The 61,004-nt window shown below is 35.4% G+C and overlaps 2 protein-coding genes across 10 annotated transcripts in view; both read right to left on the reverse strand.

Moving 5' to 3' along the window:
- Positions 1–13,110, reverse strand: part of LOC148953676 (28S rRNA (uridine-N(3))-methyltransferase-like) — a 13,481-nt gene extending 371 nt beyond the window's left edge. Inside the window, exons 1-4 of one of the 9 annotated variants that reach the window (XM_089086763.1) lie at positions 12,802–12,889; positions 7,352–7,475; positions 4,102–4,581; positions 1–929 (exon numbers count right to left, since the gene is read on the reverse strand). The exon at positions 1–929 is cut by the window's left edge and continues 371 nt beyond it. In XM_089086763.1, the coding sequence (XP_088942889.1) occupies positions 389–929; positions 4,102–4,580 (1,020 nt within the window). In that variant the 5' untranslated portion in view covers position 4,581; positions 7,352–7,475; positions 12,802–12,889 and the 3' untranslated portion in view covers positions 1–388. Of the gene's footprint in view, positions 930–4,101; positions 4,582–7,351; positions 7,591–11,665; positions 11,949–12,773; positions 12,898–13,035 lie in introns of those variants that run through there. The other 8 variants (XM_089086762.1, XM_089086764.1, XM_089086766.1 and 5 more) reach the window with 8 other exon arrangements.
- Positions 13,111–18,166: 5,056 nt separating this feature from the next.
- On the reverse strand, positions 18,167–51,202 carry LOC148953677 (V-type proton ATPase 21 kDa proteolipid subunit c''-like). Its single transcript, XM_089085783.1, has 5 exons — positions 51,133–51,202; positions 33,992–34,124; positions 27,006–27,153; positions 21,264–21,503; positions 18,167–18,466 (listed from the first exon to the last, which is right to left on the reverse strand). The coding sequence occupies exons 1-5, from the start codon at positions 51,200–51,202 to the stop codon at positions 18,434–18,436; spliced, it is 624 nt and encodes a 207-aa protein (XP_088941909.1). The 3' UTR covers positions 18,167–18,433.
- Positions 51,203–61,004: the final 9,802 nt, after the last annotated feature.

Below are 61,004 nucleotides of genomic sequence, written 5' to 3' on the forward strand. Positions count from 1 at the left end.
ATATAGAATATAATTATAAATAAAATCACACCAATTACAATTAGTTAATTGAGTTATCCCATTTTCGTTGAAAATTTTCTACTTTTTAATAGAATTACCAGACGCTGCAATATAAGTGGAGCTAGTAGTTTTAGGTCCCAATCTTTCCACGTTAAACAGCCGGAGATCCATATCTTATAAATTTCCCACTCTATTTGGACAGAGCTATGGAAACTGTTTTCTCATACCTTGCCCTCGGCCCCCCTAACATTGCTCTCTTACCCCTCTGATTAATGAAAAACTTAATTTGATATTTCAGAAAAATCTCTGATAATAACCTTCGAAATACTGACATAAACCTAAACGTAAAAGAAAATGCAAATTTTTTATGGCAAGGAATTTAATCAATTTATCCGAAAAATTTATCACGTAGAACAGATAAAGCTATGAAAACTACTTCTTCAGTTCTTATCGTCCTAGATCCCTGATTTGGACAAATATTAATATAAAATTTAAACAAATCACTTGGATCTGAGGTGGTGATTGCGTCATCATTTTCTACAGCCTCTTCCAGGCCTCTCACTCCCCCAAAAACAATTAAAGCATGCTTGAAATCCGGAAATCTGACGTCATCAACATCCTTACCACGTTCTGAAGTACCAATTATGAGGTCATAGCCTTCCTTGAAAGGTGACTGGTTCATCGCAGTTGTTAGACTGTCGGCAAGACGGACTTGGTACCCCCAATATTCTCCAGTTGTTGCTAGGGGTGTCAATGGGGATACTATTTGTCCTTTTCGAAATTTTTCTTCGGATTTTATTGGTTCGAGTTTTATGGTAACTGTTGTACCTGGGTCAAGTTTTTTGTTCACTAATACATCATTTGAATGTTCACTAATCTTAGCATAAGATTTTCCTGGAGGTCCAAGACGTTTACTGATTATTCCTTCACTGAAATAATTGATAGCAAGGTAAGAGCAACGAGTAGCCGACATGATAATAGCAAATAAATTGGACAAGCAGTTATATAGCAAAAACATGTTTGAAATAAAAAACACCAGGTATTAACATTTGCGAAAATGCATGGTTTTTATACTTAATATTTTTCAAGATGATAGTTTTTCAAGATGATTATATTAATTTGGATGTGACCTTTCATGTTTTCTGAAACAAGCAGACAACCAAGCAACATATAGGAAGGTGATCGATGAACGTGTAGATGACATGGCCCTAACGCTACCCGTGAGGGTGTCTGCGTATCCAGGATTTTGTGGTAGGGGGGTCCTTTTTTGCAGGGGAGGGAGATGCTCCACATAATTATGTTAATGAAAATAAAAACTGCACGAAAATAATTTGCACGCCACCAAGGAGGGACGATGACCCCCTTTGGTCCACCATTGACTACAACATAGTTAATGTTGGAGGTGATCTACACTTCCACAGACATATTGACCCTCTTAACATGTCAAATCTACTTTTCTTAAGCTTCTAAAGAGAACTGTAGACTAAGTTCTATGATATTCTTGGGTTGCTACTTTTAAAGTATATTTAAGAGTATAAATTTCAAACAATGCAGGATAAACATAGCCATGGGTAAGAATAAATGTCTAATTTACATTTTTGTACAGTATCCAAAATTAATTCGACACAGAGGGAGTCGCATCAGTCTTAGAAAGCGGCTTTTGTTTGAAGATAAGTGTCATATGTGTTATAAAATCTTACTACAAAATTTTCCATTTATTCTTAGTCACCCACAAGGGAGACAGGGGTAAGATGCCCAATCTGACCACCCCCCTATGAGTATTTACTACTACTTGCATCAGGACCATGTGCTCTCCGCTCTCCACTGGCACAAAAACAAGATGTTATGTGGGAATTTTTTTTAACTGTTAGACTCTCTATGAATACCCCATGCAGTTATTTGGTCTGTAAACAACCATTGTTAGATTATAAAATACCCTATTTCGCAGGTTTTAGAGTATAAAAATACCTCATATGTCAATTTTCGGAGCCAAGGATCGAACGGCTTGGACTGCAACACAGATATTACACCACAAATTATTAAAATATATATATATATATATATATATATATATATATATATATATATATATATATATATATACATATATATATATATATATATATATATATATATATATATATATATATATATATATATATATATATATATATATATATATATATATATATATATATATATATATATATATATATATATATATATATATATATATATATATATATATATATATATATATATATATATATATATATATATATATATATATATATATATATATATATATATATATATATATATATATGTATATATGTAGGGAAGCAGAATGTTGTAACAAAAAGACAATTCTTTGTGACTAGAAAATCTTATGTTTTGTGGCTATTTACTGTTTTTTTTCTTTCATTTGGTAAAATTTATTTTATAAAAATTGTCTTGATATTTATAAGAAAATTGTTTTAAAAACGAAAATAGATACAGAAGAATTTACTAAATTGGCAACAGAAGATATTCTAGAGACAGGTAAGAAATACAAAATTAGTTTTAGACATCTTTTGTTAAGAAAACCTCATATCAAACTACTTATGGCTACTATGGCTACTTATGGCTACTTATGGCTACTATGAAGGTTAAGTGAAGAGCAAATCTTATTAACAGAGACCAAAGCTTCATAAAAGCAAAATTTGACACCAATGTATATATTAAAAGAAACTACTTTACATGCTGATTCCAGGTATGTAAAACTTATTGATTTTAATACACGCTTCAAAAGTTTTTGACCCGAGGAATTTTGAATAATAAAAAAGGGGGAAACAACTACCCTATAAAAACGACATCCGACTGAAGTCAAAATGTACAAGACCTCCTGAATTTGTTTTGTGACCAAATAGGATGCTGGATGGTGTTTTTTTTCAGGGATGACTGTACCAAAATTAAATTTATTGAGAAAAGTGGGGACTTGAGGGAGCAAACCTTTTTATATTTAGGATCACTCTTATTATGGTATTAAAAACAAACTTAAATTAAGTAAAAAACTAAGAAGGCTTTTAAAAAACAGAAGAGCAATATTCAAGCTTAAAACGCAATTTATCCAATATATGAGGAGTAGCTGACCCCCTTAGCCCCCCTCCACCAATGCTAAACTTTGAATTTTTATCTTAATGGTTCAGGAGAGAATGCTCTAACATTTTTGGTCACAATGAATGCAGAATTAGTTGGTGCATTTAGTTACATTTGCTAAAAAAAAATCTTTGATTTAAATATTTTGAAAGTCAAACAGTAACACTTGAAATTATCAAGAGTCTATTTATTGATTTAAGATATTCTTTAAAGAAAGCACTAGTCTAATTTAACATTAAACAGAGGGGAGGGTGAGGGAGTGGTAGTCCATATCATTTATAGGGTATATTATTAAAGAAATTGCTAAGTTGCGCAAGTTGTTGATTCGGTACTTGGGCACTATATGGGCCTTCACAAGGAAACCAGTCATGAAAAACCCGTTTTTGATTGGTTAATTCAAGAGAGCGCTATAGAGTAATGCTATGCATAGCGTGGTTTTCATTGCGTACTCGATATTTAAACTGTTGTTTTCGGGGTTTAGGGGGGGGGAAGTTACCTATGAGAGGTTAGGTTACGTATGTAATATGTGGTATGCTTTACCCCCCACCCTTCCCCCTAATGTGCAAATATATAGCCCAAATTCGTTTATAAACTATTATATATTCATCCTATTTTATTTTATTAGCATAACAAAACTTGACTTTTTAGAAAGGCCATATAATGCCCAAGTACCATTGATTCTTTGGTCTTCCGAGGGGGACCAGTAGCACCTTTGCCACCCATCAGTACATTCACATACTTATAAAATTTTTCTAAAAACAATGATTGCAGGTTTGATCCTTGAAGTGGAGGGGTGTTAAAGGGCTTCTACAAGGGATGGGGAGGTAGGAAACCTAAAACATAGCACTATCAAGTCATAATTTTTTGGCTTTCAATGACGGCGATGCTTTGGATCAATCTGAAGAGAAGAACACATCCTGTGTGCTGCTATAGCTGAAGATATTTTGTTCAACCTATACTCACCATAATCTACTCTCTTCAGTAACTTCTTTCATATGTTCTAATTTGACATGATTCAATTCTTGTGCTGTCCTCAAATCTGGATGTTTGGGGAACAAAATCTTCCTTATAAACTGAGGACATTCTAGATATTGCAAAAATACACCCATGCTGGCAACACTGTTACAGTGGTGACTACCAAAACTGTGTGCATCACTATCTTGGAACGGCACGTCACCATCATTGTAAATAACTATTTCATTTACTTCAAATAGAACAGCAGCCCTTGCAATTTGTCCTGGCAGAAAGGCCTTTATTGTTTGACTCTGTGCATTATCCAAAATTGACCCTGGCAATGCTATACTTATGGTTTTGACATGACTAAATACTTCTTTTGTTTCATTTTGAAAGGTATCAGGAATACTTTCCACATATTTATCAATTTTGTGTTTTCTCTTCTTTGTTCTCTGCTTTCTTGCAGGAGGCGATGATGACAAATCCATTCTGAAAACGAAGAGAAATGAAAACAAGATATGTGAAATCCAAAAATTCTGCTAGGCAAGGATATTCTGAAAACGAAACAAATGCAAAGAAAAATCAAAGCTATAAAAAAATAAAATGATCAGGGTCTTGGAACAGGCACGTACACCGAGCGGAGGGGTTTCCAGCCCTTAAATATCAACATATTTACAAATTTTCTTATCATTTCCAAGATTGTTAACATAATCTGCCCTTTTTTTAACCTTTCCCAATTTTTCCATACTTGTGTGTATGGAATCTTTTTTTATACTTGTATAAAAAATAGCTACAATTAGCAAGAAATGTCAACTGCTGCTATTACAGAAAGCACCTTTAATTACTGAAGGAAAAATGCTACTACAACTACTACTAGGAACTTACATCAGCACCCAGCCACCTGAGCCCAAGACAGCTGTGCACACTTCTCCGCCCCAATCTGTTCATGCTGGGCTGTCTTAGACAAGTGGTTGGCGCGTAAGGTTTGGAATCCTTTGCCCGAGGGGCGGGGGTTCAATTTTTGGTGTGGCCAGTTATTTGGTTTGGGATGGGGATAAGTGGCATGGCTCTGTAAGTTCAGCCGGAGTTGACTTAGCTCTAAATGGGTACCTAGCGAAATTAAGCAGGAAGGGTGTGCAAAATCATAGGATGGCTGGCCCCAAGCCCCTCCATTGCACTTCTTGGCTGAAAGACCTTGAAACGGAGATCAGCACCACTGGTTTGGCCTTTAAGGGTCTAGTGCTGTATCCTTTACCTAAATCTGTTCAAAGCTTCACTCTTTACCCCCTGAAGTTCCGTTTGGCAATCTATCATCCTACATCCATAAAACATGTCCAAGCCATCTCAACCTTCCTTTCATTACAATCCACGATATTGAATAGAGCTTCATTATTTGTAGCATCTTGTTGCTTGACTATCAATCAAACAGTTACACAAAACTGTCTGAGACAATTCCTCTGGAAAGCATTTTACAAATCTTGCTCTGCCTTTTTAAGCACCCATGTTTCAGAACCATACTTGACCACTGTCTAAGATGCTTCCAACATTCCAACCTTGGTCTACAAGTGTACCTTCCTTTTCTTCCAAACTTTTTCAACTGTAAAACAACTCAGTTGAAAGAAAAATGTCAATATCAAATAGGTAATTGATAGAATGTCATAGTGGACAGCTTTGCACAATGACAGCATTGTAAAAGAAAGGATTATCCAAGACAGAGGTTTATCCAAGGCATGACTATTGCTAGTTAAAATGTTTACTTTCTCCATTCACCAAATGCAAAGCATGCAACTCCTTGAGCAGCAAGAGGATCTAACAACTTTTTAAGAATGTGTTCTAAACACTAACAGATGACACTGCCCAGTTCAGGCCATTTCTATTTAACAAAACATTCAAAACACATTACATTCACTTTAGCAATGTCAAGAATAAGACAAGGGAAATATTTACCATCATGATAAGCAACAAAACTGATCATTTGAAGGGAAGGAGGAGTAAGGATAAGGTAAAGGATGTATAGCCTATAGGATTATCAATTAGGAGCGCTAGTAGTAGGAGGTTCATTTGCCACCTTAAATTTTGAAAAATACTTTTTGAGATTATTTTCATTGAAAAATGTCCTTTTCTGGTATTTTCATTGAATAATTGAACAAACAATAAATTGGCTCTACTATTTCCTTAGTTGTGAGCTTATTGTTACTGATTTATGTCATTTTATGCTTGTTTTATAAATGAATCTTATGTATTTCATACCATATGCATTGAAAAATAAATTTTACCTCAACCCCCTTAGATTCTTGTGAATTGACACCACTCGAGGCAAAGCCAAAAACCTCAGACACTATTGCCAAACAAACAAAAATCAATCAGAACAAACAGATGCACAAAAAATAGAACCCACTGTTCTATGCTAGCAAGTTACTAAAATAGAACCCACTGTTCAAGCAAGTTATCATAGATACTAGATTGTCAAAACTTCACCTGCTCTAATATATACCATACTGCACTAAATACTCCCCTCCCCACAGACCAAATAATTTCTTTTAATACCAAGATTTGCAGTATTAAACAGAAAGAATGAGAAAGAAGAATTTTCGAAAAGAAGGATCCAAAGGTCATAGAAGATCTCTGGATTCTGTCAAAAGGGTTGAAATGGTTAACAAGTACAATATAGATAAGTAACTCCCAATAATGAATCAGCCACTATTGATTTTGACAACAAAATCTATTTTGGACCTGTGTACACATACGTATACAAAAATAATTTGACTAGAAGTTACTCACCATGCAAAAAAAAATTAATAAGAGACCAAACTTTGTATTTACATAGTTTTAAAGCAAAATTGGAACTTAATCAACATTTTCATGATCAAATATATATTTTCTGAAAATTGGTAAAAGGGCTAAGCATAAATATCTCATTCTCAAGCTAAAACAGTAAAATTTCATCAATACATCCTTAGTTTTGTCATCTTTTGAACTTAATATACAGTCAAGATTAACAATCATTTTTATTCTTAGAATTTATAGCATGTCTAGATGAGTTTGTGTAGGAGGGTAGAACCCCAGCTCATATTTAACTTACAAGTATGGATCCATATAAGTCAAACTCATAAATAAATTAACTTGACTATGAGTAACTCAAATAAACAAATAACTCATCTTGAGCTTTCAAAAAAAATATGGAAATACATGAAATAGCAAAAGCCTGAACATTGAAATATCAAACTAAATAAGGAGTAAACATTTTTGGCAGCCCTACCTGTTTCTTATAAACTTAGGTACTCCAATGTATGAGACCTAGTACCAAGGGTATCCACAAGGAATGGTAGGGTTGAAGGGCTTCTGCCTCTTTATTCCCTAGAGGACCAAAATAAACAAATGTGCTGAAAATAAAATAATTTCTTTTGCATTATTAGCCCAGGATGACCAGACGTCCCGCATTGTGCAGGACAGTCCCGGATTCCACAACCTCGCCCTGCATTCGAAAACGTCCTGCAAAATGTCCTGCTTTTTTAAAAAGATTCAAAAAGATTAAAACATTTTTAGATTATGAAAAAAATAGAATTACTTTAATAAGTTTAATATTTTTCCCATATATTCATAAAAATGTTTTAATCTCAATGAAAATGTTTTGATAAAAGCAGACACAGGATTTGCCCTATTGCTATTAAGTGTGATTTATTGTAATATAAGGTAAACCCCTAGGCATCAAAGTTCTCTTCTGACACAAAGGAATGTTATAGGCTATTTGGAATCAGAAGGCTATGAAATTCTTGTTCTAAAAGTATGCCTATTCCTAAGTGACCTTATTTGTGAGTTAATTACTAAATTTACCATTTTCTTTGGAATAAAAATATTTTTGGTAGCCCTACCTGTTTCTTATAAACTTAGGTACTCCAATGTATCCAATGGTAGGGTTGAAGGGCTCCTGCCTCTTTATTCCCTAGAGGACCAAAATAAACAAATGTGCTGAAAATAAAATAATTTCTTTTGTATTCTTAGCCCAGACGTCCCACATTGTGCAGGGAGGGACAGTCCCGGATTCCACAACCTCGCCCTGCATTCGAAAATGTCCTGCTTTTTTTAAAAAAGATTCAAAAAGATTAAAAAATTTTTAGATTATGAAAAAAATAGAATTACTTTAATAAGTTTAATATTTTTCCCATATATTCATAAAAATGTTTTAATCTCAATGAAAATGTTTTGATAAAAGCAGACACAGGATTTGCCCTATTGCTATTAAGTGTGATTTATTGTAATATAAGGTAAACCCCTAGGCATCAAAGTTCACTTCTCACACAAAGGAATGTTACAGGCTATTTGGAATCAGAAGGCTATGAAATTCTTGTTCTAAAAGTATACCTATTCCTAAGTGACCTTATTTGTGAGTTAATTACTAAATTTACCATTTTCTTTGGAATAAAAATTCCCAGGACAAATATTTTGCCTTAGTAAGTAAGCAACTGTAACTGAAATAAATTATAAATTTTAAAATTAGACCTTAGTGAAAGCAGGATTGTCTAAAAGAACAAACCAAGCCTGAGAGAAAAAACTTATAACTGTAGCTAAGTAAGACTACGGTTATTCCAGCTTATGATAGCCTAGTAATAACTATAAAGACTCTTTAACAGTGTTACCATCCTGGCCTGGAAGAATTTGCTAAATCTGAGAGGAAGAAATTTACTAATTGAACCTGTTTTTACTAAATCCTCAAAAAACTTTTGTGGATTCACTGACAAATTTCAATTTTTACTATAGAAGGATATTCAATAGGAGTTTCATTATCTTTTTTCCCTTTTTTTCTCAGTCTAGTTCTGTTTTCTTTTGTTTTCCTTGAAATAAACCTATTGCCATTGCCTGTCACTCAAGTTTTATTTAATTTTCTTACTAAAACTAAAGATATCGCTGCATAGACTGACATCATAGAATGACATAAGATGATAAAAGTTTAAGAAACATTTTTGAGTGTTTTTATGAAATCACACACACTTCCTACTCCTTCCAGGGCTCTTCAAATTTTGGTATGTCCTGCATTGGGTCTGAGAAAATCTGGTCACCCTACTTAGCCCATCTCTCAAAAATAAGCACTGCAGTTTACCCCACTGATGACTGTAAAACTTCTCTAAAGGCCTTTGAATAATAATTTAGCCATTTTCATGTAGAGTTAAAAGCCAGGAGGGGATACCTACCTTTAATTAAAGCACACTCATGGAAGTAATCAGGAATTTTCCACAAAAAAAACAGAAAATCCCTTTACATGGTTTTACAATAAAGAAATGGTGAAGCATACATACAAGTAATACCTTACTGTCACAAATACAGATAATTAAAATTTATTTTAGAGTATTTAAACAAGGCTGGGACTTCAACAAGACTGACAGGAGACAGTATTTAATAACTCATCTATTGATGCTCTGGATATACAATTCAAATTCTTAAAGCATGTTGTTAAAATAAAATTTATCTACAGCATAACTTTAATAGACAGTTTTATTAATTTGATTGGCTGTGATATATTTTCTGAATAGTTCTGCAGAAGAAGCAAACTTGAAACAAGCCTAATTAAATGAAGAGAACAATTTAAATCTGAAAAGTACTGAAAATTTATAGAATTTATACAAAGTGATTTTTGACTCCCCAAAAATTATCTGAATGTGAAATTCAATTAGTCAATTGAGGGTTTTTCTTTACTGTTGTGGGTAAATTTTGGTAAGATGTTTCTTATTTGTATATATTTTATAGCTTGATCAATGGTTCTTATGACTCACTTATTCAGAAAAAAAAACAGTGAAAAAAAATGATTCAAACTAAAAACAACTAGAAATTGCTACTAAACAATAAACAAAAACCTAAACAACACAATATTAAAATAAATGATCATAGCAAACATAAAGATAATAAGTACTAATTTTGATGAAAAAATAAATCTTAAAATGAATAAAAATTAAATTGAATAATCAAGTTAAACTTAAAACAAACAAAAACTACTAGAAAAAGGAGTTTGGGTACTGCTCTTTCCCCCTTCCCTAGCTGTAAGAATAGTGAGCCTATTACATCATTTGTGTTTTATTAAAAACTATATGCATCTTGCACAGTATGCTTTGTACTTCAAAAAATTATTGACAAATAAACAGAAAATCACTATACTAATTAAGATGACTGGAATAAACTAATGAACATGAACTAAATAGTTATTATATAATATATTAATTCCAAGAAACTCAGCAATTCAAGATTTTATTTCACAGCAATTTTTATTTTTTAATACTTTATATATAAAAGAAAGTATTTGTAATATATTTTGATTTCAGTAAAGAGCAAATGAACAATAGTCTTTAATCAGGATATCTGTCCAAGATTAGACACTGCTTGAGTACTGGGGTCTTACCCTTGGTATTGACCTGTTATGCATGCAGTATTCTAAGCCAAAGAAACAAGAAAAGGATATAAATAGTAGCATTGCAATGTTGGTAAGACTGTAGAATAGCAAGTCTCCAGAAGGAGAAATGCTAGAACAAAAATAGATAGATTTATAAATAGAATATTAATAATACCATCATTTTCATACTTTTGTATACATTTTTGATAATCCAGAGTTCTGGGGCTACATAAAAAATGATGAAATTCCTATTTTATAATATACAGTAAGTTTCAATTAATCACATTATCTTAAATCACACTGTCCAGCAAAATAAGGAAAAAAAAAAATCCTATAGAGTTGCTGGTCAGTCATGATGGAGCACCATTGACTCAATTCTCTGTCTTCCATGGTCCATAACAGCAATATCAGGAAGGTTATTCCAATTGGCACTCACTCTATTGGAGAAGTAGTACCATCATTTTCATACTTTTGTCTACATTTTTGATAATCTAGAGTTCTGGGACTACATAAAAAATGATGAAATTCCTATTTTATAATATACAGTAAGTTTCAATTAATCACATTATCTTAAATCACACTGTCCAGCAAAATAAGGGAAAAAAATCCTATAGAGTTGCTGGTCAGTCATGATGGAGCACCATTGACTCAAGTGCATTGCACTCTGTCTTCCATGGTCCATAACAGCAATATCAGGAAGGTTATTCCAATTGGCACTCACTCTATTGGAGAAGTAGTGGATATTTTGACAGGAGGAGTAAGCATTCAAAAGCTTACAAGTCATTACAACATTACCTCTTTTATGTCTGTACACAAGCACTGGAAACTCCTTTAGATAGAGATTCCAGGAAGAAGATACTGAAGTCATAGGGGGTGGTTTATTAAATGTTTTCTTATATATGAAATGCTGATTACCATAAGCTTGTACTCTGTTAAAATACTGTCCACTCTGAAGCAACATTCTTTCCTGTAGAGGGGTGATTCCTGATAGTTTTATCATTTTGTATGTGTGGCAACAGTGGCAACCACTGTTCAAGCATGCTTATTAAGTTTTGCTTGTTAAGTAAAGTGGGCCATAGCATATATTAAATATGGAACCTTACCTAGGTACCTTTTTCCCCCTAAACCCAGAAAAACTAGTTTAAATATAGTTTCTGCAGTGAGAAACCCTTGTTTAAGCTGTGTAATACATACAATTACCAGGTATTGGCTATCTGATTTTTGCTTTTCTTGATACACACATGATTCTTAACCAGTACTGTTAAGTTATTGAAAAGTGGTTAGAAACATTTCATTAGTTTATAAACAGGTTGTTCAAGAGTAGGCCTAATACATTCCAAAAATACTTATGTATAACAATATAAAACTCATTATAGGCAACTCAAATATAAACTATTTTCCTACCATTTTAAGTTTTTTGAATGCTGTCAACAAAAATAGCACTGAATTTTGCAATTCAAAACTTTGCTATCAACAATCCATGGTATATTCTAATTCAGGGTATATGTTTGCACATTAGAGGGGTGGGGCAGGTAAATTTGCAGTGGGCCATATAATTTAGCTAGGATCAAAGTGAAAACATCATTTGATACTTTTTATAATCATTCATTATTCATATAAATACCTTTGGGGCTCCTTTCAGGGCTCAAGATGCAATTAGCCCCAGAAGCAACTACTGAACTATGAAAGAGTATAAACAAGGCATCAAATGATGTTTTCACTTTCATCCTAGCTAAATTATCAGGCCCACTGCAAATTTACCCAGAATTACAATTGGTATTTATCAATGCATTAGTAATGTGTCTTTTGTGGGTTGGCCAAAAATCTTGTAGATTTATATTTCTCAAACAGCCTAGGCCATAGCACTTCAGTTGGGTTAAGAGTGTCATTTTCTGAATCTGATAGCCTAGCTGTGTTTGAGTTAAATTAAATGAAACTAAATTATCAAAATGACAAAAATAAGCTATAAATGAAATGGGCTATGCATGATACCATTAGGGGGGGGATGAATTGTTAAAATTGCAAATAGAACTATAAAATGAGCATAAAATTGACAATCTTAAAATGTCTCTCTTTTAGTTTTAGTAAGATGTGTTACCTTCAGGAGAGGATCAATAGGCTATTTACCAAATCATATTATTGAGTTAGAACTAAAGTGAATATACCACTCAATGCCTTTTTTATGCTCTTTACACATATAATAATCATTTTTTTGAAATAAATTTTAGCCCCTGCCCCTATATATACCAATTCAGGGTATATATTTGCATATTAGGGGGATGGGGGGAAAGTTTAAACTTACCTCTCATTTACATCAGAAATAAAATTACCTCTACCCCACTAGATTTCAGTACTTTTAAGGACATGTATTCATATGGTTTTCTAATGAAGCTTTTCTCCTCATTTATTGACTATGATTCTTTATTGATAGGTGTCTCTAGGCTAGCCTGAATCCATTCCCGAAATTTTCATTACCTTCAACAGTCACTGATCTAAATTGTAACCAAAAAAATTATGAATCCACAAATTGATTAGCTAAATTACCCTTAAGCGTAATAATTTACCTAACAATCAAAATTTTTTTGTTGTATGTACAAATTTCGAATTTTCAGCTTGATTATCTCACTGTTGCCGAGATTTCAACAAATACAGTTAATCAAATTTAAACTAGAATCCCACCACCAAGCCAAATTATCAGTATTACAAAGTACAAAATCAGAAAATTGTTTTAAGTCGTCTGATTAAAATTTACCTACTTTCTTTTCTTTTTTATTTCTCCTTTAATTTTTATTCTTCCTTTCTCTAAAAAGGTTTCTTCTTTCCTGTTAGGTGATAATGAGTTTTCCAGTCATAATGAGCCTTCTATGAGGATGCGTTCAGCCAGGCTTTTTACTGAAGTTAAGAGGTTGTGGCATTTGAGGTAATTCGACAGTTTATTTTGAATATCTTTTTGAGGTAGTATCAGGACATTGCATTCAATTAGGCAATGGATTTATTTTTAAATTTCAAAACCTGCAATATGGGAAAGAGGGAGTAAGCGACAATAAATTGGGGATCAGTAAATTCTTGGGGCTACAGGAAATTTATACCTGAAAAGATTCAATAATTAATTATTGAATTTTAGAATAAAATAGAGAGAAATTAAGCATATGATTATTTGTTACATGGGCATCTGAAAATCCCCCTGGAAAATTTCTCTGGAGGGACGTAAGTTTCCCAGCTGGTTGGTCTAAAATCAGAAAGGTTTGCATAATTTTATTACCACAACAACTAACCAAAATACCAGAGTGGATAGAAATAATTTGGACATGCATATATATACCTTTGAAGCAAGTACTTTTGAAAGCAATATAGAATGCTAAATATCTATATCACATATATACTGTGAGTAGATGGTATATTATAAATTTTTTTTAGTCAAGCGGCCGTCGACTGTCTTCGGAACCTAGTATCTACAAACGAAAAGATCAATTTTAAGTGTGAAACAGACCTCTTCGAGTCCCGATCCTGCAAAACCAAAGGCTAAGTCAAGATTTTTCTATATATTATACTTTTTTTAGATATGACCTAGGATGTAAAAGAGTGAAAAAAGTATTTCACCGGTTTTCCACAGACAAAACCTAGCATAGATGTACTAGAATTATAAAACCTAACATCTAAGTCCAGCAAACAACGGACCGGAAAAGATGAAAGAAAACAGAATTCAGGAAACCTATTAACGAAAATCATATCTTCGCCTATTTCTCCTAGTAAAAAGTGAAACAGATAATTAGTTTACGATTTTCTTAAAAAATACAAATGGTAGGTTTTGAAAGAGGCCACAAGTGTAATTGTGCCTTTCATTCTACTACTACTAAAACCTCACGGCAGCACCAAGCCACCTGAGGCCATCACAGTTACGCACGCTCCTCCTTCCCCCAATCTATTCAAAGCCTCCCTCTTTACACCCTCCCAGAAAGTTCTCATTCCCCCAAAATCTTTAATTATGAGACCTTCCCACCCCAACCACGGGCTACTTGCTTTCCATTTACCCGTAGACGGTTGGCCAAAAAGGACAATCTTCAGCAATCTGTTATCCCTCATCCGCAGAACGTGCCTTAGCCATCACAAATTTTCTTTCATCATAGCCCTAGAAATCGGAATTGAATCACGCTTTTCGTACAGTCTACTGTTTGAAATACCTTCAGTCAGCCGGGTACCCAGTAGATTCTATTACTGATATGAAATATTTCAATAGCTGGATGAACGGATAATTTTAACACCAAAAAATATGCTGGCCAACGATTTGAGTCCAGAACCCTTAAACCCAAATACGGAATCACACCAATACAGCCGATGACATGAAATCCGACTAACGAAGCTAAATTTGACTCTTATCAGAACCTTGGATTAAAAAGAGTTAAATTCCTGGTGGTGTATAATTGGACTTTTTTCTTCTTTTAAAACTGATATGAAATGTTATAATAAATAAATAAACCGATATTTTAAAACCAAAAAATGACGGTCTAGGATTTGAATCCAGTAGCCCCTGGACCCAAAATAGGATTCACACCAACACAGCCGACGACGTGAAAAATGGCTAGCGAAGAGAAATTCGACTTCTATCCAAACCTAGCACTGAAAAAGACTTGAAAGTATTGATAGAAAACAATTGTGCGTTCAATTCTACAACTGATAAGAAATATTACAGTAGATAAATATATCGATAATTTCAAAATAAAAAAATAGGCTGGTTCAGGATTTGAGCCAAAAACCCCCTGGGGCCAAAGTGGGAATCACATCAATAAAGCCGACTGAAATACGGCTGAAGAAGCAAAACTCGACTCCTATTAGAACCTATTATTAAGATAAGGTTAAAACTACTGAAAATACCATAAGAATAATTAAAAGCCCTGGAAACAGGAATAAGAAATATGGCAGCAAATACAAAAATAATACAAAAATAAATACAAAAATAATTATCTATGCTTAAGTTAATCACATATATTCGTTATTTGTATTTCCAACATTCTTGTAAGTATTCTATTAAAATAGCTTCCTCCCCCAATTTTCTTCCCTTTACTTTATTGTTTGATGTGACTCAATAAATGGTGGTTGCTTAAAATAATTCATTTCAATAAGTCACCTATTCTGAAAATAGAAGGGTTGACCTAAGTTAATTCCCTCGCTAATTGTTAAACTTGTTTCAACTACGGTCAACAGTTGAGACCTCTGCCTCTTGCGAATGAGGATGCATCCTTTAGGCATAGTGATGAATCTTTGGGGGGCATTTTTTCTTCAGTAATGCATTAGGAAACTAAGTATTTATACATGCAATATATTTACAGAGCTGGCCAAGAGTTATTGTCGAGTAAATTACGTGCCCACAAAATGAAATTAAAAGACGATTTTCTTCACTGCAAAAGCCTCAATGACATTTTTGTGGAATCTCCATGAACAGCAGACTGGGCTAGACATCTCGGTCTTTCTTGTACCGTCTCCCACCTCTTGTTCTTCGGGGAGTCATTTTAAGCTCTATAGTAGTTGCAAAAGACTGAGTTTTGTCGAAAATAGGAGTGAAGGTAGGGGCAGCATCTTGTCACATTGTCATTATTCTGAAAAAAACAGTGTTTACGTCTCAACAAGCGCTAACCATGTTGCAGTCAACTGACTGAAGTCTTGCACAAGGCAATGCCTGGCAGAAAAGTTCCTTTACAACATGGAGACACATAATAGACTGATACTGGTTCACGTCATCCAGCATTTGCAACATTTCTATAGACATTTCTGTGTTATTGTTTCCCTCTAGAGCTTCGAGAGAACGCAAAAGTGGTTGGTAGAGCTCAAAGAAACACATCAATCAGGTTCTATTTTCACGAATCCAGCAAGAGTTTGTTGATTTTTTCATTCAGATTTCAGGTTCCGAGTCGCTAACAACCGTAGAAATCAAAGACTTGCGATAGTTACGAGGAAATGCTTAAAAGAGATAGACGAAATGACAAGGCTGAGACTACGTGCGCTAAAGTGGAGATAAAGTGCCTCTAGATAGTAGCCCGAACACCCTTTAGATTGCCGCTCATCGCTACCGTACCACCATACCCAATGGCTAACCATCTTGTTTAGGTCATGCCCCAAGACTCTCAAGAAAATGCAGAATTGACGAAGCGATACCTTGTCCAGTTAGATTCGTAACTGGAACAAAACCAAGAAAATCTTCACGAAGTTTTAAGCAGAGATACAGGGGAAACAGATTGCTGCTATACATTGGAAACGTCTGCCGTTTTATCAGCAAGTACAGAAAAGCAAGGAATTGCGTTTATTTTTTCGACAAAGGACAGTTGGAGAATTTCTATGCAAGTGGCAATAATACTATTTGGGGAATTGGAGAAAAATACGTTGCATTTGCAGCTGCAGAAAGAAGATGTTTTGCCAGAATTTCGACCTCATGCCTTGCCCTTAGTGGCAAAAGAGATCAAAATGACCATCACTTTCAAACGGTTCTGGATCCGTGATTCAAATAGGACCAGAACCGTTTGTGCCCAAAAGGGTATGCTGTTGCCTTTCCCAAAATATTACAGTTCCAACAATCAGCCTCAGTTTCTGACAACTTGCCTGAGCCTGTGCTCTCCTTGCTGTGTTTATCTGGTTGATGATGTTACCCTGCCTATTCACCGCCACAGAAATGAAGCTGTCTGCGTTTAAAGTTCTTTTTATTTTTGAGAAACAGTGTTTTCTGGTGATTTGCATAGCCTCCAATTACATTATTCCAGTTTCTTTGCTGATAAAGTATCCTAAGCACTGTTGACTGCCATTGCCAGCTGTCTCGGACGAAAAAAAGAAGACAGAATCAACAAAAGCACTGTCCTCAGAAGAAGAAAATGACAACTAGTTGAAAAGAATCAGCCAACCCTACAAAAACCTCAATTTTCTTTTCCCAGATGCTGAAAAAGTATATAAAATATCTTGAGTCCAAGGATTCTTTAGCAGATGAAGTTTGGACGCTCCTTCAAACAACGACAATTTGTGGATAAACCGTCCAATGCCGTTTGGAACCGAAGAAGACTGTAATAGTGTGCTGTGAAGTAACTTTATCGAGTTGACTGGAACGTGAATTAAGTTTAGAAACACCAACAAACGCTTCCGTGTTACTTAAACCAAAAGGGGCAGACGAACAATCTGCAGACGCCCGCCGATGTCACCATCAGAAATATCAATTCTCATTTGCTTAGGTGCAAAAAACAAAATTATTTTTTTGACAAAGTCAGAAACTAAACTGACAAAACAAAATGTCTTACAACCTCTTTGGTGTAACAATTAAACGTTTCAGAATTACAAGTGGTGTAACGCATGACCCATTGACTACAATAGATGAGTGATCATTAAGGTTTCTGTAAGCGACAATTTGTTTATTTGAATTTTTGTTACTTTTGTATTAGCAGGATAGTTTTTTTTTGGGGGGGGGGGGAGGAGAGGGGTGTTAAATCCCCCTCCCCCCTGGATACGGCCCTGCAAGAGCTTTTGAGAGTTAAGCCTTGAATCCACCACTGGAAATTTTGAACTTTTTGCCTAAATAAAAAGTTCATTTGAGTTTTTACATTAAACCGTAACCTTCCAAATATAACAACTTTACAATTTTACTTTGCTGTCCCCTTTGCCGTGTGATATATACACCCAACTCTATTCTGTAGCCACTCTTGTCAAGACACTTCAAACAGGAAGAAAATTACATTTTTTTTTATTATTTATTTATTGCGCGACATCACAAAATTAAAAAAAGTCTGATAACTATCGATCATCTGCTTTAAATATTTTGTTTGGAACAATAGTATTTTGCCCAAAAATATCAATTCCACTGAGTTATTAACATTTTAAACCACAATTAATCAACATTGGCATGTAATTGCGAAACATCCAACTAATATTCGAAAAACAATTACACACGCACGGAATGAGAAAAACAACCATATCTTGTCAGGCTAGAGCCTACACTTTGTCGCCCATCTTTGCTTTCAAGGTCTGCAAAGAAAAAAAGAAGCCATTTTAGAATAGGAGTCTCAAAGATGCGTTCTATGGTCATGAGTGGCTTCGAGACCTTTAGAAGCAGCCTAAAAATAATAATCAATTATAATAACATAATTAACATAATAGTTGATAATTCATAAATAATAATACAAAATGGTAACTAAGATAAAAATAAAATTTTATACATATAATAATAAGAATAATAAAAGACGGATATAACAAAGAATATGATTTATAGCATTTTTGCATGCCTGCACCAAATTAAATTAATGATACAGACCGCTCTGCAAGAAAAAAAAACACGCTTCTACGCATTTATAACGAGGAAGTTGGCTACTATCATAAAAAAGAAACGTATACCAACGCTATAGAAACAAGCTTTGCATAAAACTTAATCAAACCTGGTAGAATCGATCGCTTCAGTCAAAATCTTCATATCTCTTACAGTCACAGAAATAAATGACATGATTAAATAATCTTTTAAATGAGGAAACAACACCTTCAAGACGACTACTTTTGACTACCTCTGATTTTTCACCCAAATTTCCCCGAGTAAAACCTAGTTCAAAATATCCCTGAAAATTAACGGTTGTAAATAGACGAATATTAATACAAAATACAAACCGTTAATTTTCCGGGAAATTTCGGTATTTTCTTTCGAAAAAAAACAGGGAAGACCCTGAAAGTTGGGGGATAGGGGAAGCCCTGCTCAGAACACCTATTGACGGACAGTGTCATAATGATTAATGTGAAGATCCTGACTCAGAAACCAATCCCTGATCAATATTTACCCTGATGATCCTACAAGAGCAAGAAGGCATTCTAAAAAACGCAAAAACTACTACTACACTGAAGGCTGTATCCAGGAAGGAGGGAGGGGGAGTTACCGTGTTTGAACCTCCCTCCCAAAAATTTTGGCCGACGCGTAAAAAGTAAAAAAAATACATATAAGCAAATTTTTGATGCGTTTTGTAAACTTTTTTTTGTAATCCCCTCCCCCCCCCCCCAAAAAAAATAACCCTCCCCCCCAAATTTTTTTTGATACACTCTTTCTGCAACTATAAACAGTTAACTGTAGCACTAAGTCACTTGAGGTCAACATAGCTGCGCAAGCAACTACACCTCTTCAATCTTTTCAATGCTAGACTCTTTACCCCCTTCCAAGTGTTTCCAAATTTGTTTTAAATAAAAAAAAAGTACCGAATACCTGGTGCGGTTCTCTTGAATGGTATTTCTCTAAAGGATCTCCTATCAAAATTTGGAGTTTATCAGCCAATCAAGCTGATATTCAAAATTATTCAGCCTATCAGGCTGAAGTTTACATGTTAATTTTCAGAAAAGAGTTCTTTCAGACATGGGCGCCCATAAGCTGAATGCCAGGGGGGGCAAACTTCGTCTTATTGCTACTTTTAATGCTATATAATAGAAATCTCAGAACAAAAATATGAAAATAAGGCAGGATCATTCCGCCAGGGGGGGGCAAGAGCCCCCCCAGCCCCCCATATGGGCGCCCATGCTTTCAGAGACGTGTTCCATTTCTATGAGACTTATGTTAACTTCCACCTTCTATAAAACAGTTCTTGATAACTGTGGTGGATCAAAAGTAACGCAAACTCTAAAACTAAGAAATTTAATAGAAATCAATTCATCAAAAGAATTGGCTTTTTATGTTAATTCCAAATATGTAAAGTTCATTATGTTAATTGTTACCCATTAACAGTCACGAGCCTAAGAAAATTTGCATTATTTTGGGAAAAGAGAGGAAACACCCCCAAAAAGTCAAGCAATCTTAATGAAAATCACGGCATTAGATTCGGCATATTAGAGAACACTAATGCAGAGGTTTCAAACTCCTACATACAAAAATGTGGAATATTGCATTTTTTGCCATAAGAAAGATCACGGATGCTTGTTTATTTGTTTTCCCCAGGGGCGATCGTATCGAACGAGTGATCCTAGGATATTGAGGGAGGGCTTATTTGATCGGAAATCAAAGTTCTAGTGCCCTCTTTAAGTTACCAACAAGATTGGAGGTCAACTATCCCCCCTCACAGCCCCCTGTGTTTCCCCAATTTCATGGATCAAAATTTTGAGATAGTCATTTGATTCAGCATAGTTAAAAGGTCTAATAACTATACCCTTGAATATGAAATGACCCGTCATAGTCTCTGGGGAAAGGTCTGTAAGTTAAGCGATTTGCTTATTGTTCCAATAAAATATTTGTCATTGGGAAATATAAGGATTTTATTTGTTTGTTTTTTTGGGGGGGGGGGTAAAAAGCCATTTTTCGCTTTTTCTGTTGCAAATACAGAAAAATAAAACAACGGATTGCTACCCGTGGCTGGCAATGCTACCTAGGGAAAAATATGCGCTAGGAGCGGTGGGTTGGGGGAGTATAGCCTCCTAGTATATAAGATTGCTCCTGTTTGTTCTAAGTTTTGGCATCACTCTTTACTTACTATTGTTTGAATTGAAAACTGTCCATCTTACACTTTCATTTCAGGCTTAAAAATGTTAATTTTTGGGTAAGCAGAAAAAAATTACTTGTATTTCAAGATAGAAGCGTAGTTTTTATTTTTTGTTTTTTTACTTTTTTTTAATCTCTGTCAAATCTTGTAATCACTTTCCGCCATTTATGTTTACAAAATTTCTTCACGCACTTTGTAATTATTTAAGGACCTTTCAAGGCCAGTAGCCATCTTCAAAAACTACTTCTCTGGTCAAAGAGAAGCTAATTTAAACAAAAAGACTAAAGCAGAATATACGAATTTTTAAAATGTCAGCCGCTTACCATCAGAATTCTAACAATAAGTCCAAACAGCCCAATGGCACTACCAAAAATTCCAATAATCAGGATTTTAACAAAAAGCGAAGCATCAGCTGCATCTGCAAGTGCTGCACCAGACCCGACTATACCAACAGCAATACCACAGAATAAATTCACAAGCCCGACGGTGAGACCCACACCAAACATGACATAGCCAGCGAAGATGTTTCTTTCTAAAATGTTTTCATCGCCAACCGTGTAAGTCTAAAATTATAATAAAAAAGTAATAAACAAGAAGTAAATTTGCCTTTAATTGGCAAATAAAAGGAAATACTGGATTTACACCGTTAAGGATGAACAAGAGTACATGCAAACAAATGGGGAGGGATACGAGAGAGTTCCCCAAGAGACTGGAACAAATAACCCATCTGGGTCAGAATGTGCTGCAAAAAAGTGGCCTAGATACGTTTTTCCTCCAATTTTTGTTTTTTTCAGTAAGCATTTGTATTCATAGGTTACGTTATAAAAAAAATAATGAATTCAAACTGCACTAGTCCCAATAATTTTTGCTCATTACATAATTGAGAAAGTCTTAGTCCCTAGAGTAATTCACATTAAGTTTTTTCAAAGGAAGCAAAAGAGCGAAGTTTAAACTTAAAACTAACAGAAAGAATCCTGCACACGAGGCCCCCCTCTTAACCGCTCCTTGCACTTAAACACTTTTAGTGCTTTCGAGAAAGCATTTTTAAATAAGACTAATATAACCAGGTTTTTGAAGATGTTTTATTTACAGATTACTTTTAAGGATTATTTGAAATGAGAATCTTATTCCTAAAAAAAAAAAAAATACAAATCAATAAGCCCTTCCATTCTCTACGCATTATGAAAAAAACTACATTTTATCACACACCTCTTGTGTTCAAAAAATTCGTTTCTAATAAATCAATGGGGGAGGACAGTTCCCCTTAGATCCAGGATCACTTTCGTTGCTTTTTAGTTTGAAGTACTTTTTAAGTTTGTGTACCTTATCCCCAAGAAACACTCAATGATGATGACAAATATAATGTTGAAAAGTTTGGCTACGGAATCCCCGGTATTATGCGATGCGACAAGAATGGCGCTCTCGTCGAAAAGTATGCTAGCTACCGTCTTATAAAGGAGACAAGGCCTGAATATCGGCTGCTGGAACCTGTGCTTGATTAAATGTTCATTGACACAAGCTTTTTTAGCGGATGAATTTTTCTTTATAACCTTAATATTCTGTGCTTTTTCGAGACGAGACTAAATGGACATAACATCTTGACCCTTGAATCCTCGGCTGGGAAGGCGGTCTCTTTTTATAACTCGGGACCATTAGATGGATCTGGTCGAGCAGGAATAGGTATCCTGCTGTCCCCCAAAGCAGTTACTGGGCTAATCGAATATGAGCCTGTGTCTGAAAGAATCGTACGGGCAAGAATTAAAGGTCGCACGAACAATCTGACTGTACTTAGCGTTTACGCCCCAATAAGAGATGCCACTCAACAGCAAAACGATCAGTTTTACAGTGACCTGCAGACAGTCATTGCTAAGATCCCCCGGAAAGATATCCTCCTAATTGGAGGCGACTTCAATGCAAGAATCGCTGAATAAACTTCGCTTATTCAGAATTCGCTTATTCAGAATAGAATCGCTTATTCAGCAGAAAGCTGAATAACTCGAAACATGCGATCGGCAAGCACGGCCTCGGAGACAGGTGCACAATATCATTGTGGCTAACACCAGGCTTAGGCACAAGTCCCGTCATATATATGTATAGGAATTGTATGGTGGAAGAGTAACGGCCCAAACAGATTATCCCCCTGCATCCCAACAATGGAAATCCTTGGTGGTGAACTTCAGAATGCACAGAGGTACTGAGACAGGTTCGGAAAATGGATCTGACCACTTCTTGCTGAAGACAAGGCTAAAGTACAGACTTAACTCAAGGAAGACGACTATGCCGAGCCAGAAAATAGACTTGTCGAAGTTGAAAGTAGATGAGTACCGAGGAGCATTTGTCCTTGAACGCTCAAACCGCTTCGCTGTCCTTCAAGATGACACCGAGGAGGCAATCCCGACTGATCAGTGCCCCAAGATAAAGATTGAGAAGAAATGGAGCAAATTCAAGTACCACATCAATGAAGTTGCCTCAAACATACTTGGGTTTTTCAAGCGTAAAACCAAGAAATGGATCTCAGAAAAGACACTCAAGCTCTCTGCCAGGAAAAAAGAAATGCCCAACAAGAAGTCCTCCACATACAAAGTGCTACGACAAGAATGTCACAAATCAGCAAGAGCTGACAAAAAAGCCTACTGGTCTAATGTTGCCAGTGATATGGAAAGAGCCGCATCACGGAACGATACACGAAAACTCTATCAGATACTTGGAAAATGCACTGGGAAGAAGAAGCAAACTACCATCCCCTCGCTTGAGGCGAAGGATGGGAAAATACTTAAAAGCAGCGGGGAGCGTAGAGAAAGATGGCGAGTTCATTTCCAAGAGCTATTGAGACCAGGAGACAATCGTAATCGAAAGCAACCACTTACTACACCGCAAAACCCCCTGCACAACCAGGCTTATGAAAATGTATGTACGGACCCACCCTCCAGGGATGAAGTAATTAAGGCGATCCAAGTTCTGAAAAACCATAAAAGCCGAGGAATAGATGGGATTCCTGCCAAGTTACTGAAAGCTCTCCTCGAGGTGGTGGTGGATGAGCTTCATAGCTTTATAACCGAAGGCTGGGACAATGAATACATCCCAGATGACTGGAAGACCTCAATAATTGTCCCTATCTTCAAAAACGGAGACCGAATGGACTACAAAAACTACCGAGGTATATCCCTTATCCCCATTGCTGCCAAGCTGTTCGCAGTCATACTTTTAAATAGATTCAGAGACACCAGAAACAGCCGAACACGACCCAACCAAGCAGGATTCAGGCCGGGTATGGGTTGCTGTGACCAGATTTTTAGCCAGCGACAGATCCTTGAACACCGGTTTAAACACCAGCAGGAAACAATCCAAATCTTCATAGACTTCATTACCACGTTTGATTCGGTCCATCGTGATGCAATATGGGAGGCAACGAGAGAGGACAGTGTACCTGAAAAGATCATCAATCTGCTCAAGGCATACTATGCTGGAACAAAGGCCCGGGTAAGAGCAATCTTTCAGATCTGGTCCTGATCGAGGAAGGTGTACGTCAAGGCTGTGTCCTTTCACCAACTTTGTTCAATTTCATCATTGATTGGATCCTCAGGGTCCTGGACAATTATAAAGGCGTTGCAGTGAGAACGTCCTTCTTCGTGACAGATCTTGACTATGCTGACGATGTGGACATGCTTGCTGAGTCCGTTGCAGAAGCCCAGGCTATGATAAATGACGTGGCATTCAAGCAACTCTCGACTGGTCTTCAAATAAGCGTACCAAAAACAGAGTCAATACGATCAGATAGTGCGAATGAAACACTCCTTGAACTAGATGGAAATCAAATAGAGAACTTCTAGTTGTATAAATAACATAGGTCAATGGTAAAACCGACTGGCGAATCTTCACAAGAAACACGGAGCCGCATATCGTCAGCCTGGAGTGTCTTCCTTCAATTACGGAACTATCTCTGGAAGCGGAGCGAAATATCGGTACGCACACAGCTCCGAGTGTATGAAGCTATAGTTCTCTCTGTTCTCCTCTATGGATGTGAAACGTGGTCACTTAAAGCAGCCGAGGTGTTGAGCTTGAATATATTCAACCACAAATGCCTGCGCTATATCCTGGGTATCCGCCTCTCAGATAGAATCTCGAATGAAGAAGTAAGGAGAAGATGTGGGGATTTCCCACTTGTCTCTGACATTGTTAAGCATAAGAGACTGAGATGATTTGGCCACACAATGCACAGACCAGATGACAACATAAGCAAAAAATGCCTCAAATGTCTAAAAGACGTGGCTAGCAACAGTTAAGTCTGATCTGGAGCCAATCGGGGGATTCCGAAAATACGGCCGTCGCTGAGATCACCAGCAGCTGGAAATGGAGGAGCCTGCCACCCTCGAGCGGAACCTATGGAAGGAGACATGTCGTCATCTGCTGGGCACCAGGATGAGTCTGGATGCGGCTTGAACGTGCAAAAAGCACAATTAAGTAAGCAAGAATTAGTACACTAAATGAGAAGACTGTATATTCGTCTTAAGTTTCAAAATAGCGTATCTGTAACACGTCAAGAATGACTAGGTGATCAACCTACAACTTTTAGGGAGTGTTTGGGGAGGGCAAGAGGCATTAAATATTATGTTGGAGGAAAGGATAAGAGCCATTTCCGTCTCCTAAATATAGGTTTGTCCGAAAACAAAAGAACAATTTTTTAGTAAGAACTTGAAGCTTAATATGCGTAAGCTATTGGGTGAAGGGGAACCTTGTGTTCAGAAAAAAATTGTTTCACCCAAAACTTTTTTTTTCTGATCAGCTAGGATCCACAATTTTTTTCAGCTAAGTTACTGGACTGAATTTTTGTAATCATTTCAGAGGTAAAGAAAAATTCATGGAGGTCCGTACACTTCGCTACATAGAAGAAGAAGAGTACAATAACAAAAGATTGGAAACGCGCAAAATCGAAACCTTAAATTTCGTCACTCCAGTAGGCTACAAAATGATATTTATATGCTTCAAGGCCACGTAAAACCCAATACAGGGAACAAACTTGAAACTAAGCTATGGAAAAAATTGTTAGACTGATTCGTGACGTCTAAGACAAGCCGAGTTTCATCTCTGAACGGCTAGAAAACTACTGGGCATTTATATTCGCCCAAAAGAACCTAAATAATAAAGTTAAACTTAAAACTAACAGAAATTACAGGAGTAGGACTAACGCCTTTTATGTCTTGTTAAGACCAGAACGTCGTTTGCACTTTATTGAAAGAAAATTAATCTTAAACATTTTCTCTTTTATAACGTTACGACAAAAAAAATTGCTGAGACTTCCTTGAATAGGTATTAATATTTATTAAACTGTCAATTTGCATTCCATTAGAACTTTTCATTAATCTTGGTTAATATTCACTTTTGTTTTTTATGTTTTGACGAAGATATATATATAAAAAAAAATGTTTTCAGCAAGACGTAAATAAAGTTATGGTCTTTACATGGCACTACTCCTGTTTGCTGTAATTTCTGTTCTTTTTAGGTTCCACTTATTTATTGATATTCATTTATGTTTGCTTTACGCTTGAATTACTATTTTACTTTTACCTTTTTTTCTTTCTTTCTCATTATAGTGAATTTAAATGATGTTATATGTCTGTGTTTTTACCTGATTCATCCCCTGATAACCGTTTGGTTTTGGGTGGATCATATTGATTTTTGTTTTTAGATTGTTGTTGTTAAACAAATGAATATATCATCATCAATTACATTTCCACTTGTCTATATTCTAAATACGTTATGTGTTTTTCATGCATAATGGAAGTTCCAAAATGCGTTATAGAATTTTTGCATCCTGTGGGAGCCTTGAATAAATCTGGCCCCTCCTAATTTCAGTGAATTTGCGCCACTCTTCAGACCTTATGTTGAGGAATGGCCTCTATCCCTATGGTTAAGATTTTCGTACATAAGGCTAGCCATCTAGCAAAAATGGAGCGTAAACTCACATGTTACTTGGTCGCTTTTGCTTCACAAAAATTATCCTCTTCTCTTAGAACCTAAATTAGTAAAAATCCTTAATCCTCTGCTTCTCCATAGATTGGGCTTACCTCAACAACACCCGTGAGGACAATAGCGATAATCAAACCATAGATGGCAACGGCTTCGCGAAAAATGGCAGATATTAAATTTTTTGTCTTGATTCTAGGCGCTTTTACACCACCACCAATAATGCTAGCTCCAGTAGTGAAAATACCCCTAAAACAAAAACAAGTTGCAAATAAATATAACTACTAAAATGTTTTCCTAAAATCGGTATATAAAACTTTGCTTGATCCCCCTTATTTCCCTTGAATTAATTCAAGCCACTAACTTTTTAAACTAGTCAAAAACAGCTCATTAAAAAATCCTCAAAACTCCTTCTTTACACTGTTACTACGTAAGTTTCAATCGTACACTTTACGCGCACTTGCTCAGTACATGTACGTATTCAGTAGCGTTAGAGTTCTGCAAAAGAACGCTGTTCGGTTATTGGTTGTCCTACAGCTCAAGGTTTCAGCATAGAATAATTCCAGCTTCTCGCAGTAAAGGTAATATACAGTAGCGAAAAGTCCTATACTCTCCATTGGAAATTTTTGACACAGATCTAAAACCACACAAGCTTCATGACCCCGCCTTCGCGAACGCGCAATGGCAAATGTTTCCGATGGAAAACCAAGTAGCAACTGAAACTATGGCTCTGACGTATATACTTCTGCTGATATATTGCTCTGACGGTCCGTCAACTTGCCTAATTATGCACTATGAAATGTGTGTCATGCTTGGAGAAACATTTCGCTACTGTATATTACCTTTACTCTGCCAGCTTCTGAACTAAATAAGTTTTATACGCATTAGTTTATTGGTACGCTACAACACAGAGCACACCTTACATGTTGTGGTAGTTTGGTGGAACTGAGGTTTTTGGTTCATGTAAACGTTATTTAATTTTCTATAGGGATTATTTGTGGTCGACTTTATCTGTGCTTAAATGGGGAATCAGGTTGGAATCATCTAAATTAAAATATGAAAAATGCAATATTTCTTTATTTAAGTGATATTAAACAAGTGATTTTTCATAAGTAGGCTTTTTGTCTAAGCATTGGTAAATAGGGAAGAACCCTAAAGAGATGATCATAACATCATGTTTGGCGATTTTTTTTTAGATTTATCGTTTGTGGTGCTCTTTAGAGGGGGAGGGGCAACCATGGATTGATATTTTGTTTTTATAAAATAAGTGTTTTATACAGCTTCTCGGACAAGTTTTTTATTCTTGGAGTGGCTACTAAGCAAATGCTGTCATTTTGTTTTTGGTACGTTGCATTAGCTTAATTAAATTTATTAGAAATGTATTTGGGTTACTCCGTTCAAAGCAGGTTAAGAAAAATCACTTGCAGAATCCCTTAATTACATCTCGCCAAAGTTGACAGATACAAGGTATGCCTGCTATTACCAATACATGGTTAACTACCAATAGTCAGATTAATATATAGCACGTCAGTGCGCAAAATCAAAACAATATTCCATGGAAAAGAGCAGTTTTTGCGAAAAGAACTGAAGATTATTATCTGTTTGTTGTTCAACAATAATAGTCCCCATTAAATAGTTTTTACCTGTAACAAGTTGTCAGGTTAAGTTCTAGGACGTACTTCTAGGATTTTTATGTAAGCAGCACCAAATGAGATGGTGAACTTACATTAATATGTAAACTAATTAGTATGTAAAATAATTTACTTTAGTATTTCAAGATATTTTTCTTAGTTTCTCTGAAGTTTAAGGAAAAATTGGGCAAAGCAATGCAGATATTGCAATTTGTAATTTTCAGCAAGCATTAGACACAATATAAGACATTTTCATAAAATTACACATAAAATAACAGACCTTTGCAAAAAATTTGACATAAAACAATCCCCTAAAATTAATACACAAACAAAGTACAATAAAAAAAATCATGACGATGCAATGAAACACTGTGCAATAAGATATTTAAAACAATGTCCAACTAAAGAGCTGTGAATAAGGTGATACGACCAATTATTTAAGCTAAATTACATCACACGCATAATATGCTCATAACAGTGCACATAATGTTTCTTGGCATTAAAATCACAAAATTAGAAGGAACATTTTCTGCATACAATGTACTCGAAGCCAGTAAACCAGAACGAAAATGTTTAAAAGGTTCCGGTTCTCAAATTTAAAGAATCGATCTATCACGTCTGATAACCATAGACAGTACATTTAACAGAAAACATATGCAGGGGTTGTTTTCTGATTTTGGAAGCCCAATTCAATTAAGCTGCTTTTAATCTTATGGATTAAACATAGTGCTATGGGGATAGGGCAGGGAGGGGGGATTATCAGAACAAGTCCCTTTCTACGTTCTAAGTGCAAACTATCCTTTATTATAATTAACCAAAACAAGAAATGAAGCTTAAAAAAGTTCTTAATTCGCGCTTTAATTCACGGAAATTAGGGGGGAGAACTGTGTTTTTTTTTCTTTCGGGGGAAGTTTCTGCAAGAGGGATTTTTTGTGGCGAAGTAATTTCTGGTAGAAACTTTCCACAGAAGCGGAGGGGGATTTTTCCAGCATGATTTGGAAATTATTAAAAATTAAACATTTTTTTTAGCTGAAAGTAAGGAGCAACATTAAACTTAAGACAAACAGTAATTATGTACGTTAGGGTGGTTAGTTAGGGTAGGAGGGGGACTATCAGAACAAGTCATTATCTAAGTTCTAACTGCAAACTACCCTTTATAATAATTAACCAAAAAAAGAAATAAAGAAACTGAAAAAAAATTCTTAAAACCTGAACTAGTTAGCAATAACATATTAACCTTAATCAAATTAGGTTATCCCCTCTTCCACAACCAAGTCTTATCTGGGGGGTAGGCAGTTTGACTCTCCTCCCCCGAAATGTTTGTCCGACTTGTAAAAACGTAAAAAAGAAAATATGAAAAAATTTTTGCATGCGTTTTTGATGTTTTTTTTTGTACCCCCTCCCCTCCCCCCCCCGAAAAAATCTTTTGTGAAACCCCCCTCCCAAAAAAAATCATGGATACGACCCTGTCCGCGACTTGACCTAAATTTCAGGACACCCTCTCAATAAAATAAACGCTGAATAGGGGCTGTTTTTGGTAACAGTATTCCCTGGACTCTCCTGAAATAAAAACTATAATAAGAAAAGAGCAGTACCATTCAATCCTTAAATGACCACCATATCCAAATATAATTGTCCGTATGGTGATAATGTAACCAGGGGCGAATCTCTAGCATTTTCATCGGGAGGAGGGCAAGAGGGGTCCATATCCGGATAGTCAAGGGGTCTGGGATATATAATTTTTTTTTCTCCACATAATTGGGGGGCAACTGCCCTCCTTCCCTTGCACCCTCTAAAACGATGCCCTGAATGTAACCCCATCAACCCCCCCCCCGTCGCGTTAATTTACGGTAATTAAGGGGGAGAACTGTGTTTTTTTAATCTAGGGGGCGGGTTAAAAGAATTAGCCCACCCCCTAGATTCTTTAATTTCGTAGATTCTAGATTCTTTAATTTCGCTGACAAAAATGTCAAAAAAAGCCATTTTCAATGAAAATATCCAATAAATACATTTTTGAAATCTAGAAGGCTGAAGCGGGGAGGGATATTGCCATGCCCAGGTTGAGATCAATTCCCTCTCCTTATTGGTGCCAGATTTAGCTGTAAATTATGTGCTTATCCGTTGTTTTTCATTGCTTGAATTATATCACATCTGTTCATGAACAGGTATTCGTATTCTCAGCTTGATCAATTCCATTACACCACAATGAATAATGAAATAAAAAATACAAAACAGTTGGACAAACATATTATTCAAAAATGAATTAAAAATATGTATAAAATGAAAGGAAACATAGAAATCGGATTAATAATAACTTGTGCATATTGCAGAAGATGAACATTATTATTATATTTATTTTGGTAATATTGTATGGAGCCTAGGGCTATATCAGAATCCAATAGGAGGGGCAGGAGGGGGAGAATATAAGGTGCATTGTCATTGTGGTGATCGTTATATTGGGAAGTACTTTGTGGCAATGGTTGATGAATGAGGGGGAAAACACATAACAGTTTATCTTTGAAAGGATGTTTAGAGAAATCATTTCTTCCTTTGAAAGGAAGAAAGGATAAGTCTTAACTTCTGGTAGTTATTGCATCTTCTTAATTAATTATATAAAACCCTTATTGTTGTAATCAAAATTACTTTTTTGCTAATAGTGGGGCACTAAAAGATCATAGACAGATGTTTAAAACAGAAACTCCCACTTCCAATATTGGGGAAAGGCGATGTACCGCTTTTAAACCTCTGCTCCATTCCCAAAACTCCTACATAAGTAGCACCATAGATTTAGTAGAAAAACTTAAAAAAATACAAAAGTAAGTAGGTTTGACATTGTTTCTATGTATACAAATATTGACGTCGCAATATTTCAGCAATTACTAAAAGATAAAACTGAAATTATAACTTAATCAAAGATTTGACAACAGGGATAGATTATGATGTTTTATTGTCCTTGGTTAAACTTTGTAACAAGTATTCAATGTGTTTCCATTTCCCTGATTCTTTTTACCAGCGAGTAAAAGATCTGCCTGTTGTGGACCTCTATCAGGTTTACTGGCAAATATCTATGTACAACACCTTAGAAATTGAGCTTTAGATTCATATTTTTTTAAACACATCTATTGGGGGTGTTACATGGATGATGCAATATTACTTTCGAATTATGGAGAAGACGAACCAAGGTTATTTTTTAGATCACCTTAATAAATATGATAGAAATTTAAGTTTACTCTAGAAATTGAAAATGCAAATAAAATACTGTTTCTAGATGTGTTAATTATTCACATCATTGATAACTTAGATTTACTATTTACAGAAATCTTCATTTTAAGTCTAATCCCCCCCCCCATATGTTAAGAGGGGTGTTGTAAATTCTTTTGTGGATCGTGTCCTAAACATTTAATCCAAATCTTATACCACAACAGAATTAAGTTTTATCAGAGACATACTTTTGGGAATCAGTTATCTTATCCATCCTATTAATAGTGAATTTAGCCATAGACTAAAATGCCACTCTTAAAATCAAAGACCTTTTATCATGTGAAGTTCCTAATAAACCCTCAAATATAATCTACCTTCCATACATTCCGAAAATTACTACGAATCTTAAAAAAACTTTGCACAAAAAATAGTATGTATGTAGTCTTAACTAGTAATTTTAAAGTCACAAATTTTATAAACTCTGGTAAAGATAAATTCCCAGTTACTGGCCAAAGAGGGTTTTATCAAGTACCATGTGACTAGCAATTATTATGTGGGTAGAGCCCTTCAAAATTTAGAAAACATTTGCAACAACATAAAGATGATATAACCAAGGCTTTAAATTCTAATAGTCTTCATAATTCATTGGATTCTGCTCTAAGCAGCCATGTTTTTGATAACCCCAGCCATACAATGCTTTTTGAGAACTCCTCCCTCATTGGCAATGACTGGGATATTAAATAAGTTGTTTGTGAGGCAATAGAAATTAAGCTCAAGATAAATAACAGTATATCTTTAAATAGGGATTTGGGGGGTACTCACTCAATCCTTAATACACAACTTTAATTAAAAACGATCCGACAAATTATATTAAAAAACCAATCGCCGATGCCAACGAACCTTTCATGAAAAGATCTTTAGGTTAGCTGCTAAAAAAGCAAAAATCCAATTTAAAAATGTTGTTAATTTGTTTCTACGAGTGAATTGCCTTGTTTTGTGTTGTCCTATCTATCAGTCCTGGTTCAACTTTGCTGAAGTAATAATTCTGGGGCTATTTCAATTTCAGTTTTAAAGATCACATCTTATTGTGAGTCTTATTTTATTTATTTAAGTGTTTTGCTGAGCACAGCTCTTGGATATAAAGCTGAAATATTCATTAAAGATTTGAACACATTTCACTGTTTTGTAAATACTCGATTGTTTTACCTGTTATTGGTTGTTACATTTCTAAAGATATCGGAGATTTAGGAAGGAATGGACACAAACGTAGTCCTTTTTTCCAGCAAATAAGACTGCCCATTAGAATTTCAGAATGCAGTAGTAAGGTCCTACAATAGGAAACACAGATTTAATATTAATTCTTAGTAACTATGGAATTGAAAGAGATAGCTATTCCTCTGTGGAATTAAGCCAACTATCTTCTTGTCTAAACCATCTAATTATAGTCGCTAAGGTAGTTATTAATTATGTCATCCCTCAGGGTTTGCAGTACTGTCAGTGATACAGATTTCTATGCAAACTCTACATATATATATATATATATTTTAAGGTGATTTTTATTTGACGTACCGTATGGGGAATGAATTTGTCGGCATTCGATTTTACGATGTGTCCTGCATGTGAATTCAAAATTATCCTTAAAAAAAAATCAGAAAACACAAAAAAAACTAACAAAGGTTTTTAGAAATCCAATTTACACAGCAAAAAAAAAGAGACAATAACCAAATCAGACTCCGATGTGCTCTTTGCAACCCTAAAGTAATGTTTAAATCCCTACCTTCCATCACCCCCCCCTCTCCCCGAAAAACAACAACAAGTGAATATAAGATGTGTTCAAAACAAAGTGACAATTGCCAATTTCTTTAAATTGAAGTGACCAAAATACATACTAAATTGGACAGGTAATGTTTTCAAGTTGAAAAACTATCAGACTATAGAATACTGAGATGAATAAGAGTGACAGAGAGAGAGAAAGAGAGGGATTGGGGAGAGGGGAGAGAGAGAGAGAGAGAGAGAGAGAGAGAGAGAGAGAGAGAGAGAGAGAGAGAGAGAGAGAGAGAGAGAGAGAGAGAGAGAGAGAGAGAGAGAGAGAGAGAGAGAGAGAGAGAGAGAGAGAGAGAGAGAGAGAGAGAGAGAGAGAGAGAGAGAGAGAGAGAGAGAGAGAGAGAGAGAGAGAGAGAGAGAGAGAGAGAGAGAGAGAGAGAGAGAGAGAGAGAGAGAGAGAGAGAGAGAGAGAGAGAGAGAGAGAGACTTACAATGCAGCTCCAATTACAGACACAAAAACTGACAATGCCACACCTACTGCAGACCACATACATGGGGATACTTCTGACAAAAACCATCCTATATCAATTCTTTCTCCTTCACCAGTTAATGCGTAATATAAAGCTAGAAAATAACATTATATTATTAGGACAGACAACAGGAAACCCATATGAAATTTAAAAATCCTCAGTAAACACAGATTATACCCATAGGTTCCAACCTGTATATCTATGTGCCTATATATGTGCCCATATGTCCCTCTATATGTGCCTATATATATTCCTATATGTGCCTATACCAAAAGGTTGCAACCCTCTACGTCTATGTGGCTATATGTGCCTATATATGCCTATACCCAAAGGTTCCAACCTATAAGTCTATGTGCCTATTTATGTGCCCATATATGCCTATATGAGCATATGTGCCGTCTATGCAATCTATATATGGTTATAGCTTACTACTAGTTAAGCAGAATCAATACAGAAAAGATTCAGGCAAACTTAAGTAAGATTAGTATAAATTGGCACGATGCCTAGAGAAATGCCTTCACACTATATAATTATAAAAATAGCATTTATCAAACATATTTCATATCAAAACTTAATAGAATAAAGAAATTATTTAATTACTTTCTCAACACCTGTGCTCAAGTGAATTTTAAGCCCTTCATGTTTGCAATATAAGAGAAAGTATTTTTCATATATAATTTATGTTTGTTTTCAATGCAATACCTACTGCTACTACTACTAACAACTCACCGCAGCACCAAGCCGTCTAAGGCCAACACAGCTAAGCACGCTCCTCCTCTATCCCAATCAATTCAAAGCCTCCATTTTTACATCCTCCTAGGAAGTTCCCATTTCCTTTAAATCTTTCTTTATGACGTCCTCCCACCCCAGACGAAGACGACCTGCCTTCCGTTTAGTCCAAGACGGTTGGCCGAAAAGGACAATCTTTGGCAATCTGTCATCCTTCATCCGCACAACGTGCCCTAGTCACCTCAACCTTTCTTTCATCTTAGCCCTAGAGAGCGGTATTAAACCCCATTTTTCGTATAGCCAATGGTTTGAAATACGGTCAGTCAGCCGGGTACCCAGAACAATCCTTAAACAATTTATCTTGAAAACATCTAACAAATAGTCATTCACTTTTTGGTGCACCCATGCTTCCGAGCCATATTTGACCACTGTCTTCACTATAGTTTCCTATTCTCTAATATTTGTTGGCAGATTTACCTTCCTGCTCTTCCATACTTTTTTAACCGTGAAAAAACACCCTGAGCCTTCGCTTTTTTACTTTTGACATGTTCACTGCTCCCACCATCTTTACCAATAATACTAAAAAGGTAAGTGAAGCTGTCCACCTGATCAATATTTTCATTACCCAACTTCACCTTTTCATCTTCACTTATTCCTAACCTTAGTGACTTAGTCTTTTTAACATTAATTTTCAAACTTATTCTAGCACCCTGAACTCGCAAAACCTCTAAAAGTTAATTCAATTTGCTCACACTTTCATCTAGGATGCTTAAATCGTCAGCATAATCTAAGTCCAGGAGACTTCTTCCTCCCCATTTGGTTCCGCGGTCTCCCATTGCCTTTCATGTGCTCCTTAAGACAAAGTCCATCAAAATGATCGATATAAAGGGGGATAGAACACAACCCTGCCTAACTCCTGATTTAATACAAAACCAACTGCTAACCTCACTTCCTACTTTAACCGCAGCGGTGTTATCAGGGTTGCAGCGGCAGCTGCAACCTAGTAAAGAGCAAACCACGGCCCATAGTAACCAAAAGTTAAAAAACACGTTTAGAAAAAAAACTGCATAGTTAAAATAAATTTCCATCTAACATCGATTCAGGAATGGTAACTATCGTTTCAGTTCGTATTAAAAATAAAAGTTTATTGGGAAAAGAAATTTAATGTTATTTCGAAAAAAAGCCTGAAACCCCTCGAAAATGGCGTCAGATCAAAATAAAAATGTACCATTGGAATCAGCAGAGTGAAAAACCTTATTCAGGAAAATTACAGTCACCAACCTTTGAAAAACAAAAAAAAATCACTTTTTTCTATGGGTAACACCGATCTGTATCCTTTTTTTCCTTTTTTTCCAGGGCTAGCGGTTTACCAGAACATCATAGAGAGATGTTTAATGGCTCATTAGAAAGCTTTTTCTCACATCTACTTGATTTTTATAAATTCTACCATCTGCAAGTTCCATATGGCATATTATGTGCCATTTCTCAAGGGGTGGGGCTGGCGGGCTACAAAAACATCGTAGACAGATGTTTAATAACTCATATTAAAGCTATTGCTCATATCTACGTTTTATTTACGCATTCCATCAACTTCAACTGCCAAATGGCACTAAAAATGGTACTATTGATGCCGTGTCCCAAGTGGAAAAGCTAGGTGCTAGTGGACTAGTAGGGAAGCCCTTTCAACTCCCACGGGAACCCTGTGCTGCCATCTATAATCGAGTCTAACGCTGACAGTACAAAATTTATTCAAGGATTATTGATCCACGAAGGGGGACAGATTTCTGAGAAATTGATTGCATAATCGACTAGGACAAGATGGGAAGTAGATTTCTGGGAAATTGATTACATAATCTGACGGTGAATTATTGATCAACGAAGGGGAATTTAGAAACAATATGGCTTCTTTGATCTTTAGGTCTGAGGGATAAATGGTCTTTAGTGACAGAGATAAATTAATGTTCTATTTTTTAAATATGGCTTCTCAGGTCATTAGACTTATCGATAAATTAATATTCTATCGAAACCTTAAGTGTAGCTAAGAACCCCTATGAGATGAAGAAATTAACGCAGGGAATGGTTTCCTAGGAGTTTCAAATGTGACAGCGCAGGGATGCCGAAACAAAAGGAACACGCAGAAATTACGTTTAGGGATTATTTGGGCGAAACCGTTTGAGACAGTTTAGACGATGATTTGGGAGAAACCATTTGAGACATTTTAGAAGATGATTTAGGCGAAACAGTTTGAGACATTTTAGGGGATTATTTGGGCGAAACCGTTTGAAACATTTTAGAAGATGATGTAGGTGACAGTTTGAGACATTTTAGAAGATGATTTGGGGTGAAACTCTGTGGTCATTATAATACACAAGTTCTATTTGAATAGTGTTGTGAGGTCCCCTACCCCAACACCAAAGGGCCCCCCGGGCCCCCAAAGGCCTCCCGAGGCCCCAAATGCCCACCGGACCCCCAAAGGGCCCCGGGTCCCAAAGAGCCCCACGACCTCCCCCCTGTCTCCGTTGGTGTGTTTTGCCTTGTCACTAGTACATTCTCTTGATGTTTCAGAGTTCATTTTAGATTTCTTTCGTTGAAATGTAGGAGTTGGAATATTTCATTAATGTTTTGTCGTGATTTACATCGTCACTGTTACATTCTCTTGATGTTTCAAAGTTCATTTTAGATATTTTTTGTTGAAATGCAAGTGTTGGATTATATCAGTAGTGTTTACTCGTGGTTTACCTTGTCACTGCTACTTTCTCATGATGTTCCAAAGTTCATTGTGAATCTTTTCCATTGAAATGCAAGAGTTGGAATATTTCAGTAGTGTTTTATCATGGTTTACCATGTCACTGTTACATTCTCTTGATGTTTCAAAGTTCATTTTGGATTTTTTGTTGAAATGCAAGAGTAAGATTGTTTCAGTAGTGTTTTGTCGTGGTTTACTTGTCACTGTTACATTCTCTTGATGTTTCAAAGTTCATTTTAGATTTTTCTTTCCTTGAAATGTAATAGATGGAATATTTCAATAATGTTTTGTCGTGGTTTACCTTGTCACTATTACATTCTTTTGTTTTTTCAAAGTTCATTTTGGATTTCTTTCGTTGAAATACAAGAGTTGAATTATTTCAGTAGTGTTTTCTCATGGTTTACCTTGTCACTGTTACATTCTCTTGCTGTTTCAAAGTTCATTTTAGATTTTTTTTGTTGAAATGCAAGAGTTGGATTATTTCAGTAGTGTTTTGTAGTGGTTTACATTGTAAGTTTTAAATTCTCTTGATGTTTTAAAGTTCATTTTGGATCCTTTTCGTTGAAGTGCAAGAGTTGGATTATTTCAGTAGTGTTTGTTGTGGTTTACCTTGTCACAGTTACATTCTCTTGATGTTTCAAAATTCATTTTAGATTTTTCATTCGTTGAAATGTAAGAGTTGGAATATTTCACTAGTGTTTATTGTGGTTTATCTAGTCACTGTTACATTTTCTTGATGTTTCAAAGTTCATTTTTGATTTTTTTTTCGTTGAAATAGAAGAGTTAGATTATTTCAGTAGTGTTTGTTATGGTTTATCTAGTCACTGTTACAATCTCTTGATGTTTCAAGGTTCATTTTAGATTTTTTTCATTGAAATGTAAGAGTTAGATTATTTCAGGTGTGTTTTCTCGTGGTTTACCATGTCACTGTTACATTTTCTTGATTTTTCAGAGTTCATTTTAGATTTCTTTCGTTGAAATGCAAGAGTTGGAACATTTCAGTAGTGTTTTGTCGTGGTTTACCTTGTCACTGTTACATTCTATTGACGTTTCAAAGTTCGTTTAAGATTTTTTTCGTTGAAATGTAAAAGTTGGAATATTTCAATAGTTTTTTGTCGTGGTTTACCTTGTCACTATTACATTCTATTGATTTTTCGAAGTTCATTTTGGATTTCTTTCGTTGAAATGTAAGAGTTGTAATATTTCAGTAGTGTTTGTTGTGGTTTACATTGTCACTGTTACATTCTCTTGATGTTTCAAAGTTAATTTTAGATTTTTTTTTTCGTTGAAATGCAAGAGTTGGAATATTTAAGTAGTGTTTATTGTGGTTTACCTTGTTACTGTTACATTCTCTTGATGTTTCAAAGTTAATTTTTGATATTTTTCATTGAAATTCAAGAGTTAGATTATTTCAGTAGTTTTTCGTCGTGGTTTCACTTGTCACTATTACATTCTATTGATGTTTCAAAGTTAATTTTAGATTTTTTTTTGCTGAAATGTTTGAGTTATATTATTTAAATAGTGTATCATAGTGCCTTAGCTTGTCACTGTTAAATTCTCATGATGTTTCAAGGTTCCTTTTGAATTTTTTTCGTTGAAATGTAAGAGTTGGATTATTTCAGTAGTTTTTGTCGTGGTTTACCATGTCACTGTTACATTTTCTTTATTTTTCAGACTTGATTTTAGATTTCTTTCGTTGAAATGCAAGAGTTGGAATATTTCAGTAGTGTTTTGTGGTGATTTACCTTGACACTGTTACATTCTCTTGATGTCTCAAAGTTCATTTAGGATTTTTTTTTCGTTGAAATGCAAGAGTTGGAATATTTCAGTAGTGTTTTGTCATGGTTTACCTTCTCACTGTTACATTCTCTTGATGTTTCACAGTTCATTTTAGTTTTTTTTTGTTGAAAGGTAAGAGTTGGAATATTTCAGTACTGTTTTGTCATGGTTTACCTTGTCACAGTTACATTCTCTTGATTTTTCAAAGTTCATTTTGGATTTCTTTCATTGAAATGCAAGAGTTGGAACGTTTCAGTAGTGTTGTCTAGTGGTTTACCATGTCACTGTTACATTCTCTTGATGTTTCAAAGTTCAGTTTTGATTTTTTTTGTTGAAATATAGGAATTGGAATATTTCAGTAGTGTTTTGTTGTGGTTTACCTTGTCACTGGTACATTCTCTTGACGTTTCAAAGTTCATTTTAGATATTTTTCGTTGAAATGCAAGAGTTGGATGATTTCAGTTGTGTTTTCTCGTGGTTTACAATGTCACTGTTACATTCTCATGATGTTTCAAAGTTCATTGTGAATCTTTTCCATTGAAATACAAGAGTTGTCTAATGGGGGGGTTTTCTTTTAAAAGTTCAATCGCAAGGCTTGGTTAGTTAAAGCCAATTCTAATGGGGGGTTTTCTTTTGTTGAAATGATAAATGCCGCTTCTTAATGGGGAGGTTTCAAAAACTAAACTCTTGGCAGGCGGTCCGCGAGTGGCTTACCTGAGTGGAGGCGAAAATTCTAGAATTGAGAGCTTACATTAATAGTTCAATTGGGGAGCTTGTACTAATGGCCATGCTGAGGCGAAATCATACTATGCAGTTGCAATGTCCCTTGGGAGCGAATGGAGCCACAAGGACTAACGAGCTTGAGAAATATTAACACAAGAGAATAAAATAAAATGATAATACATTTATTGTTACTTACATAATAGTCGCAGAGTTCTTCATTGTATCAACAATTAGCAACACAGGTTTATTAACAAATTGTACGAAATGATTCAAAGTTTGTACACTGGTAAAAAGTTCATTGCAACAAAGTCAAAAAAATTGCTAGAAGATTGGCGTAAGACTCAAACTCAACTCAAACTAAGGCTGCCAAAAGACTGCAAAAAGACTGATCAAAAACTCATAGGAGACTCGAACTAAGACTGCCCAAAAGACTGTTGTAAGACTGGCGCAAAAATAGTAAAGTCCTAACTATCTACTCTTCCTAATATCGCCAGAGGTTACGTTTAGGCGTTGCTAAAAGTATATTTTTTCAGTCCCTGTTGGCTGCACTAGTTGTCCTACATTACTATTGGACGGGCTTGCACCAATGGGCTACTTGGGTTTAATTAAAGTTTATGACTTTTCAGATGTCACTTTGGAATTTTTCTTAGCTGAACAAAGTTTGTACTCTATAATTAAAGCAAGCCACATAGTCTTACATTGTATTTCAAGAAAATGTTTTTTCAACGCTTTACCTTATAATTATAGCGGAATATTTAATTTTACTTTTTTACGGTTGGAATTTTTCTTAGCTGAACAAAGTTTGTACTCTATAATTAAAGCCAGCTGCACATTCTTGTATTGTATCTAAAGAAAATATTTTTAAGGTTTATACCTTGTGATTAGAGTGAAACATTTTGTTTTATTTCTTATCTTAAGAGACCATCTGTCGATCGTTTGGAATTTCCATCTCAAAATTTAGATCACATGGTTGGTTGCATGTCAAGTGAAATTGGTTATTCTGCATATTTATTGCTGTTACATTTTTTCGTGGGAACGATTTTTTTTTTCATAGTTACAGTTGTAATACAATGTTTCGCTGCTTTTTAAACTTGATAATTAAGTGTTACTTAAATTGTTTGGGTTTATGTTCTGGGCATTTTTACTACGAAAATTTCGGGGTCTTGGAAATAGATTCTATTACATATCATCCTTCCCGTTTTTAACGATGTCCTCATCGTTGTGTTATGCTCTCTCTACAGTTTCAAAATTTTTTGAGGAATTTATTTTGGTACTCATTACTTGAATTAGCTCTGCCTTTATGAAATTTATTCTATTTTTTTTTTACAAATTCCCGATTGCTTTATTAGATTATATATATATATATATATCAATATTACTTTAAAGTCCATCACCTACTTACTCTATTTGGCGAAAGGGCCAAAGAGTTTCTATTCACTAACACACTAGGTTATATGATTACATGGTAATTATTGATTCCTCCACCTGACACTAAGTTTACCTTCACCTGATACGATTATCCTATCACTGAAAATGGTACATATTGTCCTTTTAATGCTCGACTATACTTCCACCTGACGCTATAATGACATGATTATATTTTTATTCCTTCACCTGATATGCTAATACTTCTACCTGGTTTTAACTAATCTAATTTCGGCTTTAATAATTGTTTTATTACTTAACGTGGTACATGTTTGCTATTTCTAATGCTAGTTTATACTTCCACCTGACGCTATATTGGTACGATAGGTATTTGACTTCAAAAACATCTAACTACGTCTAAAACATCTAACTACACCTAAATTTTTAACAAACTAAAATCAAAATAATTTGTAAGAAAAGGTTTGACACATTAACAGATTTTTATATTAATGTCTGTTTGCGACACTGAGATTATGTACTTTACATTGATTCCCTTTTGTTCCATGAAAAGCGCCTTATGTTCTTTAAAGTTATTATTTAGTTACATAAGATTTCGCACTTACTTCATCAATCTACTTGTCTATATTACTCACATACTTTATCACTCTTACTTTAGGCTTCTATTCAATTAATTACTGGGTTGGCTAATTGTTCATGGTTTGTCTTCTTGGTGTTTTGTTTTCTGTCACTCGCTCTTTGGAATAAGTGTTTATGTTGTCCACAAGTATGACTGTATGCACAAAATTGTTCGTGCGTGGCTTCTTACATCGTATACGAGGGGTTGATGTGTAGATTCGTTGAAATGTCTATTAGGTACATAACCCTTGGGGAATTGATTACATGAAATGGGTATCTTGGTCGCTAGCTGGGTATCTCTTCTTTGACACAGTTTGACCGGGGAGCATTAAATACTCGTACAGTCTGTGTTTCCCGTTTATTTTCACGCTCAGTCCATTTTTTTTTTATTTGGACTATGGGCTGTGTTTCTACATTTAACGTTAATTATGGCAGGATCAAAACTTGATCTTAGAGCCTTGGCTCAACGCATTGTCTTTGATTACCCGTTAAATGATACACAATCATTGAGGGCTTAATATGGAGATTAAAACAATAATAACTGGTTGGTTCTCTTCTCTGATCGCTTCATTTTGGGAAAATTTCAGCACGTACAGTTTATATTTCCCATTAAATTAATCATGTTTGGTTCTTCTTCTCATGGATGATGGTTTGGTTTTACGACATCTAGTAATGATTGGATAGAGTCAAAACTCAAGCTTTTGATCTTGGTTAACATATTGTCTCTGATATGGGGCTTAAGATATATAGTCTTTGAGGGACTGACTCTAGGGTTATTCTTGGTTCTCCAAATATTAAATCTTAAGGACCTTGCCGTCTAAGGATAGTTGTTAGACGGGTATTTATGCAGTTTTACGACATGACTGGTTGAGGCGGTTCTCTGGGTAATCATTAATTCACGTATATATTTATGTATAGGGTCCTTGGTTCCAGTCACAGCTTGAGGTAAAATTACCTGGTACAGGGTTCTTGGAATCTGGATTTGTGATCAGAATATCGTCTTCAGGTATTTCCTTGGTGAGTACTTATCGGTGGTTAATGAAGGATGAAAGTAGATGCTATTGGGTTGTATCCGTGTTGCATGTTGGTACACCATAATTAATCTGCACCGATTATTTTTCTTCCTAGAATATAAATATCCGGGCAGAATCATATGCTCTTTACAATTACACAAGTTAATATATATATAACAACAATATACGGTTTTCATAATATTCTGTGTAGACAATTTTTTGAAATAATGGTTATTATTAGTGGTACTAATAACATCAATTTAGTACATGTACAGTTAAACACAACGCTAAAAAATAAGGGCAGGTTCCATGCTTTCGTGCATGTTGCCGCAAACATTAGATTATTATCATATAAGTGAGGTAATCATCAGAAAAATGATTATGTTAAAAAATAACACTATAAAATTTTCAAGATTGGTGACTATGTGTACACGTATATATGTGCATTTGGTACATATTCTATATTCAATACATTTTTTTAAATATTATTCAACGCTCATCTACTTTAATATTTACTTTTCTATTATACTACTATTTGCGAAGTAGGCAATATGGTTTAAATGAGAGGTCTTGGTTTACTATAAATTTACAAGTCTTTATTGTCTATGCGTGTTCATACCGCTTAAGAAATATGTCTTTTGCAGCCGCATGGGTCTGCAAGAACAAAAAAAATAAGTGAAAATTTGGGATTGGACATGGTACGAATGAGGACCTCTATTCTCACTCGCTCGATCATGTCCTCCCTTACTTTTTTGCTTAGGGGTTATCTGGGAGTTCCGGCTTTAGGTTTTGCATCTCATTTGGCTCAATGTGATCTTTCTTCGGGTCCTATCTCCGTGGTCTCATAATTTTTCCATAAATTGGATCAACAAAATCCTCATGGTCAGGGGAATTACTGAGCTTCAGTCTCGTTAATGACTAATTATTCCTTTAGAAGGAGCTGAAGTCGCTCCACATCGGTTCCACGTATGTGATAATCTTCGGTTTCCTTGTGAATAGGAGAGCTCATATTTCTCATGCATTATGACTATTTTGGGGGTAGTTCCCATGTTTAGGTATGATTCCCTGCCTTATCACGTCTTGGGCCACTGCGTTAACAATGAAAATTATCATGGCCTTCGTTAATCGCACCTTCCTGTCTAATTCTAAAATTAATATATGTTAATTTATCTTGCAATGTAATCCATTCCTAATTTTTTTTTCTTTAAGGTTTCGAATATAGATTGCATTATTACGCGAACAGCTAACATCGTTAGCTACATGGCTTCTAAATATATTGAAGGTACTAATCCTTTCTCGCATTGTGTTTTTTCCCAATTTTCCTGTTACGGATCGATACTTGGATTTATTTGCCAATCGTATTCCGAAACTATACGATTTTTCGTCATATTATCTTAAATCGTATTTGACGTTCCATTTTTTTTCGCGAAAACTTTTTCCCCTGATTTATTCACAATGATCATTGCCGCTGAGTATATGACATTTTCTTTGGCATGTTTAATGGATATGAACTCTGTGTCAATAATTGCTTTGGCCATTCCTTTATTTTGTCCTTTCAGAACATTTCAGAACAATGGCCAAAGAAGGTAGTTTCTATTGATCTTTGTTTAATTTATAATTTTTTTCAAGATTGGTTATGATTATGGTACACTCTAGGTCGAAGTCAAACTACCTTTTCACCGGCATTTCCTCAATACATCGGGTACTAATTCGTTCGACCATAACTTACTCTAAAGCTCCATATTAACCAATAATGAATATTTACTTTGTGTGGAAAAACAAGGCAACTTTAGGTTGAAGTTGAACTACTTTTTCACCGGTGCCACCTTGCACCTAGTTATTTGTGTGTTCAAACATGGTAACGTTCCTAAAGTTCCGTACTCTAGTTTAACGACTTTGCGGTCGCTTTATAAACTTAAAAGTATAGAGGCTTTCGAGAAACTACCTTCTTGTCAATATATATATAATGTATTTAGGTCTCGTGACGTTTATTTTATTTCGTATCCTCATACATATTACCAAACTACCGTTTTATAACGAATTTTTGTGTTAACAATCGATTTTCATAACTTTAACACCTTGGGTACCATTGCGGTATTCCTTCATCACTCGTTTTAACAAGCTCATTTATATATACAATTTCTCCAGCGAGCATTTGGGTGCAACATCAACATGTGTGCATCGCCTTATAGCGCCGCCTCTGAATTGGGACATGTAAACACATCTAATATCCTATAATTTTCCCATGGAGAAATGGTTGGGCTCAGAACTTGGATTTCAAATATTATGTCATTATTACCGTTTTCAGGCATACTTAGGTGCATTAAGTACACTAAAAGTTGGTTTGGGAGGTGCAGTCCTTCCAGAGTAGTGGTTATGTCATTCCTTTGCATATTTTGACGAACGACCTCTCGGCATAGCTGAGCTAATGATAACGTGTCATTTATTACTCTTACTACAGAGAAGCTTAAATTTGCCTGCGATTGGCAACAACACAGTTGCTCGCGTACTGTCATGTCTAGTCCAGGAACTGTTTTTCTTCCGAAATTTTCATCTTCTTGGAAAAAATTTAAGGTTATTTTCTTTATATCTTTGTAATCTCTTGGGATAACCTGGAAAATTGCGAATCCCATTGAGGGGTTTATTAGATTTAGATATGTGTTTTTTACTCAATTAACGTATAAGATTTTAAGAAAGTTTTCACCTTCTAACATATGTCCTTGGTCGATTAATATAGAGAGAAACTTAATGGGCCAAATTGTAGTTATATTATTATCATCTTGATTGTACCAAATATTGTCGGCAATATATTTAGACAATGAGCTATACTTTGTTGCTGGGATATGTTGCACTAAGATTCGGAAGGCCAGATTGGCACTTCGTCTAGTTTGCTCTAGTGTTCTGGTCATCTCACGTGCACTAAAATTATATAGCACTAGGCTTGCCGTTAATCTTAGGATTATTCTTGGTTCCAACCATAGTTTTTTGAGATTTTAGAAGATAGCTTAATTTTGGACAGTCAAGATCTTCTACTGTTCTAATAAGTTCCTCTTCTTTCATTCATTTGTCAACATTTCCCCAGTCCCTTAACGGAGCATTAATATCGCCTAAACTATGTGGTTTTATAAGATTCCAATAGATTGCATTTTCTCGTTTATGATTATCTTATTGTTGATTACTTGGGTATATTATCATGGTTACGTTTTTTGATTATTCTACTAGATTTTAGGTTCAATTTAAGCACATACCGTTTGGTTACGTGTTCCGGCGTTTCTCTTAACCCGTGGTCGATGGTTACTTACACACCGTATCTGGAAATGTGTTCTTATGTAAAATTTATCAGTAATTGTGAAACAAATTAACTAAATATGAAAATGGTTATAATGATTAAGGCATAGTAATAGATTGGTTAGGTGTCTTTAATTTTGACAATATTTGTTATTAATTTTAGCCGTTTTTTTCTTAGTTTACTCCTCTGATTCATGATATTTAGCTTTCACTTGTATTCGTGGGTTCCTTTTCCTATTTTAGTTGATCTTCGTAGAAAATACCTCGGCACGGTGCCTGAACACGAAATTAAATTACTCGCGCTCCTGTACCCTGTCAACGTATCACCACACGCATCGATCTTCATTGTCCATCTTCATTCCATATTCTCGTATGGTCACTTGTGTTATCACATTTTCAAATTGTGAGAGGTTAGGTAGGGTAATTTTAGCAGGATCGCATAGTTGATTTTACTAGTCTTTACTGTCGTCATTCTTCCTTCTGTCCTAGGATTGTACTTCGCAAGAGAGTACTCTTCACTCTGCACGCCCACCCCAGAATAATCGACAGTGGAGAAGGCTTACAGAGTAGAAAACATTCCCCACGTATCAGACTTCGTCTCCATTTTTCACTTCATATTCTTTCACGGTTTACTTTGTCGTCACATTATTTTCCTTATGTTAGGGATGATTTGGAGTTAATTCTTGCGGGTCCCTTTTTATAGCAAAAAAAATTTATTGTCACCTTGGGAACGTGTGAGGGTACTACTACTGACTTTCTAGTTAAGAGTATGCTTCTCTTTGCTTTAAGTGTGTTTTTTTGAAATAGAAGAAAAATTTTTTTTTTTTTTTCACCGTGTGAAGTGCATGAGGTACTACTACTACTTTATATACCACCATTACTTTATTTAGTTCCGTCTACTCTGATTAAAATATTTATTACTTTATTTTATGCAGCTTTCTACATACTTAATTAAAGGGATTAATTTATTTTATATTGAATGCGATTCGTTCCTAATTGCTTGTTTTGGTAGCTATTTAATATTGCTATTTGGTTCAAGTTAAATTGTGTGAAGAGTCGTGCATTGATATTTACTTAATTCCTTTCAAATTATGTAAGGATAAATTCCCTACTTTAGCATACTTTAAAATAATGTTAAATTGGTGGGATACAAAAGTTTGTTAGTTCAAAGTAAAATTCCCGCTTGAACGAGTTAAAGGTAAGACTTATTTACTTCTCAGGTGTCTACTTATTCTTTACCCTTGACAGAGTTACGCCACGTCACGGAGGCATTTTTTATTAAATACGGGTTTACCTAAATAAATATTTGATGAGACTTAATAATTTTAACCTTCCTTGTATTTTTTTTTTAATGAAAATTGAGGTATGTTTACGTTTTGCAGCGTATTTGTTGAAGGGTAGAAACCGATTTAGTCTAATATGGGTGTAATAATTAGTCACCAGATATAATTTTTTTTTTATATAAAGGCGTTGGAAATGCTATAGAAAAACATGGGAACCTAATCAAAACGCGTTGTCTAAAGCTTGATTGATTTAAGTTTTCTTGAATACCAGATCATTACACGCAAGGGATTGTCTTATGTGACGGTCTTATTATATAACAGAATAGACTATTTTCAATCACAGCCCTTCTGGGTCGTCACAAGGCATTTTATCCCTATTCAGGGGGCGAATAATTAGGAATTGGCGGATTGGCCCGTTTTTCGCCTAAAAGTGTGCGAATAATTACATTCAGCTGTTTTTTTTTTTTTTCGCATTCATTACGTTTCAGCATTCCTTTTTTTTGTGATAGGGGTTGTGCCACATGGCGCAGGTATGGTATTATCAAGAATTTCACAGGTATATGTTTTATGTTTAAGATGGTCCTAAAAAGAATTCGCTGAATAGTCTCTCCTTTTTCTTTCTTTTTTTTTGTTTACTCGCGGCACTATACGTTAGGCCACGGACGTGCCGCACAAGTGTGCTGCGCAACTGTAAAAAAAAAAGGGGGGGAATTCGTGATTTTGATTTGAATATTACCCATTTCACCTGTAGTTCCTTTTCCTTGGGGTTTTATTGATATTCTTTACTAGGTCAGCGTCCTATAGGAGTTTGATTGAAAGTGAGAGCTTGAAAATTTAGTTTTATTTTATCTTTTGATTCAGGGTCTTTGAAACATGTTCAGGTCAAAGGGCAAGAGTATTTTGCAGATGTTAAGATTATTCATTTGTTCTCCTTAATGGCTTGACTTTCGCTTAATTGTTTTAGCAACTACCCTTGAATTATTCGTATATAAGCTCATTGTCAAACTGTTAATTTCAGTTTTGTTAATCTTGTTCCTTAGTGTACAGAACTTAGCTCTTGTAAATATGTGTGACTAACTATATTATATTCCTTATTGGGGGGATAGGGATTTGCGGGGACTAAAGGCTGTGACTATTTATAAGGTTAGTAAATCTATTAAGTATTATTTTTCTACAGGTATATGCGAGAAACAAATTTTGAGAGAGAGAAAAAAAAATTATGTAAAACATTGCATTATTTGGTCTGTGAACGAGTTTAGTTATTTGGTCTGCGAACAAGTTTAGCGTATAGCGTATGCCTGATCCCTGGATTAACGATGAATGGTCTTATTGCCAGACTCGCCATATTTTATCTATTCTAGTTTTGCGGTTTTATTCCGCTGCTGCCGCTTTTTCTAAGAAATCTTCCAGCTACACTTATTAATACCATTGGCGTTTTTTTTTTACTATTTTATCTTTCACTTAGCGGCTCTATAGCGACAACGTCATTATTGTTAATGGTTATATAATTACTGGTCTAATTAGCTTAGACATTGGCTACCATTTTAGTTCATGGTACCACAATTTTGATAGCGAGACACTTCCTCGATAGAGAGGCACCATAAGTAACAATAAAAAAAATCAATCAAGGTCTCTCTTTTTCGCTTTAGCTTGTCTTATTTGCGATTTGGAGGTACTATATCTCACGACTTTGTTAACTACTTTATGTATTTTCTTGATCTACGGAAGGTTTATTTTGTCTTTTTAGCTGCTTAATCTGCACGAATGATATGTGATTAATTTTTATATCACAGGGATTATTTGTCGAAATATTTTTATTTATTGTTTTTATCGAACCTGGCTTAAAGATATTCTAGTTAGCGTTCGACTACAGCACTACAGAAATTCAACTAACAAATTGTTTGAGAGTTTAACGAGTCTCCCTGTTTGGTTTTCGTCTGTTTCTTTTTGTCAAGGTATTAGCTTAGGGGGCTACTTTTGGGACTCAATAATTACGCTATCCTCAATGTTTTCTTTTTCTGATAATATTCCTCTTATTAAGCAATATATCGCATATCCATAGGTCAAAACTCATGCACCAGATCGGCATTTTAAATTCTACAATTTTAGCTTTTTTTTTACCTTTCAGGGTTACTTTTATGTTTTGCATTAATTATTTAGCGATTAATTTCCTTTGTTTATTCAGGTTTCAAAAATGGAATCCATTTTTGCTTTTGTTACTCCAATTTCTAATTACCACATTATTAAACGATTTGTTAAGGATTTATTGACGATATCAATTGCTGAGGTCAGTTCTTATTTTCCAATCACCTTACAATTTTTTTTTTTATTTTGGGGGGAGCCAATTTTTATTGGGAGACATCTTAAGATGGCATGCTAGTTGTTAGTTTTTAGGCAACAGGTCTATCAATTATTGGTATACGATTAGTTCGATGTACACACGGTATACGGGTCAGCAATTTTTTGTTAATCACTAAACGAAAAAGGAAAGTTTCTTAATTCGAGAATATTATTCTTGGATACTTTGACTATGTTGTCACAAATTTTAATGGCTTCCATCTGGTATTATGGGTCTTAATCTCTTATTATACCAGCGTTTTACTAGAGTTATCCAAATCGCATATTTATTTTAACATTGGTCGAAGTGGTATTTGTTTAGCAAAATTGGCGAGAAGGGAAATTATTTTTTTTTCTTAGCGACTTGTAGGGTTTGTTTAAGTAGTTGAATTTATTTTAAGGCTCAGATAAGGGCTGCGATTCGTGTGTGCGGATGAGGTATTCGCCATTTTACTCAGAAAAGATACAATTTTACTTATAGTTATTTTCAATTAGTTAATTTTTTGCAAGGTCTTCAGTTCATATTGATAATTTTTTGGAAGATTAACTAGGCTTGTTTCTGTCATTTAAGTTAACGGAAGACCCTATACTTATGACCAGGTTAGTCATCACATCCTCATATGCAAGTAAATTTTGCCTCGCATTGTTACTGTCCTCATATGTACATACACACACATATATGTACACATATGCACACACTTACATATGCACATACACATACATACAAACCCAATTATTTGATCATTAGACTGCCGCTAATCACCTGTTTTCCTAATTGCGGTTTAGCTTGTCAATCAACACGATAGTAACTTGCACATATATTTTTTGACTGAATTTTTTTTTGACGTTTTTATATTCCTTACAGCAGGTTTGGGTGGTAATTATTTCCGGTCTTCTTTTTTTTTGTGATTGGATTTAGTATATTTTGGAGTCCGTATTTGATTATGTCGTTTGCATGATGATTAAAAATAGATATCCCACAAAATTGATTTCGAAAAAAAGGTAGGATTTGCCCTTAAGGAACGCTCAGCCTATTGAACATTCAAATATATACAATCAAGCTCTTGGCTGCTCGACACACCGAAGGCTCCCCGGATCGGTTTCCAAGTTGAGTATTCAGCGCATAACCGAATACTTCATCAAAGCTAAAAGTAATTTTTGGATTGTAATGAGTTGTGGTTATGGATTGATAGACGATCAAACCCAGGACACGGGCTCGATGCTCGCATCCTGAAGCGAATCTTTTCCCGAAACGATCCCTCATATCCGTCATGTTTATCTACTGTGGGGGGTATCCGTATTGCTGTTTAACTATTCCTAGCAATGTAAGGATGGCTATTCCTTGCATTTTTTTTTTTTACCATTGAATTCGTAATCTGCATTCGTCAATTTATTTATTTTTTGAGAAAATACTATGTTCTGTCTAGCAGAAGCATAATTATCTAGTTTAACGATTTTTCGCTCTAATGTTAGATTATTTACTACATCTTGTCACTAAGCATAGGATTCCATAAGAGGTAATCACTTTAATGTATTAGAAGGGGATTTTGACGAAAAAGAATTTTTACCTTATTTTTTTTGAGTTAAATTAATTAACTCGTCTGATTCCAATTAGTTTTATGTGCACTCTGGCACTGATTGGGTTTTAGGTGTTCCTCGTGGTGCAGGCACTTCTGAGGAATTTTGGTTCGTAATAACACTCTCTTGGGCGTCAAGGTACTGGTTCCTCGTAGTTGTATTATTATCCGTTGGAGGATTCTGTTGATTAGTTTCCACTTGGGGTTTTATGTGGTGATGACGAGCTTGATTTGGAATTGAAAAGTATACGGGTTGGGATGGTCCTTCGTTGTAACCGTTAGTAAGAAGATTTTCCAAATGGGGACTGAGGGGTAGGTCAATTTCAACAGTAAAACATGTTGCAACCATTTGTTCCAAGTTTGAGCAGAAATCTCTCTGTTTCTGAAGTTCCTTCGGTAATTTTGGCATGGTTCTCTTTTAGTTGTTTCTCTAAGCTGTCTTGTTGCAGGCTTAATTATTTCTTTCTGTGCTTTTAAGTGATCGTATTTATGCTGCAAGTCTAGGATCTTTGCTCTCTGGGGTGCCAGGAGCTTCTTGTACTGCCATTGTCGCGGACAGAACAGTACTATTCTCTATAATCTTGTACCTTTTTACCAATTTCCTGCATTTTATCGTATAATACTTGCAATTTTAGGATCTGGTCGGGATAATTGTATCCCTTGACAAGCGTGGCGTCACTTATTGATTCCATTTCATTTTGGATCTTGGCGGTCTGTTCTTTAATTTCAATAAACTGTGTTTCAATCAACTTATCCATTTGTTTAGTTATTAAAATCTCATTTATTCTTTTGTTCATTGTTTCTTGGGAGGCCTTCACTTCCCTAAGGGATTTAAGTGTGGCTTCTATCATATTTTCGATTTTCAATCTTTCTGCTACTAATTCGTGCCGAGTCCTCTAGAAGTTTTGATCTTATTTGAAATAGTTGATCCATATTTGTTCTGTCAGTAACAGGGTTGCACTAGTTATCTCTCTTTCTGTAGGAAGGGGTTGAACAATTCTTGTTCTTCTTCTATCTTCGGGTGTTTCTTTGCCAAGCCGGGATATCAGTTTATCTGGAAAGATTTAACTATCAACTTGTTCTGACCTTTCATGGGTATGCTTTTATTGTAATGTTCTTCTCATGTATACTTGTTTTACTTTTTCTTTCAACTGCTTCATTTCGATTTATATATTGACTATATAAGTTTTTGGGGTATTCAATTCCTAGACGTATTTCAATTTGTCCGGTCTCTTGCTAATTCGGCCAGATTTCGTGGTAATTTCCTGTTCAGTTTCTGGCGTTTTACTCTTTTTTGACTTTCCCATAGAGATCAGATCAAATTTCTTATACTGTTTTAGTAGGTATTTTTGACCTTTTAATTTTGCGGCTTTTGCATGGGCCGCGGCAGAAGCCTGTTTTTGTTTTGGTGCGTTCTTGGGGTAGTCAGGATCTGATCCATCGTCGGACTCATTAGAGCTAGTATCTGAAGATTCATTATTTTGGCTTTCGGGGCCGGTCCTTTGCGATTGAGGGGTATCTCCTGCCCTTGCTTCATATATCTCATCTGCCTCTAGAGGTAGAGGGCTTATCTTCCATTTCCTCGCGTTGAGGTCCTGTTTCAGGGGAGTTAAAAGATTCTTGGGAACTCTGGGAGGAGTCAAATACTTTTGGAGATTGTCTCCACTGCTTGAATGCCATATCTTCCGGGGGGTGAGGTGTATTCCGTAGCATTGTCTGTTTCCAGGAGTAAGGTTCTTTGTGTTTTACTTTAGATACCGTTATGTGATGGTATTGTCCCAAGTTTTCATCTTCAGGGTGTTCCTGTCTCCACGGCAAGGTACTTTGCCTTGTTTTTATCGGATAATTTATGATTTCCATGCCCTCTCTTAGGTTTCTTTTATTCTTATCTCTCGGAGTAGCTTTCTTTCTTTTTGCACCCGGAGTCTTTATAGCTCTGTACAGTCCTTCCTTTAACGCCGAAGGCCTTTTTAGTAGGGTTGCATGGGACAATATATCATCAGCAAACATGTTGGGGGGACACGGGTTTGACATTATCTTGGGGAAAAACTGGTTTTTTGTCTATAATCTATAGTCCACCTCTTCCTCCGAGTTTTATGTGGACAAACTCTCTGGGCTTTTTGGGGTTCTTGCAGGCAAGGGTATTAGGGGTTTTCTTTTAGAGATGACTAGATTTTTCATGGCCAAAAATTCTTCAAAATCTTCCTCTTCTCTATTGTTTTCAAAATAGTTTTGTTTGAAATTAAAGGGTTTTAGTTCGGATAGCCTGGACATGGGGAAACGATTTTCCGCGTTTGACGAGTCTGAAGATGAGGGTTCGGGTACCCATTTAACGGGGTACTTGGCGCCTTTCATACGGCTTACATGTGCTTTGTATGTTCTTCCGTTTACTGGATTTATCATTTTGAAAGTATAATCGTTGTCATATTTTTTCATTATTCTGTAGGGTCCTGAATATTTATTGGAAAGTTTTTTGCCTTCCAGTTTAGCTTCATTTTTTAGATAGACACGGTCGCCTACCTTAAAATTTATATTTCCCTTGATTTTGGATTGATTCTTCAATTCTTGATTTATTTTACATTTTTCTAACTCTTGTCTAACTATTTTATAGGTTTTTCTCATCTTATTTATAAAATCTTGCTTATAGTCCTCCGTACTTTTGTAATACTGTCTCGATTCAATGACTTCTTGATAAGGTATTTCAAAATCGCGTCCGAATAAAAGAAAAAATGGACTTATCTTTAGTCGTTTCCGAGTATGCCGTGTTAATTACATTAGTCAAGTAGGGTAGATATTGATCCCAATCGTTCCGGTTGTCCTTTGAATAAATACTCAAAACATTGGAAAATATCTTGTGCCTATTTTCAATTTTTCCATTAGCTTGGGGATGGTAGGGAGAGGTTACTAGTTTTTCTATTTTAAGGAAACTCATTAAATCCCTTGTTACTTTAGAAACAAAGTTAGATCCATTGTCGCTAATGACCCGTTGAGGAACGCCAAATTCCAAAAATATTTTTGCTAAGGCTTTGCTGGTGGTATACGTGCCTTTATTTTTCAATTCTTTGGCAAAAGTGAAGCCGGTAAAATGATCTATTACTGAAAGGATACAAGTATGACCTCCATTAGAAACAGGCAAGCCTCCACTTGTGACAAAAAGGTCAAATGAAACGATGTCGAAAGGGAACCTTGCTATTGGCACTCTTCCCAAGGGGGATTTGGGTACGTTTGTGGATTTTTTCTTAAGTTACAAGCTTCACATGTACTTATAAAATCTTTGAGTTTTGTCAACGCCGACGGGACATAAAAGTATTGTTTTAGCTTGTGAAATGTTTTGGTTATTCCAAAGTGTCCGCCTATTTCCGAATGAAAGTATTCAAAGGCAGGTATTATTAAGTTTTGGGGGAGCACTTGGACTATTAAGGTTTGATTTCTATTCGTTTCGCCTGTTACTATCCTGCAAAGGATTTCTTCGTCAAAGTCATAATAAAAATTGTCTATTTCCCGTCTTAGGGCTCTGAACTTATCAGGAAGATTATCTGAATTCACAAAGTTATTAATGAGAGTCAAACACATTTCATCCTTAACTTGGTTTCTTTTAATATTGGCAAGGGATAAGGGAATTACTCGTGGCCCTTTTTCTTCTGTAAGGATTTTTGGTTTATTCTTCTTTTGTTTTTGTTTACTGGGATTAATGGCATTTATTTGTTTAGTTTCATTATCTGAAGAGTTATTCTCAGGGTATCTACTTAGGTAGTCGCAAGGAGCATTCTGTTTACCGGTCACATGTTCAAATTCGTAATCCAGATCCTGGATTTTCATTATCCATCGCGCTAAAATTTCGGTTGGATTCTTGAATGTGCTTAGGTACTGTAAGCTTTTATGGTCCGAGCGCAGTTTAAATTTTCGTCCTACTAAATAATGTCTAAATTTGTCTAAGTGGTAAATTATAGATAGTAACTCCAATTGCGTTGCTGAATAACTACTTTCGCCTTTGGTTAGGGTTCTGCTTGAATAGCATATGACTTTCTCTATATATTGAGGGGGATCCTGTTGGGGATTCGGGGTTGTTTTCCATGGGGATTATTTGGAAAAGGATTGAATCGATACCTAGAGCTGAAGCATCGGTAGTAACCACAAATGTTCCTTTTTCAAAATTTGGTAACGCTAATATTGCTTCAGAGGTAAGAGCTTTCTTGAGGGTGTCTAATGAATTTTGAGCTTCCTGAGACCAGGTAATATTTTGGGAATTCCCTTTAGTTAGATCTGTTAGGGGTTTTGCGATTTGGGCGTAGTTACGTATAAATTTTCTAAAATAACTTGTTAAACCAATAATGCCTCTTAATTGTTTCATAGTTTTTGGCGGCTTAAGATTTTCTACACATTTTATCTTCTCAGGGTCCGGTGATATTTGACCTTGGGTCACTGTCATTCCTAAGAATTTTATTTTGGATTGAAACAAATTTACTTTTTCCGGTCTACATTTCAAATTTCTCTCTCTGAATTTTTCGAAAACTTTGATTAATGTGTTCAAATGGTCCTCTGGTGTTTCTCCTACGCAAATAACATCATCCACAAAGTGGATAATATTTTCTATACCTCGTAATAAGTGTAACAGAGGCCTACATAATGCACTTGAACTTGTTTTGAGTCCAAAGGGTACTCTCAAATATTCATAAGAACCACATTCTGTCGTTGAAAAGGCCGTTTTATAGACGTCATCACCTGCTATCTTAACTTGGTGATAACCCTGCGTGAGGTCAAGAGATGTAAAAATTTTGTTTCTGGTTGAAATAGAATCTAGGATTTCATCAATTCGGGGCAGAGGAAATTTGTCACTTACTGCTTGCTTATTTAATGCTCTATAATCTACTACAAGCCTAAGGTCCTTGTTCTTTCTTGGTACTAGTATAACGGGGGCTGAATACGGGCTTATACTCGGCCGTATAATATTGTTTCTTTCTAACTCGCGGATTTTATTTTTTAACCAGCCTTTGTAGGGATGGGGGATGCGATAGGGCTGTTTAGCTACGGGCAACCCTGTGGTTTGGATAGAATGTTGGTAGAAGGGTATCAACCCGATATCTTCCTCACATGTAGAAAAAATATCTCTAAAATTCCAGAGCAATTCACATAATTTTTCCTTTAATTGCGTATCTTGTATATGATCTAATTTAAATTTTTCAAAAAAATTGGGGTTTTGTTAGGGGGTACCTATCCTTCGGGTTGTTAGTTCCAATGTTATTAACTAAGCTTTCCTTGGATTCTCTCAATTTGTTTACCTCATGCTCAGAGATGACCTGTATTTCCAAGAGACATATTCCTTTTTTTCAATGTAATCATATCGTTTTCATGTGTGTTAGTTAACAAAATAAAGCCTTCGACTTTTTCGTATGAAATGATCTGTTCTTCACAAAACAGATTTTCTGGAATTGCTTTACACGGAGATGCAAACCAAATTTCAGAATTGTCATTTACGGGGGTGACCATTTGAGAGATTTGTACTCTTTGCATAGTATTTGGGGGGATTTTTGTTTTACGTACTGCGAACCCATAATATTTCTCTTCCGAGTTATTTTCTATTAAGTTGAGATTGGCGCTTGGTTGCGTCAAGTCTTCCGTTTTTGGGGTTGATTGTAGGGGTAGATTCTAAGTCCTTTCCCCTTACAACAGTGTTTGGATTTATTATTTCATTCCACAATTCAGCTATTTTCTTTATCTCTTTTTGTCTATACTCCTGCATTTCTCCTATTTTTACTTTTACTGACTCGATCCATTTGCTGTTTGATTTTCTTTCTCGTCTGCTCCATTGATTTTGATTTTCGATCCGTTTACTCGTTTGATTTCCCACGGGACGAGAAATGGGAGGAAATGACGTGACGTGGGGTACAAAAGATTTGATTCTATTCACTGTTGCTTCCCCTCTCTCCACGCGTTGGAGAATAGGGTCGTGTGGATACACGAGTCGGTTATTTTCTATATCTAATAACACCTTATTATATTTTAAAAAATTAGCACCAAATATCGCTTAATATTGGAAATTATTGCAGATTATGAAGTTTGTAGGAAAGGTCCTATTATCTTTTATCACATCTAGGCATATGGAGCCTATAGCTTCCAGCCTATGCCCCGTGACACTTGTTAAGTTGGGAATATTAAAATTTTTCTGCCGTTTAATATATACTGGTAGTCTATTAAATACATTTGAACTTATTATGTTAACCGATGCACCCGAATCTATTAACGCTTTGTAGTTAATACTCGCGACACTAAAATTATTCAATATAGGTAGCATATCATCATTATCACTAAAAGAAGGTACAATTACTAGATGGGACCTATAAAAAATACTGGCCTCCAGGGTCCCAGTTAATTTTCTTGGGGGCCTAATTCGTTTCCCTGTGAGCTTATTTGATAAGTTGGGGTTTGACATTGGGGTTCGGTAGGAATTTCACATGCTGGTGAATTTCCAAGTTGATTGACATTTGATTGTCTTGTTTGCCACGTATTATTGCGTGGGTTAAAGTTTCTCGTGCCTACGGCTCGTGGCATTTGTTCACTTTGTCTTGACGAAAAATTTCTTTCGTTACCTGTCGGGAAAAAATATCCTCTGTTATCAGTTGTATTCCTATTGAATCTGGTTGGATACACCGTTCGTGAATTAGATTGGTACATGTTCTGTCGCGTATTTTGGTTAGGGAACCGATAATTATTTTGTCGGTTGGGGGAATGATTTGTATAGGTTTGTGTTTGGGGATTCGTATATTGAGAAGGATTCGTGTGTACAAATCCTTGTTGGTACGAGTTGCGGAAAAATGTGAAACCTGGGGAACCATTTCTATATTGTCCTGACCCGTTGTCATTTAATTTTGCTCTCCCGAACAAACGGCTATCAGAACTGGGAGTTATTGGTTTAAAGTTATTGTTAGTACGGCATTCCCTGGTTAGTTGTCACTGTTTATGACATGTTTAGCGGGTAATTGGGGGGCTCTGTGCGTTTTTTGTCGTGTTCGTGGGTACAAAACGTACCATCTTTTGCCTTGTAGGAGCTGGAGATCTATTTTGGTTTGCTTTGGGTGAGTTTTCTCTTGGAAAGAAATTGGGGGAAATTGGTCGTGATCGTCCCGGAGTTGAATTTTCTACGTTATTTATTCTTGACTTATTGTGGTTCGCCACAATTGAGTCAATTTCAATCATTCTTTCTACTTCCTGGACTGCTAGGTCTAAAGTTTGGATATTTTTTGATATCAACATTCGGTACAGTTTGGGGCTTAATCCTTGCATGAAAGCATTTAAGTACGATTTTATCGTATAAAGGGACCAGACTCTTTTCCGTACTTGGCTTCAATAGATACCATTACTTTGTGCAGGTACTCTCTAACATTTTGTGTTTCGTCGAAACAAACCGTACCATGCTTTAGTTTGTGTGTTGAACTGGTTTCAACGAATCTTTCTCGGAACGCTTTTAGTAATTTTTCTATTGAGTCTATAGGAAGATTGTTATCTTCCCCTATTGTATTGTTCAATTTGTTTTAGAAATGTTAGTGCTTGTCCCTGAAGTCTCATTAGCAACATGCTTACTAATGATTTCAAGTCTGTTTGAGTTACCTCTACGAATTGATTTAATTGGATAATAAATTCATCTACATCTGCAGTCTCCGTTATATGAGGGTAGTGATTTTGATATTTCCACTGTTTTGGCAATAAGTTTTTGTTTTAATAATTGTGCGTTTTGATCTAACGACATATTGTTGTTTTTTTTGATGGGTTAAAATTCGGTACTGGTTTTTAATTGTTTTATATTATTTAAAATTGATATTTTTTTATTACATGTACCCTCTTTTGCTACTACTTCCAGAGGATTTAGGCCTAAAAAAAATTTTGCACTTGAAAATAAGTAAAAAATATTACACTTCAAAGCATGCAAAGAGAGAAAGAAAAAAAATTTTCTTGTCGGTAATATTTCTCAACGATTCTTCCTCTTCTTTTTTTCGATGTTGTCCTTGTGTTTTTGCTCCTTTAAACAGGCCGCGCCAATTCTAATGGGGGGTTTTCCTTTATAATATGTTCAATCGCAGAGCTTGGTTAGTTAAGGCTAATTCTATTGGGGGGTTTTCAAAACGACTAATTCTCATATTCCTTTTTGAGATTTCCCAATGGAGAATTTCCGATTAATTTATCCAATTGGAAATTCAGTTAAGCTCTTGGTTAGCGGTCCGCGAGTGGCTTACCTGAGTGGAGGCTGAACTTCTAGAGTGGGGAGCTTAATCTAGGAGTACATGCAGGGAGCTTATATTAATGACCATACTGACTCGAAATCAGATTGATGAGTTTCAGTTTCCCTTAGGAGCGAGTGGAGCCACAAGGACTATCGAGCTTGAGAAATATTAACACAAGAGAGTAAAATAAAATAATGATGCATTTATTGTTACTTACATAATAGTCGCAGAGTTCTTGGTTGTATCAACAAAATAAAACACAGGTCTCCAACAACAAATTGTACTGAGACGATATAACACTAAGTTTGTACACTGGTGGAATGTTACTTCAAAAGTTCATTACAACAAAATCATGGTAAGAAACTGGTAAAAGACTGGTGTAAGACTCAAACTGAGACTCAAACTAAGACTCCTAGTCGACTCTAAAGACTGAAATAGACTCAGACTAGACTGGCGCAAAATTGTTAAGTTCTCACTATCTATCCTCTGCAACTATGCCGGAGGTTACGTTTAGGCGTTGCTAAAAGTATATTTTCTCAGTCCTTATTGGCTGCACTATTTGTCCTACATTACTATTGGACTGGCTTGCACCAATGAGCTACTTGGGTTTAATTACAGTTTATGAGTTTTAATATACCACTCTGGAATTTTTCTAGCAACTAAAAATTCTACACTGCAATATTTTGCTAACAGGTGTCGCGTAATTTATGACTTTTAAGCTATTGCTTTGGGATTTTTTCAAACTACCAGAGTTCTACATTGTAGTATTTTCCCAGCAGGGTGTCGCATAATTTTCAGAAGATTCATATTTTATTTCTTTGAAAGTTGGTAAAAGATAATAAAATTTAATTGCACTAATATAACCAGTTTTAAACTTATTCTACAGAACAATGCATTTATCTTAAGCAAAATATATTTTTCATCTCGAGTGACTACTTTTTTTGTATTGTAAATCTCACTTTCTTGACAGTTTGGTATTTTCGAGCGCTTATTATTTGAACACAGGTGTTAGTCACCTGTCGTATAAGATTTGGTCAAGCTAATATTTATTGGATACTTTGGAGACGGGGAGTCGGATTTACTTATTACATTTTCTGTGGGAAAGATTTTTGTTTAATTAACCACGTTTATTTCGGTATTTTAAATTGAACGCTTGATATTTGTTTGATCTGTAGGCTACTTGAATTTTCGGATTTACATTCTTGGGTGATGTTATTTTACTGGGGTAACTTTAATTGGGGAATTTTGATGTACATTTTTTTGAGAATCTGATCCCATTACA

This window comes from Artemia sp. Qi Xiang Cuo, chromosome 3 (genome assembly GCF_049724085.1).
Source record: "Artemia sp. Qi Xiang Cuo chromosome 3, ASM4972408v1, whole genome shotgun sequence".
NCBI classification, from domain to species: domain Eukaryota; kingdom Metazoa; phylum Arthropoda; class Branchiopoda; order Anostraca; family Artemiidae; genus Artemia; species Artemia sp. Qi Xiang Cuo.

Coding starts and splice junctions, on each gene's coding strand:
- LOC148953677 (XM_089085783.1), bottom strand. CDS start 51,202: ATGACGGATATGAGGGATCGTTTCGGGAAAAGATTCGCTTCAGGATGC. Junction 27,154..33,991: donor TCTGTAATTGGAGCTGCATT/GTAAGTCTCTCT, acceptor TTTTTGTTTTAG/GGGTATTTTCACTACTGGAG. Junction 18,467..21,263: donor TTATTGTTAGAATTCTGATG/GTAAGCGGCTGA, acceptor TTTTCTTTGCAG/ACCTTGAAAGCAAAGATGGG.